Genomic DNA, 70,688 nt, shown 5'->3' with positions numbered 1-70,688 from the left:
TGCACCACCATGCCGCCCATCACCACCAAGTGGTCTAAATTAATGACAAATGCAAAATACAAAATAGTTGATCACACAAGGATCCATCCCCTTTCAAGTCAGCATTTAGTACATGGCAGCCATGATAGTCAGATAAACAGCCCTTGTCAAGTCCATCCACAAATTCTAAGGTGGATTGAGGTCAGTGCCCGTATTTATCAACCATCTTGTCTCATTACTCCTACGGATTGCACTAAAAGTCTGACCAGGATAAGAACTTGTCCTACCTAAGTGTAGGCCATGAGAAGTAATCATGAAGCGTCCTACACCGACTCCTGGTATGCAGTAAGAGTCCACAGTTGACAATGAATGACGTCATGGCTTTATGGGCACCCCATGCTGCAAATTAACGCTCATGATAACATTTTGTTTTTCTGATACTAATGCTGAGGCTTCCCTACAAAGATAATAATAATATTAGTAGACTTAGAAGAAGATGAAGACGAAGAAGACAAAGAAAAAGAAGGAGGAAAACATAAGGTAGGATATTGGTCTAAGGTGAGCATAATTGTTTGAAACATCATGAATCATTTTGTAACAAACCCTGAGATGGATGGACTGACAAACACACACACACACACACCAAAAGATAATAAAGCCTGAAAATGGACGTGTTTATTTAACAACGAATGATCGCCAACCAGAGCGTGCTGCCAGAAGAATCACAGTTATGGCACATGAGAAACACCTCATAAAATGACAGTTACACTGAAGCTAACCACAGCGACTCCCGCACCGTTAATGAAGTTGCGTTCATCCTCCAGTGTTCCCGATCATCTTTTAGAGTCCCAGGACTAGGTTTTCACTTATAAACAGTGTTTCTAAAGGAAAACGATCTCCGTCCACACTAGTGTTTTCTCATTGTTTACCAAAGTAACTCTTCCCATGCTACAGTGACAGAAAGCGTGTATGACGGAGTCGTTCGCATACACTGGGCAAGAACGTATCAGTGGAAAAACCTTGGAAGGGGCAGTAACACCACCGGATATATCATTTATTACAAAACTGTAGCAACCGGTAAATTATTTGCCTTTTCCAAATAAGGGGAAAATAAATAAGGAGAAATCGGAAATCTTAGTGATTGGCAAAAATGGATAGAATGAGGGTATTAGAAATAAACGTGATCCATTAGGCTTGAAAGTTAAGACAGAGGTAAAGAATTTAGGGTAACTAGTTGACTCTGACCTAAATTTTAACTCACATATTAATCAGATTATTAGGACACCATTTTTTCACTTAAGAAATATAGCAAAAGTTAGACGTCTTATAACTTTGCAAGATGCTGAAAAATGAGTTCACGCTTTTGTTTTTAGTCGACTAGATGACTGTAACGCACTCCACTCAGGACCACCCAAAAAAGACATCAATTGATTTCAACGAGTGCAGAATGAAGCTGACAGAATCTTAACTAGGAAAAGAAAATCCGAGCACATCACCCCAGTTCTGATGTCACTACACTGGTTACCTGTGCCATTTAGAATTGACTTTAAAATACTGTTAATGGTTTACTAAGCCTTCAATAATCTGCTCCATCTTACACTTTACACTCCATATCGTAACCTTAGATCTTCAAATGAGGGTGTGCTTAAAATCCCAAGAGCTCAACTTAAAAGATGGGGTGAGGCGGGCGGCCTTCTGCTGTTAGGCACCTAAAATCTGGAATAGTTTACTGATAGAAATTCACCAGGAAAATACGGTGGAGCACTTTAAAAAAACTGCTGGATACCCATTATTTGAACATGGCGTTCTCATAGCGACATTTTAGTGTAACACTGATATTCTGTATATACATTTAATTATCGTTTTTTTCATGGCTCTACAATCCGTATTAACCCCTACTTTCTCTGCTGTTCTTTTTCTGTTTTTTTCTGAGGTGCTGATCTGTGCCACCACCACCTGATCAGAGCACCGTGATGTCCCTCCGTTAATGGATGGAAGGCCAGAGGTCCACATGACCAGCATTGTCTATGGCAGCGTTTCTCTACCTTTAAGTATTTGCGATCCAAGTTTTCATAACAGTTTTAATCGCGCCCCCCTAACTTTTTTTGAAAGGAGCCCAGTAATACCAATTTGTTCTTTTTTTATTAGTGATATATCATAGATGCATATTTTATTATACCTACTTAACTTTTATCTACATTTATCTAACTCTATATTTATTTTTCTAGTAGTAGAATGAAACAGCCCTGAGCAAATGAGTGGTGAGCACACCGATGCAAGAATGGCTTCCTCCGCATCATCCAGGCTGTCACAGCCTTTGCTCAATACTTTGTCAATGCACCTTTGGCAGCAATTAGAACCTCAAGTCTTTTTGAATATGATGCCAGAAGCTTGGCACGCCTGTCCTTGGCCAGTTTCACCCATTCCTCTTTGCAGAACCTCTCAAGCTCCATCAGGTTGGATGGGAAGCGTCGGTGCACAGCCATTTTAAGATCTCTCCAGAGATGTTCAATCGGATTCAAGTCTGGGCTCTGGCTGGGCCACTCAAGGACATTCACAGAGTTGTCCTGAAGCCACTCCTTTGATATCTTGGCTGTGTGCTTAGGGTCGTTGTCCTGCTGAAAGATGAACCGTCGCCCCAGTCTGAGGTCAAGAGCGCTCTGGAGCAGGTTTTCATCCAGAATGTGTCTGTACATTGCTGCAGTCATCTTTCTCTTTATCCTGACTAGTCTCCCAGTTCCCCACAGCATGGTGCTGCCACCACCATACTTCACTGTAGAGATGGTATTGGCCTGGTGATGAGCGGTGCCTGGTTTCCTCCAAACGTGACACCTGGCATTCACACCAAAGAGTTCAATCTTTGTCTCATCAGACCAGAGAATTTTCTTTCTCATGGTCTGAGAGTCCTTCAGGTGCCTTTTGGCAAACTCCAGGCGGGCTGCCATGTGCCTTTTACTAAGGAGTGGCTTCCGTCTAGCCACTCTACCATACAGGCCTGATTGGGCTGATCAAGTAAACTTTTTTCACGTTGTCATTATGGGGTGTTGTGTGTAGAATTCTGAAAAATTAATGAATGTAATCCATTTTGGAATAAGGCTGTAACATAAGAAAATGTGGAAAAAGTGATGCGCTGTGAATACTTTCCGGATGCACTGTAAATATAATTAATTCATCTAATTAATTTTTGTCATCAGCAGAAGGTAGGGTTGGAATGGCAACTGGAGTAGCAGCAACATCCATGGTGTCTCTGCTGAGCTTCTAGTTGCTCACAGCAGATCAAATACGTGCTGCCCCCTGGCGTTTGAGGGTTTTCTTGGTTTACTCGCGTACTGCTCTCCAGTTTGTCCTCCACACCGTGTAATCGATTAAATGCAGTTCCTGAACATGTGGTACTCTGAAAATGTACATTTTTATGCATGGTTTAGCGAGTCCATAAAGTGCTCAGATGTCTCTAATGCGCTCTGTCTTCTGCTGGCTCTGTTTAGTCTACGGTGTGTTTTCCCAACTTGGTGAGCATCGCACTGCTGACGGTGTAACTTTGCCTTTCAGTTTGTCTCTCTCGAGCACTTCCTGTGTAATACACACTTCTGAGAAGGGCGTTCCTCTTAAATGAAGGCTTAGCCCAGGTCTGTTGAAGTAAACCTCGCTGTTTGGCTGACAGGACGACAGGATTTCTACAGAAAGCGAAACATTTCGGAATGCGTCGTCTCAGCCTGGGGATTTCCACGGGGCTGCCTTACTGTTAACATGAAAGACAGGTCGGCCCTCCTGGGGTTCACCTCTGCCCTGCTTGGCGGACCCCTGCTGGCAATACAAAACTGATCATGACTAATGAGGCTTAACTGAATCTGAATGGTCAAGCGAGAATGTTTAGAATTAATTTTCTAAAATAAATGAATAAATAATGGTAAATTAACTACATGCACTCATTTGTTAAAAAAATAAAAAGCTGAGCGAAATGAATTAAATTGCCTTCCAATAATAGACTGCCAATGTGCAGACGTGGAATTTGCATTGCATTTGATGGTTTTATATTGAGAAAGGCAAGAACAAATAATGGGAGTGTGAGCTGAAATTCATTTAACTGGTCATGGCCAATAGTTTTGAGAATGACTCAAGTGTTGGTTTTCACAAAGTTTTTAGATCTTTTTGTCAGTTGTTTCTAAGGCAGCGTTTCTCAACCTTTAAGTATTTGCAACCCAAGTTTTCATAACAGTTTTTAACGTTTTTTTGAAACCATACTAAAATTTATTCCTGTATTTTTTGCTGCCGATACACCGCTACAAGTTGCACCCAAAGAATAGCAGAATTACGCCACATATGGCAACATTTGCGCCCCACAGGTTGACAACTGCTGTTCTATGTCATACTGAAGTAGAATTACAAGCAGTTCACAAGTTTCAAAGGCTTTTATTGACAATTCCAGGAAGTTTATGCAAAAAGTCCATATTTGCAGTGTAGGCCCTTCCGTCTTTTTGAAGACCTCTGCAATTCACCCTGCAAGGCTGGCAATCAACTTCTGGGCCCAATCCCTGACTGATGGCAGCCCATTCCTACATAATCAGAATTGGTGGGTTTTTGGTGGTTGTCCACCCGCGCCTCTTGAGGATTGACCAATGCGAATAAAGGTCTGGGGTGTTTCATAGCCATGGACCCCAAATTGTGATATTTTGCTCCCTGAGCCATTTAATTCTCACATTTGCCTTTTTGCCCGGTGCTCCATCATGTTGGTCACCAAGCTGTTCTTGGATGGTTAGGAGACATTGCTCTCAGAGGATGTTTTGGTCCCATTCTTTATTCATGGCTGTGTTCTTAGGCCAACTTATGAGTGAGCCCACTGCCTTGGCTGACATAAATGGCCTGACACTGGACTGGTGGTAGCGCTCACTTTTTCTCCTCTGGACAATCGGAAAGGGGATTCATCAGAGAAGATGACTTGATCACCCCAGCAGTCCAATCCCTGTACCTTTTGCACAATATCAGTCTGTCCCTGATGTTTTTCTTGGATTCTTTGATGCTCTTCTTGCCACCCACTAGGCCATCCTCCAAAAGTCTTCGCCTCACTCACACCTACTATTATACTGTATTGAGGATTACTTGTGTTCTGTTCTATGTATTGTTTTGTATTGACTTCCTTCTTTTTGACACCCACTGCATGCCCAACTTACCTGGAAAGGGTTCTCTCTTTGAATTTATTTTACCTACAAGGGTTTTCTGTTCTTCTTAGAGAGTCAAGGCTAGAGACCTGTCAAGAGGCAGGGCCTGTTAAAGCCAATTGTGGTACTTGTGTGATTTTGGGATGTACAAAAAGAAATTATATTGTATTGCTGCCATTCCTGAGCAAGCGCTGCACTGGTGGTGCCCCGATCCCACAGCAGAATCAACTTCAGGAGACAGCCCTGGCGCTTGCTGGATTTTCTTGGGCGCCTTGAGGCCTTCTTCACAACAATTGAACCTATCTCCTTGAAGTTCTTGATGATCCAATAAATGGTTGATTTAGGTACAATCTTACTAGCAGCACTATCCTTGCCTGTGAAGCCCTTTTTGCTCAAAGCAATGATGACCGCACGTGTTTCCATACAGGTAACCATATGGTCAACAGAGGAAGAACAATGACTTCAAGCACCACCTTCCTTTGAAAGCACCCAGTTTGCTATTCTAACTCAATCAGCATGACAAAGGGATCTCCAGCCTTGTCCTCGTCGACACTCTCAACAGCACTCATCAGCAGGTCCTTTTGTAGCAGGGTTGACATGCGGTGGTTTATTTTCATGGCAAAGAGGGAATTTGCAATTAAACTCTTTGAGGGCTGAATATTTTTTCCAAAAAAGGAAGGTTTCACACAGAAACCAGCGTAAAATGTCTGTTGCTGCATGCTGTGGCTGGCAGTTTTCCAAGAATGAGTGGCAGGCTTGCTGCCAGGCTGTCTTCACATGGCAGCAGCGGCGGTCACGGTCACAGTGCATTACAATCTGGTTTCTACCTCTTATCATTGTTAAGTGGCAGTTCACCCTGGCGAACATTGTCAATACCACGGCTAGCTGGGGACCGATCAGCTGAAGCTGAAACCTCACATTCGTTTTCGATCACTTGTATCAAAATCGGAGTCCGACAAGTCATAGTCCAGTTCAGAGATCATAGACAAGACGTTGTCCACGGAGTATTTTTTCACATTCGCTTTGATTTCTCACCAGATGACAGTGCCATTTTTGCCATTGTGTGCGCCTTGCTACTCACGTGAGCGCAGGGAATCTCGGTCTAATCTAATTTTCCTTCTAGCAACAAGAGTCTAATGTAAAGGTTGGTTTCGTCACAGTTTACAGTTGATTACCATTGTCAACTCCTCTTTTTGACAAAAGTCAACATCAGCCTTATAAGAGTTAATTGCAATTCATCTGCTCACTATTCAGAACATTCTGGAGTTGATGCAAATTGCCATCGTAAAAACCGAGGCAGCAAACTTTGTGAAAATGAATATTTGTGCCATTCTCAAACGTTTTGGCCACAACTGTACTCCTTTTCCTTAGAAGAATTTTTTTTTATTGATAAGGCGAAATGGAAGGGCTCTAAGACACCAACCACAGAGCACCGCAGACGATAGCATCTTGAACTTCTACACTTCTTCTTCCCACTCAGATTCTGTACTCCAAGCCACCATGGACACTCACAGATTAGCAATTTGAGAATTATCCAGTAAGAAACGGAGGAGCGGTATGAGTTTGACAGAGCTCTGTTAGGGTGGGCTTTGTGTTGTCTTTCACTGGCCACCTTCTAAAGGGATAACGGTGGGAGAAGTGCAGGAACTTGATTTGAGAAGGTTCTTTTCGATAAATTGTTCACTATGTCAGCATTAAAAGTTTTATTCTTTGCACCTCAGGTTCTTACAATATTTTGCTCTGCACCCTATCTTCTATGAGGGAGAAGCGAAAGCTTTAGATTCGTTAGAAATTTCGATTTCCGGTTTTCGATGGATCTCCTGATAGCAAAAACATTGATATCTCGACGATGGGTCTGTGTGTGTCACAGTTTCTCGAGGACGGTCTGGAGCTAAAACAGCTGGAAATGTAAGCCTGTTATGAGATGACGATGTGCTGATTGGTTTTTGAGCCAAATTGTGCAAGAGAGAAGGGTGGGCAAAGTCAGTCCTGGAGGGCCACAGAGGCTGCAGGTTTTTGTTCCAACTCAGTTGCTTAATTAGAAAGCAACTCTTGCCAATAATTTAATTTCATGGCTTGTCACTGCTTTAACTCTGCCGTGTCAGCTCATTCTCATATCCTCGATTTTCTTCCCCTTTCTAAGGATATCATCCAAATGATTTGAAGGCCAAAATGGAGGAGGAATTCTCAGTCCTTCACTTTTTCTCTTCACTTTCCTTCCAAGTATTTAATTAAACCCAATAGTTCTTGATAAATACACATGGGTGTAAATGGTAACAAGCGAAATGAAGAATTGCTGGTCTCTATTGTATCTTATTGCTAATAAGGAGCAATTAAAAACCAAGAGTACAGCTGTTTAAGACTAAATTAAGGAATAAAGGTTCAAAATCTTAATGAGCGACTGTGACAATGCAAGTCTTGCTCCATGTTCACATCACATCACATCACTCTTTCAGGGTAGCCTCTTGAACCCGACACCGTCAGCAATGTAACCAGATGAGCTGGACAATGCGGACACCAATGAAACAAGGGGAAAGGTACAAAGTGCAGAAGTGCTTGTATTTTAAAACAGTCAAAAGCAAAAAGTGTTCAAAACAAGTGCAGTGCTTCTAAAAGTCAATACATAAATAATCCATTAAAAACAGTGAAAATGTGGAGGTTAAAATCCAATAAATAAATCCATTAAAATGAGGTGAAAACAATGGCTGGAAACAGTCCTTTAAAAACAAAACCCGGTGCCTTCTTCAACTGGCAGCTCCCCTGCTTCTCCCGTCCAGGCCCTACACCAAGGGAGTCGCTCTATCTGCAGCTGACTTCTCCTACTGGTCTGTAGCCTTTTGGACTCTGGCTCCATAAGACTCCACCAGACCGAGGCTGGGGTTCCTCAGCGACCAGGGTGCTCACACTGGGGCTTCCACCTCCCAAGCCTCCTACTCCTGCTGCCTTCCGCGACGAGCCAACCACCTTCTGATCACTCCTGCTCCTCTAAAGCACTCAGCAGGAGCAACCACTTCCTGCTGCCCCCGAGTGTCGGCCTAACACTCCTGAGGGGCTCTCCTCACAGCTGCCTGCTCTTTCTTATCAGCGAGCCCACCCTCACTTACTTACTCGCTGGCCTCCAACTCCAATTCCAATTCCAATTCCAATTCCAACTTCAACTTCAATTTCAACTCCAACTCTCTTTCTTCTCCAACTCCACACTCGCGCTTCTCCTTTTTATAATGGGGATGTGGCACAGGAACGGTGATTAGCAGCTCCCAGCATCAATTATGGATACGGTCGATTCCTCACCTGTGCAGTTAAGCGAGGAAACGCCTGCACCATGTCACGCCTGAGAACCGATCCAGCCACACTACCATGCCCCCTCTATAAGCCATGAGTGCGGTGATTATTTATTTAAAAACTGGCCTTCTCTTCTAAGCCGCGGACCCGCTATACCACAGCAAGACAACTAAGGTGAAGCAGAAGTGCTTCTTGTTAAACAGTTGGGTTGGAGCAAAAACCTGCAGCCACTGCGGCCCTCCAGGACCGACTTTGCCCACCCCTGTTCTAGAGCAGTGGTTCCCATACTTGGTCCTGGGGACTCCCTGTGTCTGCAGGTTTGTGTTCCAAGGTTTTTTCCAGTTTTTCATTGGACTCTTAGCCTAATTCAGTGAGTTGTTGTTATTTCCCACTTTTTGTGTTTTGGACTCAATGTAGAAGTGACAAGCGAAGTTTTGTAGATTTTTATTCAAATGTAATAAGCAGTTATATGGGGAAAATGTAGGGTTTTTTTAAGTCGTTAACAGTATTTCCAACCTAATTTTCATTCTGTTTTTCCGGGTGTTCTGGTTATTTAATTGATTATTTACTAACTAGACATTAAGCCCGTTACAATAACAGGCGCTAAAACAGTAGTCCATAAACATTAGTAGGAACAGTCTATATTAAATGGCAAGGGACCTTTTACCTCATTAAATTTTTTCCGTAAAATGCCTGTAATTTTCTCTGACAGTAATACTGGCTTTGCTGTCCGTAACATGCATTTAATTTTCTGTCACAACGGTGGGCAATCAGCAGATTCTCCCCAGCAACTGATGTAATGTACGCGAAAATAAATCTACTTTTAAAAGTCATCGTATTGTAATATCATGAAAATTCGTATATTTAGGAAAACCCCTTCAACAACTGACACTTTACACTTTACCAGGCCAAGCTTCTTAATTGCAAATCTGACATCCTCAGAGTGAACACTTGCACAACAACAGACAGTAATCCCACCTCTTTGGGGAAGTTGGTCTCCGCGTCTCAGTACCCGATTGGATTTTTCGTGTTTTATGTTTTAGGTCGTACCTCATTTACCAAAATCTGATTGGATCGGCCTCGTGATATTTTATAGGTCCCGCCCTCTCTGTCTTGTGTGACGCGTCAGGCGGCCTTTGAAGCATCGCACTTCACCAGAAGACCCACACACACAGACACATGGACACATGGACACACACAGGGGTTTTATTAAAGAGGATTAGTGAATCACACGCTGAAGACGTTGCTGCTTTCATCATCCTGGGGGTCTGCTGTGCTTGTTTGTCACTATTAGGGTTAAATGAAGGGAGCAAACTACACAGGACAAGAGGGAAAATAACAGGAAAGCAAGAAAAGAAAGTTCAGCATTTATAGCTTTAGAAAAGAAAAATAGAAATATTTCTAAATGTCTTATAAATGTAAAAAAAACATACTGTTGTGTTTTTCTGAATGCAGAATGAGAGAAGAGTTAAACTGACCAGCTAATTAAATGAGATCAGATGTTATCGATTATCATCACCGATTGTGCCTCTGGTTGGAACAAAAACCTGCAGCCACAGGGGCTCCCCAGGAACAAGTTTGGGTACCGCTGACCTAGAGCAGGGGTGGGCAATGCCAGTCCTGGAGGGCCGCAGTGGGTGCAGGTTTTCATTCTAACCCCTTTTTTAATGAGCGCACTGTTTGTGCTACTAATGAATCTTGTGAATTCGTTTTGATTGAATTGCTTTTTTTAAAATTTGCTCCCCTGAATTTCTTCACCGTTCCTCTGAATTGCTTCATGCATTTCCTTAAATGGCACCCAAACAGAAATGAAATGTGAAGTGTGGGAGCCAAGGGAAGACCAACGAAGTCAGGGCCTCAAACTCCAACCAATTTCACTCCAACCAGCTGCTTAATGAGGTGTCGACTCTTGTCGTTAATTAAACCCGTTCATTAATTTCGTGGCTTGTTGCCGCTCTCGTGGTGCATTAGCAGACATTTCCGAAATTGTTGATTTTCTCTTTCTAAGAGCAACACTGGTCAAATGTTTTGGGGACCTGAGCATATCTACATTCCTTGAGACCTTCATCGCTCTTTATTTTCAGATATTGTATGATGGTCACCAGTTGTTTTGGCTCATTTTATATCTCGTTATTGTTTGGCTGCTAATTAAGGAAAAACGAAACAATTAAGGGGTCTGAGTCTTCAAGAGAAGTCAATTAAAATTAGTTCAAAAGAAGTTAATTAGCAGCAAAAATGGGTCACTTATTAAGAAAAGGGTTAGAATGATAGGCTGCAGTCGCGGTGGTCCTCCAGGACCGGAGTTGGCGACTCCTGATCTAGAGCAGGGGTGTCGAACTCCAGGCCTGGTGGGCCGCAGTGGCTGCAGGTTTTCATTCTCACCCTTTTCCTAATCAGTTTTCACTGCTAATGAACTCCTTTTCCCTTCATTTTAATAGCCCTGTTTTTAAGGATTCAGCCCTCTTAATTGATTCCTTTCTTCATTAAATGACAGCCAAACAGAAATGAGACGTGAAACGAGCCGACAGATGACCAGCTAAGCTGGGATTTCAAACTCCAACCAATCTCTTCATGAAAAGCCGATTCTTGCTGTTAATTAAAGCCGTTATTTAATTCCATGGCTTGTTGCCGCTCTCATTCTGCCACAGCAGACATTTCCAAAACTGTTGATTTTTCGTTTTTTTCTAAGAATTCCATCACAATGTTTTGGTGACCTGAGAGATCAACCTTACTGAGACCCTCACCTTCAGGTGAGCTGGTCATGTGGCGGCTCGTTTTGTGTCTCATTATTGTTTGGCTGCTCATTAAGGAAAAAGAGACAACTAAGGGGCCTGAGTCACGTTAATTAAAACTAAGGCAAAAGGAGTTAATTAGCAGAAGAAACAGGTCACCAATGAAGAAGAAGGTTAGAATGAAAACCTGCAGCCACTGCGGCCCTCCAGGACTGGAGTTCGACACCCGTGATATCTAGAGGAACCCTCAAATACTGAAATTCTGCAATAAATTATGAATCCTTCTTGTCAATTGCTAGCATAATGAGCTATTTTATGATCAAAAAGATCAACTTCAGAGCAGTAAATAATTACTGAAATGTTAGAGAAGAGTTTGGGTAACTTGGTTCCCGGGGCACAAAACCCACTGACGCTCACGTCCAAATTATTGTTACGTACAGAGTTGATGGTAATGAGAGGCTGTTAGCTGAGGTGGACATCCACATCTATGAGTGGGAGGCCTTCAGTCCAAAACACTTTGAGAACCACAGCTGTACACTGCATGTAGACTTTATTGAGAGTGTTATGAAGTAAGATTATGAAATAACTACAGATGGATGGAATTTCCAAGAGATCAGGAAAGGCTTCCAAACGTTGTCAACAATGAAATTAGAAACCACATGAAGGAATTTCAAATCCGACGTGACGAGATGACTTCTTCTACCTGCCTGGGCTCATTTAAGAGAATTTCGGTGAAGCACACATCTTTCAGTGTCATCGCTCTGACTAAACAATTCTTGGAACTCGTCACAAACGGTATTTGTGGCTTTTTATGTCAATTTTGAAAGCCGTGAGTGACAGTCTTGTGGTTAACTTCTGTGCGGCCACCGTTGTTGTTTTTGATTTTTTTTTTATTCTTTTCCTGTCACCTGCTGTAAAAGTCAGGGGGCCGAGTGACGCGGGGCGCCGACGTCAAGGTCATCATAGACACACAGGTGTCGGCTTTTGCGTCACGTTCAGATTTTTTTTTTTTTACTCAACGGCAAAAGTGAGCTGCCAATTTTAGAAACGAAAGTCAGACGGACGAAGTTGAAACTGATATATCTGCCTTTACGTGAGGCTACCTGACTGAAAGGTGTGAGGAGCCCAAAATCCCTGAATGAAGGAGCTTTGTATCCAGGCAACCGTCAAAGCAAGCACCCAACTGGGCTCCTGCCGGTCGAGCCTCTTCCCATTGAGCCAGTTACTACATAAACCAAGAACCCTGACACCATAGGTGGGGTCCGACATGAGCCCACTACCGGCGCTCAAGGTTGCAATAAAGGTGGAGGACAGGATGAGCCTAAAACTCCCTCGAAAAGGCCATTGTGAACGTCTGGGGGTCAAGATTATTTTTATTTTAAGTTAAATGGACAAAAGATATTTTTTCATAAAGTTAAATGTCATTTCAAAACTCATATACCGATTTACATTTTATTTAGTTGGTGAATGCATTGGCTACCCAGCCAAAGCACGCAGACTACACGCCTGGTTTAATCAAATGCTTTCTGTCTTCGGAAAGATCGCAAACTGACTCTCCTATCTCAAAAACGTTCAAATAAAGGGTTAGGGTTGATCAATAAAGTATCTATCTATCTATCTATCTATCTATCTATCTATCTATCTATCTATCTATCTATCTATCTATCTATCTATCTAATCCTGCCTACTATACCAAATGCTATCTATCTATCTATCTATCTATCTATCTATCTATCTATCTATCTATCTATCTATCTATCTATCTATCTATCTATCTATCTGTCAATGTTATCCTGCCTACTATACTAAAATACAGCATCTATCTATCTATCTATCTATCTATCTATCTATCTATCTATCTATCTATCTATCTATCTATCTATCTATCTATCTAAAGAGGATGACAGATGATGCGCTCACGTCAACTCATTTGCCAACTCACTTAGTGCTAATTCAGGGTCATAGGGGGCCGGGTGAAGGCAAGAAATAGCCCATTTGCACACACCTATACTGGGACAATTTAGAATCTGCCATTAACTGAACGCATACTCCTTAATGGCAAATGGGCGGAAAAGGGAGAACGTGCCGACTCATCGTGCAGAGAGGATGTCTAAGTGCACGATTCGAGGACTTGATCTGTGAAGTGGCACGGCCACCCGCTGCTTGACCCCTTTCCATGAGTCGTGTTTAAAAATATTCTTTCTTAAGCTGGAAATGCTGGGCTGGTCATTCTGTCCAGGTGTTCTGGTTTAGTTAGGCTAAGGGGGGGTGGGCGCCTGTGAGAGTGGGCCCTGCAGCCTTGAATTGGGTAAAGAAGGTACAAGAAACAGAGAAGGTTATGTTGTGCATGCCATGTCTACGTTACATTTGGTGCTCATTGGCATATTTATGGTACCCTTTGATCTTTAAGGAATTTGCTGTTACTGTTTCCGTAACATAATTGTTTTTTTACAAGTCTGGCTTGTTGGCCCTAAGCTTAACCCCCTATAACCTGGAGGATCAGCGAATCGCACTTTGTCAGGCCTCTACCCTTAGACCTGTTTGGCTTGGGTGGGCCTTCCAGCAGCGCTAAACTCCCACCAGCGGTCACCATGGCATTCAAGCTCCCCAACCACGGCAAGGTGGTGATCCAGCCGGGAAGGCAAGAAACGCCCTCTGATCAATGCAGAATTCACACCAAACTGTGCTAAACTCCACCAGAGCTGTGACTGGTCCGTAGTACTGTATGGAGCCAAGTGCTGGAGAATAGTGAGAAGTGACATTGCCAACCTGTCAACCTTTCAAACAACATGCCTCGGAAGGATATGCCACATCTTTTGGCCACAGAAAAACGACCTCTTTGCCCGGTGGCACCAAGATGACATGAATACCATTGTAATGACAAGACAATGGAAGGGGATAGGCCACGTGTTGAGGCGGGACACAGATTCCATCTACAAAACTGCTCTACACTGGACTCCAGAAGGAAGAAGATGTAGAGGGTGCCCCAAAACAACATGGAGGCGTACAGTCAAAAAAGAGCTTCAGAGCATGAGCAAGACCTGGGCAACCGTGGAGAACTTGGCCACGGACAGACATGGGAGGAGGAGCTTTACAAGTGGGCACAATGGGCACACCTGACCTTGGTCTTTAAGGCATCTTTAACTGCTGATGGTACCATCTCCATATTATTAGTAGTATTAGTGTGTGAATGAGATGGAGGTCAGAGGAATGGTGAGGATGCAGGGAGTAGAGTTGGTGAAGGTGGAGGAGTTTAAATACTTGGGATCAACAGTACAGAGTAACGGGGATTGTGGAAGAGAAGTGAAGAAGAGAGTACAGGCAGGGTGGAATGGGTGGAGAAGAGTGTCAGGAGTGATTTGAGACAGACGGGTATCAGCGAGAGTGAAAGGGAAGGTCTACAGGACGCTAGTGAGACCAGCTATGTTATATGGGTCGGAGATGGTGGCACAGGAGACAGAGCTGGAGGTGGCAGAGTTAAAGATGTTAAGATTTGCATTGGGTGTGATGAGGATGGACAGGATTAGAAATGAGGACATTAGAGGGTCAGCTCAGGTTGGACAGGTTGGTGACAAAGTCAGAGAGGTGAGATTGAGTTGGTTTGGACATGTGCAGAGGAGAGATGCTGGGTATATTGGGAGAAGGGTACTAAGGATAGAGCTGACAGGGAAGAGGAGAAGAGGAAGGCATAAGAGAAGGTTTATGGATGTGGTGAGAGAGGACATGCAGGTGATGGGTGTGACAGAGCAAGATGAGGAGGACAGAAAGATATGGAAGAAGATGATCTGCTGTGGCAACCCCTAATCTTCAGCATGCCAAGCATTTTGGAGACAGAGTCTAACTGCACCAGGAGTCACAATTATTATTATTATTATTGTTGTTGTTGTTGTTGTTATTATTGTTATTATTATTGATATTATGTGAGAAGAAGCAAAAATGTAGTAATTTTTAAATATCTTGAATCACTAGATCCAAAGCGAACATCAAATGAGCAGCCATTGAATAGCCGACGTCCTTCCTGCGTCTGACCCTGACACTGATAACGAAGTCCGCTCTTTTCCTGTGCATTGTTCCTTGTCATCATGGGGGATTGTAACTTCAGCATTTATATTCCTTCATCTAAGTGAACACAAGTTGTGATATTCATTCATTATTGATGGTTTTCTTCTTTTCTCCTCTCTTTTCCTGTTTATTGTTTCCTGTTCTAATTCAGAATTTTTGCACTTCCATGTATTTATCTATGAAGGTTTGATATTACCTGGTATCTTGTGTTATTCATTTCTTCCTATTTTATTTCTTTGAATATTTATTAAAGGAATTGAGCATTGGAAAGTCGCTATATAAATAAAACATATTTCAAGTCAAGTCAATTCAAGTGGCTTTATTGTTAAACTTTCATTACAGCGTACTGCAGCATACAGTGCTGTCATCGGATGTTCCCCAGGACTGCAGTGCAACGTACACATAAACACAAGCCAAGTGAAGAACTATACGGTAAATAAATAAACAATAGGTGAGAGAATAGATAGTGATAATTTGATCTAGTAATAAATAAATGAACAATATCAACTAATAATAAGAAAACAACAAGAGTAAGAAATGTCCTGCATATAAATTAACTACCAGGCGCTGATCAGGGCGGTGTCGGCAGCACAGACGCCAAGAGGAGAAACTGCTGCAGAACCTTTCTACTGAAAGATGGAAGTGTGACAAAGAGACCATGACATTTGTGGGAGCAGCGGCCCTTCACAATGCTGTAGGGTCTGCGGACACAATGCTTTATAAAGACGTCTATAATGGAGGACAGAGGGGTCCCAGTGATCTTGTATGCTGTGTGCATTAGATAGATAGATAGACAGATAGATAGATAGATAGATAGATAGATAGATAGATAGATAGATAGATAGATAGATAGATAGATAGATAGATAGATAGATAGATAGATAGATAGATAGATAGATAGATAGATAGATAGATAGATAGATCCTTTATTAATCCCAAGGAGAAATTCACATTATATCCAGACATTACAGTTCCCAAACCAGACAGTGATGCAGCTTGGCAGAATACTCTCAATGATTATTATTATTATTATTATTATTATTATTATTATTACAGTGGAAGATTTCCATCTCAATCTACTTGGTCACTCACTCATTGCTGTTGCTCCATGAGCTACACGCCTAATTTGATTGTAGGACGATCGGCGCCATCTGCTGGATTGTAGTTGTCATAGCCATTTGAGTGTGCGGAGATTAGAGTTGCCTTACACAAGGAAAACCCAATTAAATTTAATTTAATATCCCAAGGGTCACTTTGTCAAAGTTATGGATGGCCACCTATGGCCCACAGCCACTTATTGACATAAATTCTGTGCATTTCAATCGTTTATTCTTTTTTTTTATTTATTAATTATTATTATTATAATTATTATTTCATCTAAAAATTACTGTAAAAACCTGAGGTTCAAAGATTAAGAGCTGACAGACAAACTCAAATGCTGAGTTACTAGTCCTGAACAGGGCTGTAAATTTGAACGCTGCTCCTGTTCTTATGTCTTTGGAAGGCGCACTATGAATAATAACATAAGGACAGCACAACCAGGACTCGGTCAAACTCATACTGCTCCTCAGTCTCTTTCTGCGTTTCAGGCTAAATCTTGCATTATTACTCTATGAGCTACCATGCAGGATCAGAGCGGGAAGAAGCAGTGAAGAAGTAAAAGACGTTATCATCTGCAAGAAGTTCAGACGGGGTGTCCTGTGCTCGGCGTCTTGAAGCCGCTTCACGTGGCCTCATCAATAAGAAAAGACTCGCTTGACACACAGCAGAGTGGATATGCAAGATTTGGTTTTTTGGCTCTCTTCAGCACTGAACTTATCACCTTTGAAGATGGTCTGCTGTACTTCAGTGCACCACACCTGATCCTGCTTGATGACAGAGTGCTGGACTTTACTCCACTGCAGCCACTGGTCCTCTTTAAAGATGGAGTGCTTTACTGCCAGGAGACACCTGATATACAGTATATATCACGTGTGCATGAGAGGCAGCCGGGGAGACTAACTGAGAGTGAAATGCCGCTAAAGAAGTTAAACAGGTGTACTAACGCCTCTTCTCTCTGCCCCCATGCAGAGCTAAAGACAGCAAGAGCTGAAGGTGTTCCCCTTCCAGCACCAGGCCACGCCCTCTTGACGATGTCACTTCCGCCTCATCCCATCGACCCTCCCCTTACTCTTCACCGACTATAAAATCCCACCAGCTCTGCTCCACAGTCAGGCTCAAGAAGACTCAGTTCTGAGGACACCATCCTGCGGAGTATTAGTTCGTAAAAAAATCCTGCAGGCGGAGTGGTGGTTCTGAGGGTAGGGATCTGCACTGGCAATCGGAAGGTTGCTGATTCGAATCCCGTAAATGCTCTGTTGGCTCCTTGAGCAAGGCCCTTAACCTGCAATTGCTGAGTGCTTTGAGTAGTGAGAAAAGCGCTATATAAATGCAAAGAATTATTATTACAATATACGAGGTGGATCCCCAAACCTTTATCTTGTCTTGTGTTCTCTCCTTACAATATGATATTATATAATGAAAGGCTCTTTATGGGCCTCCACTCGTATGGACCCCATCCAATACCTCCTCTTCATCCTCCCTATTTGTGCCCACTGCAAAGGTTTGGTTTCAGCCTTACCTGAACAGGCTCCAACTTGCCACCACCAAAGCAAGTAAGTTAAAGAATGTTATGATATGATCTGTAAATGCATTTCCTTAACCGACTTCTACATCAAATACCACCATTGTGCAGCCATCTGACCCCGCAGGTTGATCTCATCCGGGAACTTTACTGTGCGGCACACTCGGGCGAATAGTCGTAACGAGGAGACTTAACTCCGCCGTTTGGCCCAAACATCTTTTACATCATTGGGGGGGGGAATCTGTCAGTAAACTCACAGCGAGCACAGAAGGCGTCGTTGATTTTATTTCTGGGATACACGCTTCTTGATTCCAGAATTGTCCTTCAAATGTTTGATTTCAGATGGCATCACACTCTTAAAACAAAATCATCCAATCGCCTAGGGCTGCACCAATTATTAAAGACAGCAGCACGTATGCCGCTCGAATAAACGTTAAGAGGAAGACAATTTGTCATGCTAAAGCTCTTATATTATTTAGGTGATGTACTAGAATTTTTTTTTTTAATCTAACGTTTTCACATCCTGCACTAAGACGGTACAACTTCTAATGCACATTTTCATGCAGCCCATGTACTTCAAAGTGATTTAGAAGATGTCCAGGAAAAACTGCGAGTATAAAGAAAAATTAGAAATAAAAAATAACGCCAGAACTAAAAGAAACCTCAAGTTAACAGCGCGTTACTATCGGAAGCGCAAATATAGAAGATTTTTTTGTTAAACACTGCCATCTCGTGGACAAAATCTGAATAACGTTAAATTGTGACTGTAGTGTTTATACTGTAGCAGTAACGGCGCAGTTTTCATCCTAGTTTTCATCCTCTTTCTCTGTACGTTTACCATTCATTTGCTCAGAAGTTGATGTGCTTGCCGCTTCCTGAGCAGATCTTCTTTCTTCACCCTAGTGGCCTGCTTCTTCTCTTCTTCTGTCAGCATCTTTTCGCGTTAAAACTGGTGTTTGTTTTGCAATTACTTTGTACGATTTTTTTAAAATTTTTCACTCTTCAATCTGCCTCAAGAATGATTTAAGATATGAAGAGGTAGAGGAAGTGACGGCGAAGATGGTAGAGATGAGAACTGGCGGCTGTATGCATGTGCCGCACGGCCGCCCTGATGGCTGCTGCCGTGAGTTAATTCTACAATAAAATAAAAGAAAAAGAAAAAGAGGAATAACCTTGGAGGTCAGTCATCATTTAGAAAGTGGATAGTAGACGTCATGTAGTATATGTGTACCAAATTTCAGGTCAATAGCTCAAACGGTTTGTGAGCTACAGGTGATTTAAAATCCTGGACAGACAAACGGACAGCCATGGTAGCGTATTATATATAAAGATATATATAATAATAATATAATAATATTTTCACCTTCTCAAATAAGCGAACCAGCTGCCATGGCATAACGTCAAAGGCTGACGTCTGAGGTTCGATCTCCATAAGGGGATGCAAAGGTGCGTAGCGTACGCCTGACGAGCCCCAAACAGGGTGAATCACGAGTCGAGTACTCTTTATATTTAGCAGCTACTGTATCATATATAGAGCTGGGAATCGATTGAACAATAACTGACTGATCGCATGAATGTATATAATTAAATTAATAATATTTGCATCTAACATTAAAACATTTAAGTATAAACGTAATACATAAATCATGAAGCAAATACGCACTGAATCATAGAATTAATGTAGAATCAACACAAAGGAATTAAGAAAATAATAAAGACATAGTTTATAAACTTAAACAGTGACCTTATTTTAACAAAACACTACTTGAGCAAGTACAAGCCGAATTTGAATGCCTTCTTAAAAGACAAGTTGAAAAGAAAACAATACAAAAACGAGGCCAAAGTTTTGGTTAACAATTTGGCAGAGCATATGAGACACAGACGTGTCAAAGTGAAAATGAAACGATCGAGACGACTGTTGACTTTGAATGCGCCGATAAAGACTGATTTGATTAAAAGAATAAGCATCTCTTAAACGGGCATACATTAAAACTTGTGTTAAAATTCTGCAGTTGTTCATCGCCAACAACGACTTAATAGACTCTGCACAATTGTTTTTCAACTGGTGCGCCGTGGAAATAACAGTATAATGCCCTCGCGTCCTGACCTGAGACAGACACACACTCCTTAGGTGGTCGAGACCTGCCTGCAGAGGACGGAACTGCCTGGAGAAGCCGACATAAAAACTCTTTGTCCGCCGTTTTACCGACCCAGCACTTAGAGGGTACTTTATCACCCAGGAGGCGTGTCAGGGGTCCATTTCCCTGAATAATAATAATTCTTTATTTATTTGTCACATACATAGTTATACAGGACAACACGCAGTGAAATTAATCTTTTCACATACCCCTTGGGGTCAGAGCACAGTGTCAGCCATTGTATAGCGCCCCTGGAGCAATTGAAGGTTAAGGGTCTTGCTCAAGGGCCCAGCAGAGTAGCATCTCTTTTGGCAGTGACAGGGATTTGAACCGGCAACCTTTGGGATGCCAGCGCAGATCCTAAACCTCAGAGCCACCACTCCGCCCAGCAACTCCACACAGGGATGACCCGGGAAGCGAACCCGGGTCTCCTTACTGCAAGGCAGCAGCACTACCACTGGATGCTTGTTCACCAGCGATGGCGTGTTCTCTATGCCAGCCTTCATTACGTCATTTACGACCAATTCTAAGCCAACTCACGGAAAGCTTGGTTACATTATTTAGCGCATACAATATGTGACATGCATTGATTCGATCTTTTTACAAAAACATGAAATCAAAAAATAGAGCATAGTTTTTACCTTCGCTACTTTTCTGCATTGCACCAGGGCTGCAATAAACTCCCCTACACCTGTGTCAGTACAAATACATCAAGAAAATGAACACCGGTGCTAGTACTGACATGTGACGTACCGTTTTCAACCGCGTAATACAAAATGAAAACAGTATTTCATAAAGGTTCTAAAGGTAGTATAAATACAGTACTGGATGTGTCTGTACCTGTTTAGGTACACACTTAACTTAGTTGTGTTATTGTTTCATAATGTAAAAAAAATGACATGAAAATGCCATCCTGACCAAAGCGATCACCTTGTTGCCAGCCTGGGTGCGACAGTTTCTTTTTAACACCTTAAACAGGTCATATTAATCACAAAAATGAACATGTTAACTTTCACAAGCCTTATACTGTATATATATATATATATATATATATATATATATATATATATATATATATATATATATATATATATATATATATATATATATATATATATATATATATATACACATATATACAGTGCATCCAGAAAGTATTCACAGCGCATCACTTTTTCCACATTTTGTTATGTTACAACCTTATTCCAAAATGGATTAAATTCATTTTTTTCCTCAGAATTCTACACACAACACCCCATAATGACAACGTGAAAAAAGTTTACTTGAGGTTTTTGCAAATTTATTAAAAATAAAAAATTTGAGAAAGCACATGTACATAAGTATTCACCGCCTTTGCCATGAAGCTCAAAATTGAGCTCAGGTGCATCCTGTTTCCCCTGATCATCCTTGAGATGTTTCTGCAGCTTCATTGGAGTCCACCTGTGGTAAATTCAGTTGACTGGACCTGATTTGGAAAGGCACACACCTGTCTATAGAAGGTCCCACAGTCGACAGTTCATGTCAGAGCACAAACCAAGCATGAAGTCAAAGGAATTGTCTGTAGACCTCCGAGACAGAATTGTCTCGAGGCACAAATCTGGGGAAGGTTACAGAAAAAATTCTGCTGTTATGAAGGTCCCAATGAGCACAGTGGCCTCCATCATCCATAAGTGGAAGAAGTTCGAAACCACCAGGACTCTTCATAGAGCTGGCCGGCCATCTAAACTGAGCGATCGGGGGAGAAGGGCCTTAGTCAGGGAGGTGACCAAGAACCAGATAGTCACTCTGTCAGAGCTCCAGAGGTCCTCTGTGGAGAGAGGAGAACCTTCCAGAAGGACAACCATATACATATATACAGTTCATCTGGAAAGTATTCACAGCGCATCACTTTTTCCACATTTTGTTATGTTACAGCCTTATTCCAGAATGGATTAAGTTCATTTTTTTTCCTCAGAATTCTACACACAACACCCCATAATGACAATGTGAAAAACATTTACTTGAGATTATTGCAGATTTATTAAAAATAAAAAAATTGAGAAAGCACATGTACATAAGTGTTCACAGCCTTTGCCATGAAGCTCAAAATTGAGCTCAGGTGCATCCTGTTTCCCCTGATCATCCTTGAGATGTTTCTGCAGGTTCATAGGAGTCCACCTGTGGTAAATTCAGTTGACTGGACATGATTTGGAAAGCCGTCCCCCACGGCTCCGCCCGCATAGTAGTGAAACAGGACAAACTTTAAAAATCAATAAACAAAAAGGTATCGCTAGCTAAGCAGAGGCAAGGTGCGCTCCAGAACACAGAGACAGTAGAGCGACTCCCCACTCCTGACGTCACACGTCCCCCTCCCCTCGGCACACAGTCTCTGTCTCGAATTAGTGCGAATATATCGCTCCTGCAAGAAAACTTTCTTTGCGCGATGAGAGAAGTTGCAGAATTAACCGGAATGTTCAAGCAAGTTCTAGAAAAAAAAACCCGAACCCAAATCCGTTACGTAGTTCTCCCCTTCGCTATAGCTAAGCGGATGTAAGATACACTCCGAGGCTGGCGAGAGAGTGAGGAGGGCCCTGCGCCTGCTCCACTCCACTCAGCCGTTGCGTCTGTCTTGGATTCGCGTAAAGAAATCTGTAACACAAGCTAACTATGATTCTTAGCGCGATGAGAGAAGGTCGCCAAATCAACCGGAATGTTCCAGCAAATTATAGAAATTAGGGAAAATCCATTAAGTAGTTCTCTCGTGAAAAACGGACAGTCAGACTGACAGACATTGGATTTTATATAGAGAGATACAGTATATACTGAATCCTTAAGCTCTCCATTTTAATCCACCAGCCTATGGTAGCTTACAATGATGGTGACCATCTAATGATAATCAGTCAACACTATAACTATAAATATAGTTATTGAAATAAACTGATAAGCTTAATATAACCACAAAATCCAATGCAACTAAAGTAAAATGATTAGCTTGAACATTTGCCCACAATTCCTATTTACTGTATTATTAGAATATTAGAACAATCTACACAAGAACAGGCCATTCAGCCCAACAAAGCTCGCCCAGTCCTAGCCACTTACTGTAATTCTGTCAAAGTAACACCAAGAGTTTGTCCCTAAAGTCCTGCTGTGGTCCAAGTGTCTGTGGTTCTCTGTGTAAAGAAAAACTTACAAGTAAATTTCGCACAAACATTTGAAACAAGTCTCTTGATGAACTCATTTTAAAGTCGCAGTCTCGATGCCCTGGACTAATACCCTTCATAATTTTAAACACTTCAATCATGTCTCCTCTTCATCTTCTTTTGCTTGAACTGACCTTACTCTAACTAACTCATGCAATATAATTATCCAATCAATGCACAAGGGACGTTCAGAAAGTTTACACACTTTTTTTTTTAACTATTTATTAAGAATTTCAAAAATAAATGACGTCACTTTTCTACATCGTCACCTTCCTTTGCGGAGCAATTTTCCCAGTCACATGACACTCTCAGACACGACCGATTACTCCTCCTCCTCCTCCCCCCTTCACTGTATCCAACAAACATATAAAAGTGTGGAAACTTTTTGAATGTCCCCACCCCTATATATATTATGGGGTGCCAAACATTGCATTTTTTAATACATAAAGTCAAATTCTGATTATATAAAGTCAACTTCAACTATATAAATCCAGATGCTGACTTTAACATTGTGGTCATTTCAATGAACGTTTCCTTTTTAAATGACATTCCATTTTCAAACCGGCTTACTCCAGTTCAGGGTTGCTATTCCAGCAGGTGGGTTTCTTGAATGATAGAGTCAAAATTTCAAATGGAGATAAGCAGCTCGTCCCACCAGCCAGGAGCTCCACATAAAAATAATCTGGACTGAGATATGACGCCATGAAGGAGTCACATCACCAGACGCCATTCATCAGCAGATCTGAGTGGCCCTCACAAGTGTCTCCACATACGTAGGGGCAGACCCACTGACTACTCTGTAGGTAAGCATCAAGGCCTTGAACTTAATACATGCTGCAACAGGAAGCCAGTGTAGTGACTTGAAGGGAGGAGTGACACGTGACCTCTCAGCTGGATGAACTCATTCGGTTGCATTTTGAATCATCTGCAGTGTCTTGGTGACACAGGCCGGTGCTCCTGACAGCAGACAGTTGCAGTAGTCCAGACAGACTACCAGTCCGTATTCTGTCAGCTACGGTCTGACCTTGTGGATGTTTCGTACAGAGTGAATGAAAAAGACCAAGAGAGACCATAGCAGCATGATCCTCAAAGGAGAGATGGTCATGGATCACCACTGCAAGGCTGCAAACCAACTTGGCAGGTGTTAGTGATAATGAGCCAAGCACAACAGAGATGGGGTGCTGAAGAGATGGATGAGCTGGGATTAACAAGAAAGTCCGTCTTTGCCACTTTGACCTGGAGATGGTGTTCCTTCAGCCGGGTTACAGTATCAGTGAGACGTGCAAAGATTCAAGCTGAGGTCCTCAGGAGGAACAACAGGTACAGCGTTGTGTCATCAGCAGAGCATTGATATGAGAAGCTTTGGGCCTGGTTGATGGGGCCCAGTGAAGAGAAGAGGAGAGGGAGAGTTAGGGATTTTCATTTTTTTTAACCCGCCCCCTGCTTGCTTCACTCGCCCACCCCCGGGTTTGGTTAACCGATATACAATTTTAAGAGATTGATATTTTCATTAGAATTGCATTATTTTCACTTTTACTTTAAAACTTTAGTAAAAACAATATTTGGAATTAACTTTTCTTCAAGATCGCTTTGAATTTTGATTCCGTGTTTGGACTTTCATCTTGACAACGCAATGTATAACTGCCCGTGAATGAATATAGTTTCTTTCTCTCTATTAAATAAAACAACTTTTTCAAATGTTTGTCCATGCTCTTTCCTCGTCGCTTAGTAGTTGACGTGTCATCTAGAACAGGGGTCGCCAAGTCCGGTCCTGGAAGACCACCGTGGCTGCAGGTTTTCATTCTAACCCTTTTTTTAATGAGTGCCCTGTTTGTGCTACTAATTAATGTCTTGTGAATTAATTTTAATTGAATTGCTTTTTTAAGATTTGTTCCCCTGAATTTCTTCCTCGTTCCTCTGAATTGCTTCATTTCTTTCCTTAAATGGCACCCAAACAGAAATGAAATGCGAAGTGAGGGTGCCAAGGGAAGACCAACGAAGTCAGGGCCTCAAACTCCAACCAGTTGCTTAATGAGATGATGATTCTTGTCGTTAATTAAACCCGTTCTTTAATTCTGTGGCTTGTTGTTGCTCTCCTTGTGTATTGGTAGACATTTCTGAAATTATTGATTTTCTCTTTTCTAAGAGCAGCACTGGTCAAATGTTTTGTGGACCTGAGAAGACCAACATTCCTAAGACCTTCATTTTTCTTTATTTTCAGGTATTGTATGATGGACACCAGTTGTTTTGGCTCATTTTGTATCTCGTTATTGTTTGGCTGCTAATTAAGGAAAAAGAAACAATTAAGGGGTCTGAGTCTTCAAGAGCAAGTCAGATAAAATGAATTCAAAAGAAGTTAATTAGCAGAAAAAGCAGGTCACTCATTAAGAAAAGGGTTAGAATGAAAACCTGCAGCCACGGTGGTCCTCCAGGACCGGACTTGGCGACCCCTGTTCTAGAACGTATAAAATTATTGTCCTGATAAAATTTATAAGAGCTTGACAAAAGCATTCACACGACTGAGGTTAGATGACTGCGGTCTTGTTTGAACATAGTTGTAGGTATGGCATGAATTGAAAGAATCTCATGGCAAAAATCTCACATGACTTCATGCCGTACCAACATTTTTGAAATCTTTCAATTGTCGCTGGCAACACGAATTAGACGATCTACAAGTCTCCGACTTAAAAGTTTAAATCCGAACAATATATTCGATCTCTTTTCACTGTTCCGTTATTTCACCGAGTAATAATTTCTGTTTGTTTGCACTGATGTGATCTTTATTATATTTTTTTTTTTTTGTGAGACTTTCGAATTTTCCTACTTGCATTATCTCTAACCTGCTCTGCATGTGTATCTCGCCAACGTTTTTGAATTCTTTATGACTTTCTTCTTTGTCATCTTCTCTTTGTCTTTTATTTCCGGCCCCGGGCATGGACTCGTCTCGCAGGATGTGCAAGTGTCTCTCCGAGAAAATCCCGTCTCGTCTCTTTCCAAGATTTTTTTTTTTTATAATAGAGAGATACATTTTTTAAACAGCCTTCTATTTTGGGGAAAACCAGCCAGTACTCGATTTGTCCATCAGATGGCAGAGATTTTCAAGGAAAAAAAAATCTAGCTTTCTACAGTTCTTTTCTATGTTCTGGCCTGCTTTTCAAATTTGCTTGTTTCCTTTCTTGGAAAAAGCCTCCACGATCCTGAAATTGATCACATGGGATCAGAAAATGGATTAACAGAATTCCATATATTCGTTTACTGAATTCACCTACGCAGTCACTGAAAATAAATAGCAGAAAATCTGTCCGATATTATCAAGTACCAGTAACGGCATACTGCATGATAACATGCAGTGAACCCACTTGACATGAGCATTCAGAGTTTTCATCCTCTTTCTCTGTATGTTTATCATTCATTTGCTCAGAGGTTGATGCGCTTGTTGCTTCCTGAGAAGCTCTTCTTTTCTCCACCATAGCGTCCGGCTGCTTCTCTTATTTTGTCGGCATCTTTTCGCATTAAAACTGATTAAGATAGATTTTGTGTTGCAATTACTTAGTACGTTTTTCTTAATTTTTCACTTAAGCTGGCACTTAAGTGTTCAATCTGCTAAAGAATGATTAAAGATATGAAGAGTTGGGGGAAGTGACCACGAAGGTGGTAGGGAATGAGAACGATGCATGTACGCATGCACCGCACGGCCGCCCTGCTACGTGCTGCCGAGAGTTGATTCTACAATAAAATAAAAATAAAAAGAGGAATAAAAATCATCACCCTGAAAGTGGATAGTAGACATCACGTAGTATATGTGTACCAAATTTCAGGTCAATAGGTGAAACGGTTTGCGAGCTACAGATGATTTAAAATCCTGGACAGACAAACGAACAGCCACTGTAGGGTATCTTTATATATAATCTTCATTTGGATCTTGATCTTTGTTTGTCCGCGAATTCACTGCCTTGTGTGGTGTTCCTGCTGTGTTCAGTAGAGGGCAGTAGTGATGGGAGAGGAAGTGAGGGGGAGGATCGTTGGATGAGGTTGGAGTGTGGTGATCCATTTTACTAACCGAGAATGCTAAACCGGATGATGGACGCAGGCACATCCGGCAATGGGCCGTAGCTGCAAAAAGACGTACTGCGCAGGCGCAAAAAGAGTCCGCGAGAGTCGGCTGAGGAGCCGAGAAAGGCGGACAAAAGAGGGCGAGAGAGGCGGATGAGGAGAAAGGCGGACAAAAGAGGGCGAGAGAGGCGGATGAGGGTCCGCGAGAGGCGCAGGCGCAAAAAGAGTCCGCGAGAGTGGGAGAAAGGCGGACAAAAGAGGGCGACAAAAGCGGATGAGGGGCCACGAGAGGCGGACAAGACCACAGAAAAAAGGAGTGAGCACATACAAAAAGGAGTCACAGAAATGAGGCGCAACAAGCACCGAAAAAAGGAAAAGGCACATAAAAAAGTAGTCAAACGCGGGCAAAGCACGAAACACATTACACACGAAACTAAACACACCAAAAAAAAAGAACAGACGAGCGCACAACAGCAAGGCACAACCACACACCCCCACACCCTACAGGCACGGGACGGGACACACACCAAGAGGGGGATTCAACAAGCCCATGGAAGACAAAAAAAAAGAACACAAAACCGCCCCACAGACCCTACAAGCAAGGGACGGGACACACACAAAGAGGGGGATTCAAACAAGACACAGGAACACAAAAAGAAAGAAGACGCTCGCGCAACAACAATCCCCCCCACACATCCATAAGAAGTGACACCCAAAGCCACATATTCTAAAGTGAACGTCGACACCTTCACACTAGGCAGCATAGGTGTCGGCATAGGTGTCAGCATAGGTGGATGTCCTTTCAATAAAGCACTATTAACCGTTCAATTGCAGAAAAGGATACATATTAACAGTGAGTGCGATCCTCCTTATTACTTATCCATATTTTGCATGCTAAGAAAGAAACAAGTCATGAATACACGGTCACGGGTACAAAATGATTCGGAAAGGATAACGGGAACAAACACACGAACACGAAAGGAACAAGAAAATAGATGGCGGCGCATAAAACGCGCTTCTGAAACACCGGGAGAAAAAATGTCTCGGATCAAAAAACGCAAAGCACAAGTGACACCGTTACAGAGACGTGCCCAAATGGACAGACACAATGAACGTTGACGCATTCAGCGCGCGTGTCAAAGTGCTGCATCGAAAGAAGCACGATTTCAAACCGAAAGAGCTCGCGTATCAGACATACAAAAAAGGGAGCGAAGAGACAGAATAAATGAACGGAGACGTGAACAACGCGCAAATGAACTGACAGAAAAAAAAAAGCAAGACGCGTAAAGCACCAAGCTCAAGAAAACGCCTTCAATAAGGAATCCACTATTGAGGAAAATTCATTGGGATTAATGAATGTCATTTGCAATCATTGTCATTCACTTAACTTCACAGAAGAAACAACTGGCAATACAAGTAATGAATTTACACGTTGTTGTCAAAAAGGTCAGATTAGACTGCCTCCTTTACATTCATATCCTGAATATCTAAAGAAGCTTCTAACTAACGATGTGCCTGAAAGTAAAAACTTTATGAACTGCATTAGATCCTACAATAGTTCATTTGCTTTTGCATCTACTGGAGTACATATCAGGCCACCAAAAGGCAATGGCCCGTACTGCTTTCGCATATATGGACAAATATTGCATCGCATTGGAACAGTGCACCCTGAAACAAATCAAGAACGCAAATATGCACAAATCTACATCCTAGATCCAGATGAGGCAATCTATCAATGAATGAACCTTCCTGAAAACAAACAATGCACAGAGCTTATAATGAGAAACGTCACTCATGTCATAAACAATCACCCATTAGCTAAGTCTATAAAAATGCTACATGAAGTTGAAAAGGAGGCAAATACAAAAGCAAATGCAGAAGGTATAGCGGCAACTACATTTGCTTTGGTCTTGATAAAGGACAAAGAACAAGATCCAAGACGATACAATCTGCCCGTCGTTAATGAAGTGGCAATTGTCTTTCAAAGTAAAGATGGTAAGCCTCCATTTCACAGAGATATTGTTCTACATTTACGTCCTGATAAAAACAACACACCTACATTCCAACGCATAGACATTTGCTTTACGCTTCTTGATACTTTATTTGTTATTTCTGTGCGCATCATCCAAAGCTGCACACTATTCTATATCTAATTCATACATCTCACTCTTTGTCATGTCCCAACGCCAGGGGTTGGCGAGCGAAGCGAGCAGGGGGCGGAGCCCCCTAGTTAAAGAGAAGTGAACTAAAGGAGACTACGTGCTGTTTGTACTGGCTGAATACACAACACCTTGGTTGTTACTTTTGTTTACAAACACTGTCGACACCACTCTTTGTGTTTAGATCTGGCATCGACACCACTCTTTGTGTTTAAATCTGGTGTTGACACCACTCTTTGTGTTTAGATCTGGCGTCGACACCACTCTTTGTGTTTAGATCTGGCGTCGACACCACTCTTTGTGTTTACATCTGGCGTCGACACCACTCTTTGTGTTTAGATCTGGCGTCGACACCACTCTTTGTGTTTAGATCTGGCGTCGACACCACTCTTTGTGTTTACATCTGGCGTCGACACCACTCTTTGTGTTTAGATCTGGCGTCGACACCACTCTTTGTGTTTAGATCTGGCGTCGACACCACTCTTTGTGTTTAAATCTGGCGTCGACACCACTCTTTGTGTTTACATCTGGCGTCGACACCACTCTTTGTGTTTAGATCTGGCGTCGACACCACTCTTTGTGTTTAGATCTGGCGTCGACACCACTCTTTGTGTTTAAATCTGGCGTCGACACCACTCTTTGTGTTTAGATCTGGCGTCGACACCACTCTTTGTGTTTAAATCTGGTGTTGACACCACTCTTTGTGTTTAGATCTGGCGTCGACACCACTCTTTGTGTTTAGATCTGGCGTCGACACCACTCTTTGTGTTTAAATCTGGCGTCGACACCACTCTTTGTGTTTAGATCTGGCGTCGACACCACTCTTTGTGTTTACATCTGGCGTCGACACCACTCTTTGTGTTTAGATCTGGTGTTGACACCTGCTTCGTTGTCGAGACTGTGGTTTTTTGTGTTTCTATCCACCGTCGTTGGCAGCACTTCGTCCAAATCGAATGTTCACCCACTTCTTGGAGTCGGCAGTCAGAGTATATAAGTCGGACACACTTCTGTGATTTTCCATCAGTGGGTGTTTGGAGTTCAAGAAAGAAGCATTGGTTCTTCCTTACTCTTTGGATTGCCACAAAGCAACCTGCGAGATTGGAGAAAGGTTGAGAAGAGATTGTGAGAGGAAACGACAGAGTCGTGAAAACGAGACGGACTGTGAACAGAGAGAAGCAGAAATGCTCCACCACCACATAATTACTATTCGGACAGTGATTCCGAGTAGGCCGTTCCTATCGAATCAATGTCCAAGGGTTTCGTTTTGTAATTTTGTTTCCCTTATAAAAAATCATAATGCTGTGCGACGAAGGGCCCAGTTCACGACTGGCAGCCACATTTCAACAGGGAGCCTTTCACAGACAACTTTAACATGCGCAACGTAGTTGGGCGCACATGGCAAGTTATATAAAAAGACCAGTAACGGCGTATTGCACGATAACGTGCAGTGAACACACTTGACCTGCGCATTCTTAGTTTTCCTCCTCTTTCTCTGTACGTTTAGCATTCATTTGCTCAGAGATTGATGTGCTTGCTCCTTCCTGAGCAGCTCTTCTTTTCTAAACCCTAGCGGCCCGCTGCTTGTCTTATATCGTCGGCATCTTTTCGCATTAAAACTGATTAAGTTAATTTTTGTGTTGCGATTACAATTTTTCACTTAAGATGCCACTCAAGTCTTCAATCTGCCTCAAGAATGATTAGCGAAGGTGGTAAGGAATGAGAACGGCGCCCATACGCATGCGCTGCACGGCTGCCCTGCTGTGCGCTGCCGAGAGTTGATTTTTACAATAAAATAAAATAAAAATAAAAAGAGTAATAAAACTCATCACCCCGAAATCGGATAGTAGACGTCCCATAGTATATGTGTACCAAATTTCAAGTTAATAGGTGAAACGGTTTGCGAGCTGCAGATGATTTAAAATCCTGGACAGACAAACGACCAGCTCAAGGTAGCATATTACTGTATACAGTATATAAAGATAACAATGTTCTGCAGTACCTGATCTGTCCACTAGATGACAGCGTTGTCTAGCTATGGCCAGTTTTCTTTTGTCGTCCAGTGCTGGGGACTCCTAGAGTGTGGTGAAGCTGGAGCCCCTAACTCAAGGCCCTCTGTTGCCCTAGATGATGCTGTACATGGTGCCCCATCACCCCCTTTGTTTTAAGGGGAATCCTCACTGCCAGACCTCTACGTCGAAATGTGGAGACACAAGAGGGGAGCTAGGAGTGAGCAAGAGTGAAGTATGGATTGTCAGAATACCAAACGGTGGATTTTGAGAAGGTCGAGGGTTGTCATTTCGTGACTTACAGAAATGTCTCAAATAAATGTGTGCTTGAGTGGTTGAGACTTCAGAAAACAACTCGGAACTGGGCCGTCTTTGCAGGCTTTTTAATTAATTGATTGTTTATTTATTGCTCTTAACATTTCTCTAAATTAAAAAAATTCTAATTAGTTTCAGATGTTTCAAACTGAGTTCTCTATTTTAAACCACCAGCCTAACTGGTAGCTTGCAGTGATGGTGACCATCTAATTACAATCAGTCAGCTCTATAAACATAGACATTTTATTTAAGTTATTGAAATAAACTGATGAGCTTAATATAACCACAAAACTCAGTGCAACTGAAGTAAAATAATTAGATTTAAACATTTACCCACAATTCCTATTTATTATGTCATTAGAAAATGAGAACAATCTACACGAGAACAGGCCATTCAGCCCAAAAAAGCTCGCCAGTCCTCTCCATTTCTTCTTCTTCTTCTTTCGGCTGCTCCTGTTAGGGGTCGCCACAGCGGATCATCTATCCGCATATTGATTTGGCAAAATTTTACACTGGATGCCCTTCCTGACGTAACCCTCCCCATTTATGCGGGCTCGGGACCGACTTGAAAAAACACACTGGTTTGTGCATCTGTGGCTGGGTTGCCAGTCCTCTCCACTTAATTCTTCTCAAATAACATCAAGTCGAGTTTTGAAGGTCTCTAAAGTTCTACTGTCTACTTGGTCATTTATTCCAAGTGTCTTAGGTTCTCTGTGTGAAGAAAAACTCCCAAATGTTTGTGTGAAATTTACTCGTAACAACTCTCCAATGGTGTCTGCCCCTGTGTTCTTGATGAAGTCACCGTCTCGATCCACTGGACTAATTCCCTTCATAATTTTAACCGTTTCAGTCAGGTCTTCTCTTAATGTTCTTTTGCTCACACTGAAATCTTCTTTATCTCGAGCTGTACTAATCCTCACTGACATATGCAAATAATGCAATATAATTATCCAATCGATGCACCACCTCAGAGAATTGTTCCGGTGAAAGGCGGACTATAGAGAACTTTTATACAGGGAGATTCACTCGAAAGAGACCCCCATTATTCTGTAATAACTCTCACTAGGATGAAGCAATCTGAATGAAACAACATGCAATATCCTCCTCAGTATATGGAGGTTCGAAGAAGCCGGGATGTGCCTGCGTCGGAACGATGAGGTAGGCGCCGGACAGCTGTCGTGACCTTTAACCTCCATTTGCAACTTCTGGGTGCCTACCGCTCGTACCCCTTCACTCAGTCACTCGACTGCTCATCAGGATGGTGGTGTACAGTATTGAGCAGCACATCTTCCCTACTGGGTCACCAATTCATTTAAGCAATGTCAGAATCAACTGGATGATCGTGAGTTAATGGAAGGTTACTTCCAGCAAGATGGAGCAAACCTGTCACACATCAGTAAGGAACACACCAGAAATTGAGTCCTTCTTCGGTAGCACGGTCATTTCAAAGGGGCTTTGGCCAACATGGTTGCCGGATCCGACACCACCAGACTTCTTCCTTTGGGGTACGCTCAAAGGAAAAGTCTAATCGGAACAAACCTCACACTGTGGAAGATTTGAAAGGAAAACATCCAACTTGAAATTGCTGCTATTCCCCCACCTGAGATGCTGATACGTTCAGGAACATGGAGCACCGCGTCGAAATGTGTCTGGCAGAAAACGGAAACCACTTCCAGCATCGCATGTAATGCAATCGATTACACACTCGTCGAGGTAGAGAGCGGATTGTTTGGGTTCAGATTGCTTCTTCCTATCGGGAGTTACAACAGAATATTCAGGGCCTCTTCTGAGTGAATCTCCCATATCACATAGATGGTGGTGACCAACAGAGAACGGTAATTGCCGAGTTATACCGTTTTTTTGTAACTTCAGTCTGTTTCGGAGACAATTACAGTTTGATATTCACTCTTTAGCGATGCATTCATGAGCGGTAGTCCTAACCAACGTGCAGACCAAATGAAATGTTAGGCCATATTGTAAAAGCTGTCGACTGTAAATCGAGGGGCTATATAATGCACTAGTGAGACCACATCTGGAGTGTTGTGTACAGTTCTGGTCACCACGCTACAAGAAAGACATAACAGCACTTGAAGCTGTGAAGAGAAGATCAAACAAATACATCCCAGGACTTGAGGACGTGTCCTACTGTGACAGACTCTGAGAATAAAACTGAGGAAGACTGTGTGAGGACCTAACCCAGGTCTTCAAAATCCTCAAAAGCATTAAGTAGATCCAGAAGAATTTGTTCAAGTTAACGGTGAATCGCATACTCCAGTGAATGGAAAGGAGAACTTCACTTAGGACAGCAGTGGGAATCTGGAACAAACTACCAAGACATGGAGTTGAAGCAGACACCTTGAAACTGAGATATGTGGACAGCCGAGCTCTTAGCTAAACAAATCAGTGACTAGTGGTGTGAATGGCCGCCTCTCCAAATAAAAGAGAATATAAAAACGAGACAGAAAGATGTGACCTCTGAAGAGTCATTTTATTGGTAAGGACATACTTACAGTACTATTTGCAAGTTTTCACAAATCTTAACATTTACTGAAAATTATTCTCACTGTATTATGTTCAGAAACATATTGATTTCATTTTAAAAGTACTTAATAGTCCCCTAATTTGGAAACAGAAAACAAAGACATCCCTTCACTCCAAATTACTGGGGGCTTCAGGTTCTTTATACAAATAAAAACCCCCCTGCACTACAGCTCCTTGGCTATCGGCTAACAAGGACAATTACAAACTCGTTACAAAATTTTATACTTTTTACATCAAGTGCTTGAGAAAGGCACACACCTTTTCCTCCATTATGATTTTATTCAATTTATTGTGGGATTCACTAAATCTTTTTTATTGTGCAATTTAAAAAACAAAAGGAGGAAATAATTCAGAGTTACTAAACAGTAAAAACATATTGCTTGGGGGTCTATGCTGTATTTTTATTCTTTTCTTAGGTTTTTATGTCAAACATTTCTTTTAAAGGTTGTTTTTAAATGTTTTTGTGCATTTGCACCTCCACAATCAGAACTTTCAAACAACTATAATGACTCACTTTGAAAAACAATATATTCATCTTAACTGAACTACTACCACAATTTATTTTAAAGAAAAAATCAAGAAATTCTCTCCTTTCACCTACGAGCAAAGTTTATACCCAGTGGATAAATACGAGCCTCGGCCAGCAGGGACCCCGGTGCCACCTCAAGCTGTCTAGCTAGGAATTACTCAAGCCCCGCCCACTTGAACAGTCAGGTATCTGATTGGACAAATCAGTTCTTCATTCCCTGACTGGCAGACTGGCAGGGTGCAGACCGGCTGGATGGAGCTGGCTGCTTTTCCACCTCTCACCTCTAGAGGCGCTCCAGGCTCCCACCATCTCGGCTCTCTTGGGTGGTAGTTCTGCAGTGCAGATGTCAGACGCAAAACATTTCAAGCAAAAACAAAGAAAGTACTAAAAAAAAGAAGCCATTCCAATCTTATGGAGAAGAGAAAGAAGTTATAATAAATGACCAGATTATTGATAGCTATTGATAATTTGAAAAAGTGAAGTTCAAGCAGTTCATCAAAATCAGATTGAAGATCTTCTTCTTAACTGTGGAAATAAAAAAACAAGACAGTAATTAGGGCTTATCCTCAGTATGTGGCAACTATGCTTAGAAATGATTCACAGAAACTTGACAAAGAAAGGAAAAACACAGGCAACATGCAGAAGGGCTCCTTTACTGAAGGATGATGGGAGTATCTAAGCTGACCAATGACGGCACAGATTGAAGTGAATGTCACATGACTAGCGAGTTAGGATGTAAAACAAAAAAGAGAGGTTGTGAAATGAATGGCAAAACTGTAAAGGAGCTGCACATTTGTTACAAAGGCCATGTGGTATTAGAGAATTTCTGTCATAGCCTTCATTTACATTACCGTATATACGCGTGGATAAGTCGGGTTTGATTTTACAGTATAATTTCAGGTATTTTATAAATGTTGGTCGTATGTCGAATGTGGAACACTCATACTATCGGTCCAAGAGATTACGATATGCTAACGCCCACCTGAGAGAGTAACCACGGAGCACACGGCCTTTTGTTTCTGTGTATTGTCCCTACGTGACCGCACGGTAATACCCGCACTATTCCGAAATAACGTTTGCACTGATTTGTGTTTTTTTGTATCTCACACCCTCATACACCTCTATCGTAAGAGCATCCCTTATTTACGATGGAGCGCTCGATCAGAAGAAAATATGAAGCTGGTTTTAAATTAAACGTCATTGAAGTAGCGAAAAAAATTGGTAACAAAAAAAATGCAAAAAAATTCGATGTGTCTGAGAAACTGATGCAAGATTGGAGGAGGCAAGAAGATGTAACAAATAAAATTAAGTGTTGCAATTTCGAACGGGCGTATAAGTCAGGGTCGGATTTTATGATTGATTTTTCGGGTTTCAAGACCCGACTTATACGAGAGTATATACGGTATTTTAGTGAGTTGGCCGCAGTTGGCGGTGTGCTCCCATAATTGTGATATACATGGCCACGTAAAAAGGGAGGGGGGGGGGGGGCAGAAATTTCTGCTGAACTGCTGCCAGCTGCTGACCCTTCGTACAGAGCCAGTGCACTGGCTATCAGAAAAAGGGGCGAGCACACCTGCATCGGTAGACTACCACTTGGTCGGTAGAGTAGACATGCCCAGTGATTATCAGTCATTTAAACTGACTTTGTTAGCAACGCAATCAGCAAATCTGAAACTAGAAGTTGCATAAGGTGACGTCAACTTTAGCAGATCTGAAAATTTCCACTGTGGGTTAGTTAGTCACCTCTGAGGGCTTTTAAATCATCTGGGGGGTGCTTTATGTTATAACAGACTAAAATCTCCACAATATATAGAAATCAATACATACCTAATAGGGGTCTCCTTACATATCAGGCTCTGCAAATGAAAAAGCAGAAAATCCAAGTTAGAGAAAGACATGGAGGAAGGACACAACTGTATGACAGCAACCACACACCTGCTCCTAGTGGACTGCATAAAACTCTGCACAAACAACAATTCTGCACTCCTCAGGCTTCATTTATTTCAGACATGCAACACCAACAGAATAACTACCATATGTCATTGTAAATAGTCTAAAATTATATCATACAGTGAGAAAGCAGGAGAATCAAACCCTGGATGCTGGATTAATCAGGTAGCAGTGCCACACACTGTGCCACAGCACTGCCCACATTAGTAAACACATTCCATTCAATTCATTTACAGAAGGGTGAAGCCTGTCCCAGCAACATCAGGTGTAAGGCAGGAAAAAGTCTGGAACTTTGCAAAGTGCAAAGCAGAGCCCACTCATGCTCACAACTACATACTGTGCAACCTGCACAGTGAACCTAACACACCCATCTTTGAAGATGTGCTTAGAAGATCCATGCTGACACAGGGAGAAGGTTGAATCTCCACACAGGCAGTGATTGGATGTTTAGGATTTGACCCCATAATCTATAAAGTTCAGTTTAGAAGGCTGTGGGATCAAACTTTCCACCCGTCTTTGGGCCTTGGGGGATACAGTTAAGAGAAGGCCGTTCACTACACTTCTTCAAAGAATAAGGAATTTTACATAAGAGGCTTTTCTAGACATCCTAGAAGAAAACTAACCAGCTGGAGACACACAAGGTCAGCCAAATAGCAATGAACAAAGAATGACAGCACAGCCAGGCTTAAAAGCTGAGCAGGGACAAATGGTGGGCAGGCCAAGCAGTGACACAAAGAACTGCATGACAGGTGGCCGGTCAACTCCAAAAGGACCAAGTGTGTGGAAATGGAGAGGCAGACACATCCAAAACAACATTCAAACACCACACACACACATACACACACACAGTGGTTGCACCCATCATCTAGGAGCTCCATTAGGTATCGTGCTGCACAATACTTTACATTCCAGTAAGATTCTGTTTTTCGAAGATGGTTTATTCATGAAAACAAACTTCATACAAAATGAGAATAAGCTGAGCTGCTGAAGAGGTGGATAGTCTCTATGTACAAACCCCAAAACCTAAAGCATTGAGGCCTGTGAAATAAATCAGAGTTTGACTTATGGTGGTGTGAGGTTAACCACAACAGAAGAGAGGAGGATGAGCATAAAATATAACCATACCATATAATACCAGGGGAACAGAACAATCCAACCAGAAATGTCCTGCTGTGCCAGTGGGTCTTGGCATACACCCCTTATTAGTCCTCCAGATTATATGGTATGCAATAAAGTACCTCGTTCGACTTCTCTGCTTCTCAATTATATATATATACTGTATATTACATATATTATATATCTGTATACTTATATATACACACACATATATATACACTAGTATATACACAGTACTGTATATGTATAAATCTTATCATCTTCATCTCAAACTACTTTTCCTGGCTAGCGTTGCCTTGGCAGGAGGACAAGCAACAAGTCCAGACCTCTCTGTCCACATCTACAGGTTCCAGCTCTTCTTGGAGAATTCCCAGGTCTTCCCAAGCCAGCTGAGAGATATAATTCCTCTAGCGCTTCCTGGTGGGGAGTGCCCAGAGTAGTTCCAGGGAGAGCTCCCCAGGGGTGGCGCCCTTACAACATACCCAAACCCCCTGAACTGTCTCTCCATCGCTCTCTCTGTGTACGCAGACATTATGAAGTGCCTCCCTCAATCTCGCTGCTCAGCTCAAGTGTTAGTCCCACTTCATTGTCCCCATTTTCTCATCATTTTCAGGTTTGGCTAAACTCCTTGGTCCAATCCTTAACAAAACAGTTTGAACTTTTAGCATTTTCACCACCTTTCAAAACAAGAATCGTGACCAGGTTAAGTACCCCCCTACGACCAGGCAAATGCAAAGCAAACAACTTTAAATGGCTACCCCAGGCGATCATAATTTGGCTGCCACAAAGAAGTGCTCAGCTTTAAAAGGAGATATTCACCCCATGTGTACATTGAAGGACCCGTAAGGGTGCTGTGATCCACCGCACAGGAGTAAATGTCGCCCTTCTGGGGTGTGAAAGGGACGGTCTGCATCAGGAAGAAGTCCCAGGTCCTCTTGAAGGCCAAGTCAGAGGTCTTGGTTCCGGGAATTTTCACGTCATTTTTGTACAGCTGAACTTTAACATTGGGAGGGTGGAAATCACTGACATAGCAGATGAGAACATTCTCCTGCCCGTACACACCTGGATTTCTGGTGTAGATCTGCACTTTTGGTTTAGCTGAAATACACACAAAAAATAAAAAGTCATGGATAATTAGATGCAACCTGAGACCAAGACCTGGCAAACCCTCCCATGTATCAGTCCACCACGGCAGCAAAATCAACTTCTCCACTTGTTTATTTTCAGAATAAAATTTATTTAGCTAGCGTTCAAAACTTCCACATTTTTCAGACATCCAATGAGGCAAATTTCTAATGATGTGACACGTAATGAGTCGACAGAATCCCATAATCTCGGAGACATTAGTGGGGCTGCTAAAACGGAACACGTAATTGCTGAAATCGAATCATCAAACAGTACATTTGTTCCTTTTGTTGCATTATAAACTAATGTTTATTACAATAATAACTAAAATAGACCAAACGTGATGAAAGCACAAACAAAACAGATTTGGATGTTGTGGGAGCAAATGGGCTGTTGATATGGCTGTCCAATTCCAGATTAGTCCACAGGTATCAGTAATACAAAGTCTGCCCAGTTACGTGAGACATCATCAGAACAACGGGAATTTTGAAATCATATAATCGTTAATTAACAGGTTTGATTTAATCATATTTTATTCACGAAAACAGACTTAAAAGTTGCAACAAACCAAAAAATGTTTGGAAAATTAAAGCGTCAGGAGCTTGTGACACCTGAAATTCGAGTTCTTTTGACTTGTCCATTAAATACGGAAAATAAACGTTAACTTTTCACTGTTCACCTGCTATTGTCCACTCCATGGACTCTCACAACGGTGAATGACGTTTTCTGACAAGCCTGACTTAAAATTTTCGTCTCGAATTATTCTGGAATTTACAAACGTACATGGTAATAACTTCATAATGTGTCAATTTTTTGCTTTGCACCCTGGCCCACCATAACTTATCGTTTATGGGGGAGGAGCAAAAGCTGTTGATCTCTGGTTTTTGCCGGATCTCGACATTTTAGGGCCCCCTGGTACAGAAGACATCGATATCTCGATGATGGGTGTTTGTCTGTGTGTCACAGATTCTTGAAGTCGGTCTTGAGCTGAAATGGCCGGACGGAAAAAGAGCAAACTGGAAAATTTAGGCCTGTTATGAGATGACGATGTGCTGATTAGTTTTTGAGGCAAATCATGCAAGAGAAAGAGGAACCCTCAAATACCGTAATTCTGCAATTAATCATGAATTCTTCTCACCAATTGCTAGCATATTTTATGATCAGAGAGATCAGCATCAGAGCGATAAATAACTACTGAAATGTTAGAGAAGAGTTTGGGTCACTTGGTTCCCAGGGTGCAAAGCCTACTGACGCTCAAGTCCGAATTTTTAAGGCTGGGTTTCAGTTTGTATACAGAAACAGCAATTTAACAAATTGAATAAATGTAAACAGTGAGATAAATCAGACGGTCCGTGATGAGGATCGCACAAACTATTTTTAAACCCTATGATAAAATCCCCCAAAGCCATCAAAATCCCCCCATTGGTTGTTAACCTGTCGGGAAATTCCTCTAGTGTCAGACACACTTGAATATCAAGCTCTGCGCTGTATATTTTTTATAAATTAAAAGCATGGAAATTTTAGGCTTTCATGTTTTTTTATTTGACATCAAACCACACTGCTGTCCATTGTGAACCACTAGGGGGCGTTGCAGCACCCCAAAGCCCAGGCACCGTTCCAGTTGCCAATAATGAGATTTTTTGCCACAGATACATTTGTACAGATCCACTAATATGACTCTCCCCTTCTCCACTCCACCCCAGTGAGCTTCATTCACCTCCTTTGCCAACTTCACAGGTGAAGCAGACCACCTTCCTTTATGCTAAAACTGGGAGCACGTCCGGTGCTATTACACTGCATCCAGGAAACACTTCCGGGTCAGGCAGAACCTCCCCATGACAGCAGAGTCTGTCTCCCCGTACTGGCACCTAAGGACCCCAACAGGGCTGTCCACCAAAACTACAACCCCCATGAGTCTATACTGGTGATGGTCTCCCAACCAGGACAGGTCCCACTAACCAACTTGGGCGGAATGCCACATACTTCCATTAAAAAGGCCTCCCAGCCCAGTAAACAACCGTCCATTCCTGCTGGGATTCCTGGGGACCCCTGTTGTCTTTTACAGTATTATCCATCCATCCATTATCCAACCCGCTATATCCCAACCACAGGGCCACGGGGGTCCGCTGGAGCCAATACAGGATCATGTGGATCTTAACATTTTAGGATTGTCTCTTACCGTATGTCATTTTGACTATCTTTTAAAAAACAATTGTATTTTGCTGCTTTTTGTCTTTTGATTTCAGTGTCTGCTAGGGTGCGTCCCCTACAGTTCCCAATGGTTACTTTGCTATGCAGTAATTCATTTCACAGACGCCATTTTCTCTCACCAATCGGTAGTATGACTGTTGTTCTTTAATGATGCCCGCCTTCTGCCAAATTGAAAGTACACAAGCCTGGCGAAGATCACGTGAATTCATGGAAAGCACCCGCTGAACTAGCCAGGGCACGTCTTCACCAGGGCAACAATACAAATGAAGAACCAACCGCCACACGGTGACAAAACTGAAACTAAACACCGGTGGGGAGGCAACGCCACTGTGCCATGTCCAACCAGCCTTGACAGCCTCGCAGGAATTAACTTGAAGTGAAGTCAAGCAGTCACATAAAGGGTGTGCCCAGCTGGCAAAGCTGGTAAGCAGAGATGCCTGCCAATTTCTGAGTCAGGGCGAAAGTGAAACTGAGGATTTGAAGAGGGGGAACAAAACACTGAAAAACAAAGTGTATAAAAAAACGTAGTGCAAACTGAAAAATTTCACAGGGCACAAAAGTAAACCACAAGAGTCTCTGAAACGCTCCGGCGCATTCATTTAGAATCTGCAAACAACACTTAAGAAAGAAACAAACAGCCATTTCAAAAAGTGGACATTTTGTTTTAAAATGTCAGCGACTTGGATGAAACAGCCTTGCTGTATTTCCCCTTCTACTTTAAATCTATGAGGCACCCACCTTTGAAGCCCACACCAAAATACAACTGTAGACTCGTGGGGGGGGCACCTCTGTCTTATCTCCATTTTCATCATCATTGTGCCAGATTTCACCCTGGGGATAAATAAAGTTCTATCTATCTACCTGTCTATCGCTCATAATATATTGCCTTTATCTATCTATCTAATCCTACCAACTACGCTAAAATATCCATCTATCTACTGATGATGCTTCCAAAGAAAGGCACAACATTAAAAAGATTATAAAACACTTTGTATTATCTATAAGAATAAATTGGAGTAAGGGCGGCACAGTGGCACAGTGGGTAGCGCTGTTGCCTTGCAGTAAGGGTTCGCTTCCCGGGTCCTCCCTGCGTGGAGTTTGCGTGTTCTCCCCGTGTCTGCGTGGGTTTCCTCCCACACTCCAAAGACATGCAGGTTAGATGCACTGGCGATTCTAAATTGTTGCTTGGTGTGTGCGCCCTGCGGTGGGCTGGTGCCCTGCCCGAGGTTTGCTTCCTGCCTTGCACCCTGTGATGGCTGGGATTGGCTCCAGCAGACCCCCCGTGACCCTGTGGTTATCATGTAGCAGGTTGGATAATGGATGGATAAACTGGAATATTAACGAGAGGCACATATCATGAACACTGACTAACATTTCCTTCTTATCCATAGCAATAAAGTGTAATTTATAAGAAACGTAAACTGTGAAAGGTGCCAAATAAATTAAATGAGATTAACTTTTATTATCCCCAAATACATTAATATAGTGGTCAAATGATTATGTAAGGCACTATATAAGATTAACATACCACATTTCTCTCTAAAAAACCACGATAGGTCTTCCTATGAAAGATGCCATATAATAGTAATAGTCATTAGATAGATAGATAGATAGATAGATAGATAGATAGATAGATAGATAGATAGATAGATAGATAGATAGATAGATAGATAGATAGATAGATAGATAGATAGATAGATAGATAGATAGATAGACATTTTAGCGTAGTTGGCAGGATTAGATAGATAGATAGATAGATAGATAGATAGATAGATAGATAGATAGATAGATAGATAGATAGATAGATAGATAGATAGATAGATAGATAGAACAGGCTATCTATCTATCTATCTAATCCTGCCAACTACGCTAAAATGTCTATCTATCTATCTATCTAATTTGAGCATAGTTGGTAGGATTAGACAGATTTATATAATGGTAGAAAAACTATTGTGTTGTAGAAACACAGAAATTCAATTTTACTGCAGCTGGAAGGATTAGACAGACAGACAGACAGACACTAATCAGGCCCAATAGATATCCAGATTTCTTGCGTTATGCTCTCAGTTGTGTGTCACATCCTCTGAAGGCGTTCGTAGATGTTCCGATGCACACTCGAAAACAATGATGTGGTTTTGGTAGTTTGATTACATGGCCCTGTAGAAGTGTCTTGCTGTTTCTCCAGGCCACCTCTCAGCTCTTAGATGGCAGATAGATGTGAAAGGCACTATATACCACCGCCATGGTGTAACATTCATCTCTTCACACTTTCCTCCTTCCTGCTTTTTAACGCTGCTTCTTATGCCAGGGCACTGTGTGGAGTCTGCATGTTCTTCCTGCGTCCTCCTTCATGTATTCCAGTTTTCCTCCCATATACCCAAAGACGTGCAGGTCAGGGTAACTGGTGGCTTTAAATTGTGCCCGTGTGTGTAGGTGCGAGGGTGTGTCGGGGTGCCCCTGTGATGATCTGGCACCCTGTCCAAGGATTGTTCCTGCCTTTCACTCTTTGCATGTTGGGTGAGGGTGCAGCTTCCCGGTGACCCTGCTCACGATGAAGCAGGTTTAGAAAATGGACGGGTGGGATTTTTGTAATATTTTTACTAGTGCCTCGTAATAGTTCCATTGTGTTTTGCTAACATGTTATGTGTTTTATTTGTTAAACATGCCGAGTGGCCTTTTTGGCCTTGCATGTCAGAACAGAATAAAATATATTATCATTATTATGAACATCTCACTATCTTTTTAATTAGTTATAATTTAATATTACAAGTTTTGTGACTGAGCTCACTTAAAGAAACGCAATATAATTGTGTATAAAGATTTTAATAAACTTGAAGTAAACACGCAACACGTGACCCCCCCCCTTCACACCCATAATGATGTCGGGTTCACAAAATCTGACAGTCGCTCGATGACGTTGGGGAGACCTTCTAGTTCCTTTACTCCAGCGTGACACCTCAGGGGTTCCTCAGACGCTCAGGTGGCACTTGTGCCCCAAGCCTCAGGCCTGAAAGCCAAAACACCCAACCCCCACCAACCGACACGTTGTCACGAAATCCAAGCCACAAGTGTCACCCGCCCCAGGGCGACCGGTATCTTTTATATAAAGATATTTTCTTGTCCTTCTGGATTCCTCTTTTCTGTCAACATTTACAAAGACTCGCTCAGGGCTGTCTCCGAGTGCGCTGCCCAACGCCTCTTAACATCGCATCTCAAAATCGAAAGTAAAGAAAAGCACCGTCACTGGCAATGAAATCCTGACCCAGAGAGAAGTGGCGCGTCTCGGGGCTTAAAGTGTCCTTTCAGGGCTGACAGCCCCTCATTATGTCGTTGTCAGCGAGTGTTTATCATACCTGGACAGGTAGGATGTGCCCCCACTTGAAAATGAGCCCCATGTCTCAATAACAGTCACACGTACCCTAATGTAAAAATCACCCTAATTAAAGCAACAACAACAATAACAGTATTATTGGTAATTAAAGAACAAACTGCTATGAAGACCCGCACCGGCAGCGTGCGAACAGATTGACACACCGCAACCGAAAATACTTGACAATAAAACAGAATTCAGAATAGAGAACAGAAAAAAGAATTAAAGACTTACATTCTTTAGCGCTTACACTGCAGCACACCACGCCAAGCACGACAAAAGCCACCAGGAAATTCATGGCTGAAATAGTTTTGGGGTTTTCAGCAGCACCCACTTGAGAAACGCTCTTCAAGATCAGTTGAAAAGTAATGATGAGGCTGTGCGCTCTTTGGGAATATAATCTGCAGCGAGCCCCGCCCTCATATGATTTTTTCAGCCAATCAGAATGACGTTTCAATCCGTGTCTGGGCAGAATATGCTCGACAGGGTTTGGCTAAGTGACCCTTTCGCTCCTGGCTTTGTATTCCATTTTTGGATGTTGACCCTTTTATTCGCAGGTATTAATCGTTTTCTAAATCGGATAGGATCTTAACCACACCCCAGTCTCTACACACATAACCCCAACTCTGCAACGTAAAACGTTGTTATTTGTAGCGAATTAATCTCTGTGAATATTACAATAACATAAAAGATAGGTGTCTACAAGAGTTATGCACTTAATATTCAAACATGGCTGTTGAAAGTAAATTACGTAATCCCGACATCTGACGCTTATTTTGCTGTGAATGCCCCTGAAACTCTCCAAAGTTCTCACTTCTCTGATTTGCAGTATAAAACGCTGGAAGTTTGCAAATGGTTTCCTTGCTGAAAACTACAACAATTCATCAATCAATCAATCAATAGATAGATCTAATTATGCAGATCCAGATCGTCTGGATGACTTTTTATTTATGCGGGGACGATTCCAGTTCGGCGCGAAGACGATTCTTCATGTCGTCAGTTCGCACACTTCTCGATGGTCCGGGATTTTTCGGGTGATTTTTCTATGTAATAAACTTAATAAGTTATAGAGTAATGAAACATTGAATAAGCAGATCTGGACCACCTGATTGGGTTGGCACCCTGCCCGGGATTGGTTCCTGCCTTGTGCCCTGTGTTGGCTGGGATTGGCTCCAGCAGACCCCCGTGACCCTGTGTTCGGATTCAGCGGGTTGGAAAATGGATGGATGGATGGATGGACCACCCGATAGATAGATAGATAGATAGATAGATAGATAGATAGATAGATAGATAGATAGATAGATAGATAGATAGATAGATAGATAGATAGACTGTTGCCTTTATAAAGCCTTGTAGAAACAAATACTATTTTTCAGCCTCTCGCTTTATTTTTCTCAGCATACTTGTTAGCTCCACCCCTCACAAATTCCTTTTCATAGAATGTTTTTATGCATTTTATGTATTAACTTATCAAAAATATTTTGAAATCTCTTTGTTTTACAACTATTTGAGTGTATTTTTGCCATTTAGGACCTCAGCAAACAGCTCAACCAATGTGGAATTTTGAAAGGGTATGCTGTCATCCTTCAGAGGTGTCTTTTGGAGATTATTCTTACTATTATTACTAGCTGCGCATACCTGTTTTAAATTTAAAACTGTTTGATACTGATATCTTTTGCACCTGCATATTTCTCCCTGTGTCTTTCCTCATATCCTCATGTGTTTCAATGTCTCTTGCCCGGCGCTTGCTCTCTCGAACCTGTTCCCATTTTGCCTGCTACTCGGACTCTTGTCATTTTTGTGACTCCTCGCTCGCCTCCTGTCTGTTTTTTGATTATCACCAATGGTAGGCAAACCCTCAAGACCCGCTCTACAAACCCCATTCATATTCTCATGGATGCTTCCCATCTTTGAAGGTGATTCAAAGTGCGCCTGTAATTTAGTAACTTTGTTGTTCCTGAAATGCCCTAATTTAACTCCTTTTTACTCATTCGTATACGTTGTATAGGGAAAGTATTGTAATTGTCCAAAAATTTGATGTCAAGGTTTTGATGAATCTCGATGTTTTAGACCTCCCTAATTTTCTCGTTTACGAAGTATGGGGAAAGTATTGGACTCCTCCAAAAATTCCATTTCGAGATTTTGCTGAATCTCGATGTTTTACACCTCCCCGAGTCCGAATATACCATTTTTGGAATGATGTCTGTGTGTCTGTCTGTGTGTGTAAACACGATAACTTACTGTAAGTATGCTTTCACTTAGCTCAACCAAATTTTGCATACATGTATTCGGTACAAAACCTAGACTTCTGTCAACTTGTGGGCTATTTCCGCTAACCTGAAGTGGTTCTTTACCTTTTATTTATGCAGCTGCAGCGTTAGATTTATTCAACTTTACTTTTATATTAATTGTTCAATATTATTAATGTGATTTGATTTGTTGTTGATGGTTCTTTAATGTACATAATATAAAAATATAATCGTTATCTTGCGGTTTACTTCTCAAATATCCATCCCCATATCTGAGTATAAGAGAAAGTTGAAGGGAGACAACTCCCGATTTTGCTATAAAAATGAAAACAATTGTCTCAGTCACGAACTGAACTTCGCACCCCTAAAGAATCGTGTCATCATCACAGCCACTGAGGCACCAAAAGATAACCTGACCAATCAGATTGCTCAGAGGGCCTGGTCACAGACACACACATACATGGACAGTTATGTTTATTATTGTAGTAGACAATTATTATTGTCCTACAAATACATTTGTGAGGATGATGCTAAACTGCTACTACTGATAATAATAATTAAAATCTCTCTATTATAATAAAAAAATAATCCTGGGATGAGACCCGACTTTTTAGCGTGAAACAAGACATGACTTTCTCAGAGAGATACTTTCACGTCCCGCGAGACCACGCCCTGAGCCGGAAATAAAAGACAAAGAGTAGATGACAAAGTAGAACATTGTAAAGAATTCAAAAACATTGGCGTGATACACATGCAGAGCAGGTTAGAGATAATGGAAGTAAGAAAATTCAAAAGTCTCAAAAAAAAAAAATGATAGCAAAGATCACATTAGCGCAAACAAATGGAAATTATTACTCAGTGAAATAACGGAACAGTGAAATGAGATCGAATATATTGTTCAGATTTAAACTTTAAGTCGAAGACTAGTAGATCATCTACTTCGTGTTGCCATCTGGAAAAAGTGAAGAGGCGTATCTGCGAGAATTAAAAGATTGGTTGTTTGGTGAAAATGAAATCCACATACGCGAGCAGCAGAAACGAGAAGTGACTGGCGTGTAGTGCAGGCTGGGGTGGTTGGCGAGCAAAGCGAGCAGGGGGCAAAGCCCCCAAGTAATAATAATAATAATAATAATAATACAAGGAATGTTCACAAAGTTTCCATACTTTTTGTTAAGTCTATTTATTAAGGATTTCAAACACAAATGGCATCACTTTTCTATATTGTCACCTTCGTTTGCGATGCAATTTTCCCATCGTCATGCCAACTTTTTAATGCCCAATTACTCCTCCACCTGCCTTCACCGTTTACAATGAAAATATAAAAGTGGGGAAACTTTTTGATCGTCCCTTGTAATAATAATAATAATAACACTTTACATTTATATGGTGCCCTTTGCCATGCTGTGGACGAAGGTTCAAGGCAAACAGCAGGCAGACAGCAGATATAGAGTAAAAAAGCAATTTCTTTATTCTTGGTGAGCAGACCACTGCAGCCCCTGTCAGCTTGTGTCACTGACTGTTACCAGCAATAGCCCCATCTTGGGGGGGTGAGCTTTATTTTATAACAGAGATTTACATCTTACAATGACAGTCTGTCATAAGACAAGGTTACACACTTCTTTTGGGGGTATTTAGTAATATTACAACACAGTTGTTCAAAACAACTTAAGAAGAAGTGAAAGAACCTATTACTGTTGATTAAACAAAAATCACAGACATTTGGAAAATAAAAATGATTACCAGTTTTCCTGAGTACAGACTATAAGTCAGCAGTTTGATAAAAATGTTGAAAGTTTGTTCTTTCAGCTTTGCATACACACTTAATTTTTTTATATGTAATTGTTATTAATAAACAATTAATCTTTAGTTCATTAGTTTAAGTAAGTCATATTAATAATCAATTAATCCATAGCCTAGTAATACAAACTAGTAGTATACTTATATTGTTAAAATGATTATACAGGCAATGGTTTCCCTCTTTTAACAATCTTAATGCATTCATATGGTTAACACAAAGAACTCTTATACTTGCAAATATATATACATATACATTTTCTTAGCATCAGCTGGTTTGCATAATAATATATTTTCCATCCACCCAAATGCACACAGATAGTAATCATCAAGGCATTTTAGATTTGTTTATCTAAGTACAAAAATAGGTCAAAAGGTCCTCAGTCCAAGATTCTTTGTTCAACTATTATTTAATATATTGATTCACATTTTTTTTATTATTCCACATTCACCCCTTTTTGAACAAAGAATAGTTCAAACAAAACAATCCTGATCGAGGGTGGACTGAGAAAAGGATTGGGGCTGGGAGAGAAGATGCATGCATTCTGTGTGGAGGAAATAAGCTTTAGTTACTGAGGCAGTGAAAAACTTCTGGATAAAATAACGGATTAACAGGATAAGACAACAGCCAATCAAGAGAATAACAGTTAAAGTAACTAAAAGGGAAACAAAAATGGATTTAAACCATCGGCCCCAAGAGCCGAAGGTGGATATAAACCATTCATCAAGAGGGGTATCAATGCCGGAGACGTAAGCCCCTAAAACGTATATACCCGAGTCATGCAAAGAAGGATTTTTCAGCGTTATTACAAGTGGATTACAATTATTTTCCATGCATTTGTCATTATTATGACCCTTAATTATAGAAAAATGAGTCTTAAGTCCATATTGTAGAGCCTTCCAGGGCTGATAACCCCAGTCATATTGTCCTGTATTTGCAAAAACCTCATTCCAATTTCCACGCTCAGATTCACTAGTCAAAAAACTGAAGTCAGATTCATAATAGGTGTAGGTCACACAGACATATTTTTCAGACCACCTCCACAGGGAGCAATGGCGCAAAAGTCAACTTGAAATGAAGCAGTCTCTTCTACTTGGAAAGTCAGTGTGGTAAGGTCCTTATGTTGTTGTTGTCCCAAAGTCAGATGAATAGAAAAGATTAGGACTAAAAGAACTATGAGTTTCATTTTATGCAATGCGATATGTGAATCCAGGCAGAGAGTCCTTCTACTTTAACAGCATGAGGGGTTGATAACAGCACTTGAAACGGTCCTCTCCAGCGAGGTGGTGCCAGTGCTTCCTTCGGGTGTCTCTGACCAGTATCCAGGTTCCCAGGGGAATCTGTGACTCCTTTGGTGGAGGACTGTTTCGCCAAGCCTGGTTAACCTGCTCGTGAACTTCCTTCAGGGATGCTCGGAGACCTGTAAGACTGGAGAGAAGATCATTGTCCACAGTATCCAGATTGACATTTCCAATAACCATGCCTATAGGCATGGGCCGTCCGGTCAGAATTTCGAATGGCGACAGTCCCAACTGCCGGTGTGTCCTCCCTCTCAGTCCCATTAAGGCCAGGGGTAAAGCGTCAGGCCAGGTTAAATTTGTCTGCTCACAGATTTTTGCCAATTTAGATTTTAGTGTGCCATTGCACCTCTCTACAATACCTCCACTTTGGGGATGGTACTTGTAGTAATGATGTACATTTATCTGAGGCCAAGTGGTCAATTCATTTATTACAGAGTTCACAAAATGGGTACCATTATCAGTCTGCAATTTCTGTGGTATTCCCCATCATGGAATGGTTTCTTTTATCAAGGCTTTTGCCACAGTTTTGGCGTCTGCATGTTTGGAAGGGAAAGCTTCCACCCATCGGGAGAACACATCGACAATTACCAAACAGTAACGGTAACCCTTAGACGGTGTTAATTCAATGAAGTCCATTTGGAGATGTTCGAATGGACCCATTGGGTTAGGTGTGACGGCAGGACTTACCTGGGTACCTTTACCTACATTAAATTTTTGACATAATGCACAGCGTCTGCAGAATTGCTCTGCATACGTGGAGAAACCTACGGCTTCCCAATGTGTTTCAACATCTTGAGTCATTGCATCCTTTCCAGCGTGGTCCAGGCCATGTGCGATTTTTGCCATACCTGGGAAAGAAGCCTTTGGGAGAAAAGGTTTGTTATTTTGCTTATGGGTCCAGACCCCATCAGAGAGGGATCCTTCTTTGGACCATTTTCTCTTTTCTCTGTCCGTGGCTGCACTCTGTAAAGAGATAATTTGATTATCAGGGTCTTTGTCATCTTTCTGTTGGAATAAAGAGACTGGTGTGTTATTATATGCTGCCTGTTTAGCAAAGTGATCAGCTAATTCGTTTCCTTTGCTGACAGGATCTTGTTTCCCAGTGTGGGCCTGGCATTTAACTATTGCCAGTTTTGATGGTTTGATTATGGCTTCTAAGAGGGATTCTATTAACTTTTGATGTTGGATGGGCTTGCCAGTACTGGTCTTGTAATTGTTATTAATAAACAATTAATCTTTAGTTCATTAGTTTAAGTAAGTCATATTAATAATCAATTAATCCATAGCCTATTAATACAAACTAGTAATATACTTATATTATTAAAATGATTATACAGTTAATGGTTTCCCTCTTCTGCGGTGGGTTGGCACCCTGCCCGGGATTGATTCCTGCCTTGTACCCGGTGTTGGCTGGGATTGGCTCCAGCAGACCCCCGTGACCCAGTGTTCGGATTCAGTGGGCTGGAAAATGGATGGATGGATGGGTTTCCCTCTTTTAACAATCTTAATGCATTGATATGGTTAACACAAAGAACTCTTATACTTGCAAATATATATACATATACATTTTCTTAGCATCAGCTAGTTTGCATAATAATATATTTTCCATCCACCCAAATGCACACAGATAGTAATCATCAAGGCATTTTATCTAAGTACAAAAATAGGTCAAAACGTCCTCAGTCCAAGATTCTTTGTTCAACTATTATTTAATATATTGATTCAAATTCTAGAAATTTGATTCTGTTCATCTGGACAAAGTTTTTAAGTGGGAGAAATATTTCGAGACTTATCCAAGTCTCTTCCTCAGTCTCAATTGACTGCAGGTTTCCCCAACCTTATAAACAGTACCTTTGCTTATTCACAAAGACTAGCACCATTGACAAAGGGCCAGTTGATCAGTGATATGCAAATTGTCCACTGATTAGTAGACGTGTGAGCCATTCATAGAGGGTTGAGGAATGGCTGCAATCACAGCATTGTAAGATGGCGACAGATGTACCCTTTGGCCCTCTCCTCTGTTCAGAGATGGTCGTTCCTTTTTCACGTAAATGGCCTCCTTGATTCCTCTCTCAAACCAGCGCTCCTCCCTGTCCAGGATGTGCACCTCTTCATCTTTAAAGGAGTGACCACTATCCTGTACATGTAAATAGACTGTGGAGTCCTGGCTTGACGAGGAAGCTCTTCTGTGTTGTGACATGCGCTTAGCCAGTGGCTGCTTGGTTTCCCCGATGTACAATTCACGGCACTCCTCCTGGCACTTAACTGCGTAAACTATGTTACTCTGTTTGTGCCGTGGGACCCGATCCTTGGGATGGACCAATCTTTGGCGTAGCGTGTTTTGGGGTTTGAAAGCCACTGAGACCTGGTGTTTCAAGAAAATGCGCCTCAGCTGTTCCGATACTCCTGACACATACGGGATCACTAAGGGTTTTCGCTTAGGCAGTGGATGTTCTTCCTCTCTCATGAATCGCTTGGAGCGTTCTTTAGGTGTCCTCCCTGCTTTGACAAAGGACCAGCTGGGATATCCACATTTACTCAGGGCCTTTTTGACGTGGTGTTCTTCTGCTTCCCTGGCCTCTGAGTCTGTGGGAATGGTGTTAGCTCTGTGTTGTAGAGTCCTAATGACACCTAGTTTGTGCTCTAGTGGATGGTGAGAGTCAAACCTTAGATACTGGTCCGTATGTGTGGGTTTACGGTACACATCCACTTTCAAATGTCCCCCGTTGACGATGGAAATTTCACAGTCTAAGAAGGCTAGCTTGTTATTTTTCATATCCTCTCTGGTGAACTTGATGTGTTTGTCCACCCTGTTGATGTGGTCTGTGAACTGTGGTACCTCCTGAGATCTGATTTTCACCCAGGTGTCATCCACATATCTGAACCAATGGCTCGGTGGTGTTCCAGGATAGGATGATAGAGCCCTCTTTTCCACTTCTTCCATATATAGATTGGCTACTATAGGTGAAACAGGGGAACCCATGGCACACCCGTGCTTCTGCCTGTAGTACTGGCTTTTGTATATGAAATATGTTGATTGAAGACACAGTTCCAAAAGCAGGCACACTTGGTCTGTGTTGAGAGAGGTTCTTTTAGTGAGCGTGGGGTCATTCTGTATTCAATTGAGACTGATGAAGAGACTTGGATAAGTCTCGAAATATTTCTCCCACTTAAAAACTTTGTCCAGATGAACAGAATCAAATTTCTAGGATTTCCTTACCTGGATTATTGAGCATGCATCGAGACATTGATTCAAATTATTTTTATTATTCCACAATGCTCATATTCTTGAACGGGCACTGTTACTGGGTAAAGCTGCACATTTCACTTTTTTGGTGATTTTTGACCTTTTTATTATCTCACACCTCTTGATAGGGTTAGTCAGCTCACCATCACCACTAATTAACAAATATCCAGATTGTCTACACAGTCCAACATTTTCAAGCCCATGTTAATATTTCATGCTGTCCATGGGTTTGACCCCCTGAGCCGTTTTTGGGGTCTTTCTGTGCGTTTCCCAGTTTTTGCCCCATTGAAGCAGTAACCATTGAGATGTTCTGGTGACGTTTTCTGGGTTTTTCCCGTTTTCGTTGTTTTCTGTCCTCACGGATGTCGCTCCCTATTGTTCTGTAAAGGGTGCTTCAGGGTTGCACTCATCATGTGCACACAGGACAATAAATTCACAAATTTCCCATTTTTTACCATCTGACATCTCAGACAGAAACTTTGTTTTCATGTGACTTTCATGTGGTTTGGTTAATTTCTTTCAAAAGTTGAGGGAAGGCCTCGGTGCATTTTCACTTCTTAATATAATAACACATTTTCTGTCTTTTTCAGGAATTAGAGCTTACAGTATGTAACTGAGCAAAGATGAGACTCGGCATCCTCTGTGGATTGAGTAGACGTGACGTAATGCGATGTGCGGATCAGCAAAGCCATGAGCCTGAAACTGGGTGGGCATCAGCAGGAGGAAATCTCATTACTGAATCCGAGAGATGGCGTACTTAGATATGAAGACAAAGAGATTTCACAGTATTTAGTGTTTTTATTATCATTCCATTACCATGTTGTTGAACACTGATGGATGTGGAGAAATATTTCAAATATTTTAAATTAAAAATTTCACAAAATCATATACAGTTGAATGCAGGAAGCAGAGGGTGATGGTGCGAGGAACCTCATCAGAACTGGCCGATGTTAAGAGTGGTGACCAGCAGGGGGCAGAGCAGGGGCTGCTGCTATTTTTAATATAAATGAATGATTTAGATAGGAATATACTGTAAGTAACAAGCTGGTTAAGTTTGCAGATGATACCAAGATAGGTGGATTAGCAGATAATTTGGAATTCTAAATATCATCACAGAAGGTCTTGAACAGCATACAGGCTCTGGGAGATTTGTGGCAGATGAAATTTAATGTCAGTAAATGTAAAGAATTACACATGGGAAGTAAAAATGTAAGGTTTGAATACACAATGGGTGGTCTGAAAATCGAGAGTCCACCTTGTGAGAAAGACTTAGGAGTTGTAGTGGACTCTAAGCTATCGACTACTAGACGGTATTCAGAAGTCATTAATAAGGCTCACATATAGTGCCTTGATGTGTGGAGTACAAGTCACAGGAGGTCCTGTTAAGTTTTATAACACACTGGTGAGGCTTCATCTGGAGTCCTGGGTGCTGTTTGGGTCTCCAGGCTATAAAAAGGACATAACAGCACAAGAAAAGGGGCACTTCCTTTTCATCTCCACAGTTTGTTGTTGCCTCCACACTGATGAGGTCCATCTTTGTCTCGTCTGTCCACAAGACCTTTTCCCAGAATTTCTGCAGGCTCTTTGAAGTCCTTTTTCACAAACTGTAATCTGGCCATCCTGTTTTTATGGTGTTCATCTAGCATTGTGGCCTCTGTGTTTCTGTTCCTGGAGTCTTCGGCTGATATTCGTCTCTGACACACACACACACACACACACACACATCGGCCCCCTGAAGGCTGAGTCTGAACTTCAAGGCTTTCCATATCCCTGGTGAGAAATGATTACCTAGCCAGAGTGCCACGTCTCACCAGGTATGCACTATGCAATATATCCCTTGGCCTTAGAGGGTAACACCACCACCCTGCTGTGATAGTTCAGATTCCCCCAGAGGCCTTTGAGAAATGTAGTCGCTCTTGGAGTCAGGGTGACCAGGGAGTGCTTGCTGGGACTAATACTCCTGAGGCTAGTTTAAGTAGAACTTCCATCACCTCAGTCAGAAGAACTTGGAGAGGACCAGAGACAACTGGACTTGGAGGTAGTGATGGCAGCAGAAAAGGAAGAAGAAGAAGTAGAAGAAGAAGAAGAAAGGAGGTCAGTAAATTATGGAAAAGTCAGAATGAGACATGGATAAGGAGATTGTAGTTATATACTTCAGCAGATGGCCTCAAAAAGTTAAGCTAAGTCCAGAGGAGCACAGACTCTTTAGTTTTGTTTTTCCTTCTTTTTTGAATTGTGTTCACTCCTTCTGTTAATACTTCCATTGTGGGCTTAATTTCAAGTACTACCTTGTCTTCTAATAACTGTGTCTGGACTGTCAGGGTATAGTTCTTCTTATATGGTCCACATCAAGAAGGTTTTTCAGATATGAATGAACTTATCATCAAAGGCAGATGCCTCCCTTAAGGAAAATACCGTATATTAATAAATTCAGTTTGAAGGACTGGGTTTGTGAGTGGCATGGTGAGAGAATAAGAAGCATTGCTGCTGCTCTGTTGCTGAACCCTGATTGATTTTCCAGCTGCGGAAACCTCTATTGGAAAACTCTATGCAAAAAAAAAGAAATAGCTACCCCTTATAAAAATGGGAATAACTATGGAAGAAGAAGAAGAACTGCCTTCATTTTGAAATTTGCATGTTCTTCCTGAGTGGACACCATTTTCTGGTCTTCCTCTTCAACTCTTAAAACAAGCAGAACGTACCTGACGTGGTGTGAGTGTCACTGAGTGGGGCGCTCTCTGTAGTGTTGGGTCCTGCCTTGCCACAGTGGGTGATGGAACAGACCTTAAACTATGAAACTTGCAACCTTAAACTATTACAAAAAAGTGGGTTATAAAAATTAATGAATGAAATAATTTATTTCTTTACATCTTTTTTGTAACATCAATGATACAGATTTCCCTGCTTCCCATTTTGTTACTGCACTGGAGCAAATCTGACCACCTCAAGTAAACCAGTCTCTAGGCTCTGAGGCCAGCCAACCTGCTAACAAAGTTAGTGACCTCAGATCCATGAGGACAGATGGCATCGACACTAAACAAAGGTGTAGAAAGGGAATGAAAACTGCACACTCCACTTGTCTCTTTCTTCTCTGCTCCAGGCTCCGTATATCCAGTTTGCGCCGACTTGCAGGTTCACCAAACTGAAAGAAAAAATAAATAAATAAAACAGATGAGGATTTGAGCGAGAACAGCAAAGGCGCCGAGCAAGGCCTGAAGGGCACAACTCCCAGCTCCTGCTCACGTGTACCAACAGAGACACTTTTGTAAATGGCTGCCAGAGAGTTCATCATGACTAGCATATCTGAACAATTTTGGAGAATGAGAATCTCTGGGTTAGACATGTGAAGTTGTGCTCTCCTTCATTTTTAAAATGTTTTGGTTTGTGTCACTACTTGTCAGGATATTAAATATCACTGATAGGAACAAATCCAGAAGGTGGAGAGAATGTGGTTGACCACCCAATCTCACCTGCAATAAGAAGACTGACAGATTCTGACTTCTGGGCTGTTGTTGAGGTGAGTGGGAAGACAACATCTGGTTATAGTATAGCAAAGTAGGAAAATCAAAGATAACAAAAGGCACTTTATACAATGAGCAAGATTACAAACATAGATAGATAGATAGATAGATAGATAGATAGATAGATAGATAGATAGATAGATAGATAGATAGATAGATAGATAGATAGATAGATAGATAGATAGATAGATAGATAGATAGAATCCAGAAAGTATTCCCAGCGCTTCGTCACTTTTTCCACATTTTGTTATGTTATAGCCTTATTCCAAAATTGATTAAATTCATTTTTTTCCTCAGAATTCTACACACAACACCCCATAATAACAACGTGAAAAAAGTTTACTTGAGGTTTTTGCAAATTTATTAAAAATAAAAAAAACTGAGAAAGCACATGTACATAAGTATTCACAGCCTTTGCCATGAAGCTCAGAATTGAGCTCAGGTGCATCCTATTTCCCCTGATCATCCTTGAGATGTTTCTGCAGCTTCATTGGAGTCCACCTGTGGTAAATTCAGTTGACTGGACATGATTTGGAAAGGCACACACCTGTCTATAGAAGGTCCCACAGTTGACAGTTCATGTCAGAGCACAAACCAAGCATGAAGTCAAAGGAATTGTCTGTAGACCTCCGAGACAGGATTGTCAAGAGGCACAAATCTGGGGAAGGTTACAAAAAAATTTCTGCTGCTTTGAAGGTCCCAATGAGCACAGTGGCCTCCATCATCCGTAAGTGGAAGAAGTTCGAAACCACCAGGACTCTTCCTAGAGCTGGCCGGCCATCTAAACTGAGTGATTGGGGGAGAAGGGCCTTAGTCAGGGAGGTGACCAAGAACCTGATGGTCACTCTGTCAGAGCTCCAGAGGTCCTCTGTGGAGAGAGGAGAACCTTCCAGAAGGACAACCATCTCTGCAGCAATCCACCAATCAGGCCTGTATGGTAGAGTGGCCAGACGGAAGCCACTCCTTAGTAAAAGGCACATGGCAGCCCGCCTGGAGTTTGCCAAAAGACACCTGAAGGACTCTCAGACCATGAGAAAGAAAATTTTCTGGTCTGATGAGACAAAGATTGAACTCTTTGGTGTGAATGCCAGGCATCACGTTTGGAGGAAACCAGGCACCGTTCATCACCAGGCCAATACCATCCCTACAGTAAAGCATGGTGGTGGCAGCATCATGCTGTGGGGATGTTTTTCAGCAGCAGGAACTGGGAGACTAGTCAGGATAAAGGGAAAGATGACTGCAGCAATGTACAGAGACATCCTGGATGAAAACCTGCTCCAGAGCGCTCTTGACCTCAGACTGGGGTGACGGTTCATCTTTCAGCAGGACAACGACCCTAAGCACACAGCCAAGATATCAAAGGAGTGGCTTCAGGACAACTCTGTGAATGTCCTTGAGTGGCCCAGCCAGAGCCCAGACTTGAATCTGATTGAACATCTCTGGAGAGATCTTAAAATGGCTGTGCACCGACGCTTCCCATCCAACCTGATGGAGCTTGAGAGGTGCTGCAAAGAGGAATGGGCCAAACTGGCCAAGGATAGGTGTGCCAAGCTTGTGGCATCATATTCAACAAGACTTGAGGCTGGAATTGCTGCCAAAGGGGCATCGACAAAGTATGGAGCAAAGGCTGTGAATACTTATGGACATGGGATTTCTCAGTTTTTTTATTTTTAATAAATTTGCAAAAACCTCAAGTAAACTTTTTTCATGTTGTCATTATGGGGTGTTGTGTGTAGAATTCTGAGGAAAAAAATGAATTTAATCCATTTTGGAATAAGGCTGTAACGTAACAAAATGTGGAAAAAGTGATGCGCTGTGAATACTTTCCGGATGCACTATAGATAGAGATCAGGATTATTTTTAGGATTAATTTAACTAGATTCGTATTTTCTAGTCTCCATCCCTGACTCAGTGCCCATTTGGATTCCTATGTGGGGGCTGATGGATGTCACCCCTTGTCACCCATAGCAGGTATCCAGACTTCAACAACTGGTTGGGGGGATTCTCCATGGTGTCCTGAACCGGTGTCCTGACACCCCTTCATGTACATAACACCAACATCATTATCACACCTTCTGCACCCCAGTTGTGGGTACCCCTCAGTGTCCAGAGCACACATCCCTTAACTTTCATAAATGGCTCCCCTTGGTGGCTGCCGATGTCGCCTAATGGATTGACCGGCTCTGTCCTGACTTGCGTTTTTGATAGACTTGCTCTTTGGTCAGACCACCATCCTGACTCTGCCTAAGATGGTCCTTCCACACACAGTCAGGTACTTTTAGAAGACAAGCAACTGAAGCCCCAGACAGGTGACCTCCATTAAACTAATTCTAGGACTTCTAAAGCTATTTACTTGCCCCAGTGATGATTTAGGTGCCTCGTATTAAATTGGGTGAATCGTAATCATCTATTTCGTGTTTTGTATTTTTAATTACCTTACACCGCTTTGTAGAAATTTGTTTTCACTTTGACCTTAAAGGGTGTTTTCCGTTAATAATCAGTGCCAACAAGTTAAAGTCCACTGTGATTCAATTTTGTATAATAAGAAAAATATGAAACTTCTAAGGGGGTGAACACTTTTTATTGGCACTGTAATATTGTCCTCCATTCATATGTAAATATATTAAACAACAATTTTGAAGGTGTTATCTGAAATAGACTGATTGATTGATTTGACACGTGTGTTCATTTCCTGCCCGCCACTCTTACCCATTTTGCCAGTCACCACTTGGTCCATTTTACACTTCAGGATCTGAAATATAGAAAAAAAAAAACAATCTTTATTTCCATGCAGAATCAGAATCGATTTATATCTTTGCTTTAAATCAACCCTAATCCTTCCCCTGCCTGCAGTTTCTCTGAATCTTGTTAATGCCCAATGCCCACAGGATGGCACATATTTAGTCATTCGCTGCATCAGTCTGTACCCTGGGTGGTCAGTCCCTTTGTTATTCTACACCACATCATCCTCTGTCGACCCCAACAATTGCATCTCCTTTCCTCAGGCACTTACCCCAGGTGACCACTTTGGAGTGGTCCAGGCTGCTGTGCTCCACCATGCAGGAGTAGCTGTGCCCTTTCTGCGGCGTGAAGCGGACACTCTGCGTCAGCTGGAATCGCCAGTCCCGGTTGAACTGCAGGTCAGTGGTGGTCGTGTTAGGAATCGGAAATTCGTCCTTCATCAGGTGGATTTTAATATTGGGAGGATGGAACCCGCTGACGTAGCAAATGAGGACATTTTCTTGCCCGTACACTCCCGGGTAGTGGCTGTAAATCTGGACTTTTGGGGCAGCTGAAAAGGGAGAAAGATGCCGTCCTTTAAACGGGATCCTCGAGATCTGCTAAGGCTAGATTAGGTATTTATAAGCATCAGGTGAATGTATTCTTATTCTCACACTCTTAATTAACATTTGCTTCAAGGACACATAAAAATATTTGCATCCAAAATGATGTAATATAAACCAAAGCCAACTCAGAGCAGCGTCTTATTTGACGAGTTTCGTTGGTTTTGATTTGCAACCCCCGCCCCGCCCCTGTGTCGACTCCTCCCTTCACTCCGCCCTCTCTTTTTTTTTTTGCGAGCAGACGCTGAATTGAAATCACGTGATTTCTCGTTATTTCTTTTAGATTCCTGTTATCCCTAGAACGCGCGTGCGCGTGTCCGTCTGGTGAAAATGAAAGTTAAATGGAAATCCCCTTGATTTCTACATAAACAACATGAACCGGTTATGTTGACTGAACAACAGACTCGCCATATGACACCATTGACCATCCTAATCTAAAACAGGCTGTCAGGGGCGGGGCGTAGCACCTGGGGTGCGGGCAGAATCCGCTCTGGACGGGACGCCAAGTTTATCACCCCGGCCAATCTGAGACTCGTCGGTCAACATCACGTACGATGGTCTTGAGTAATAAACCGATGGCCTGGAGACGACTCCACACTCAAACTTGGAGAGTGTACGTCTGGTCATCAGTTAGGCGGCGAGTCAGACCCCGGTGCTGTGACCGTTAGACGCCATAACGACCGAGCAATCCGAAAATGTCTCACTGTCTTTATATGGGAGTCGAATGTTTTTCAGTGAGCGCTAGAATGGGCTTTATCACTTTAAAATAACGAGCCTATAGCGTTAGTCAGTTTGTCAACAGCATGTTCGTGTGTGATAAGGACCCTCACGGGCTCCCGTTGGCCCGCCCATGTATAGTGTGATTCACCGAAACTATTTAAAAAATACGCAGCACAGTATAATGCCATTAAGAAATCAGAAATTCTAAGAGTTAGATGGAAAAAAGTTAAAATGCTGGGACAATCTCAGAATAAGAAAAGTCTGAAGAAATGAAAGAAAAGCGAAAAACGCCCGGTTATCTTCCCGATTCTTACTTCACAACTTTGTCTCATGTTCACCGGGAAAAGGGAACGTTTAGCCCGCTGTACTTCACTCAGGTTCTCACAATCATCTGTCAACAACTTTCATTACTATTACAATTAATACAATATTATTAATTTACACACATTTAAAACACTGTGTCTAATGCGAAGTGAACCGTTTTAAATACGAAAGAAGTCAAATTATAGACGTTCTTTCGAGACGTGTGATGATATATAGTGCATGGAGTAAAGCACCTTGAGCCAGATAGATAGATAGATAGATAGATAGATAGATAGATAGATAGATAGATAGATAGATAGATAGATAGATAGATAGATAGATAGATAATATAAAAATGAAAATGCAAAAACACTATGTAATAGAGAGAGAGAGATGCTTTACCTGTAGAAGCCCCTCCTGCGAGCAGGTGACATAAGAACAAGGTGACAACAAGAAGACGTTTCATGGCCATTTCGGCGTCGCACTATGAAGTTGACGGACGGCTGATCACGCCAGACAAGCACTTCGGAGGTCTCCGGTGTCTTTAGTTTCGAGGCCGCCCGCCTATTCTCTGTTCCCGTTTTCTCGCCCTTCAGGAAATCCCTGTCCGCGTCGGAATGCAGCCGGCACCTACCAACTGCTGCTGGAAGTCCCCGTAAACAACGATAGACTTTGCCAAGGGTTTTTGAATGTCGAAACCGGTTACTTTTATTCTTAATGTTCGCTTTGGGAACAAAATTCAGTTTAATATTCCAAGGGCAATTGGTTTTAATAAAACGTTTTCATCATCCGGATGCTTGGCGGCGCAGAGGTCAGCAGTCGGTTTGAATCACAGTCTGGATATGGTCAGCTATTTGTGGAATTTGCACGTTCTCCCCCCCGATGTTCATAAATTTTCCTCAGTACTCCATTTTTCCTCCCACACACTAAAAACGACCAAGTAAGGTTAATTGATTAAAATCAACAAAGTGATTGCGTCAGTGTACCCCGTGATGGAGTGGCATCCCATGCTAGAAAGATTCCCTCCCGCTTTGAGCCCCAGGCTTGGCACCCCTTCAGCTCAAACTGCATTGCAGGTCTTCTAGGGGTCTGCAGTGAGACTGTGATTACACCTCCTTGTGGCTCGAGCCACATCTTCTATAGACGACGCTGTGTATATAGTTAGACGACCGGTTATCTTTTAAACTTTTAAGATTCTTTTAATTCCACAGAGAAACCACTGAAAAAAAAATAAAGTGGTCGTTCTCTTTATTTATCTAATTTAAGGCAATATTATTTAAAATTATTATGTTCGCTGAGATTAAATATCTTTTCTAGTTACCTTGAATTAAGTCCATTAGTTATCACATTAACAAGATTAAATCGTGTTGATTTAACTTAAAATAAGCAAGTTTTGCATGTGATTAGAGCAGGGGTCTCCAACTCCAGTCCTGGAGAGCTACTGTGGCTGCAGGTTTTCATTCTAACCCTTTTCGTAATTACTGAACAGATTTTTTGCTGCTAATTAACTCTTCGCCAGAATTTTAATTGATGTACAACTTAAGACTAGGCCCCCTTAATTATTTATTTTTTCCTTAATTAGCAACCAAGCAATATTAAGACACAAAATGAACCAACACATGAAAAACAACCTGCGTCCATCACACAATAACTGAAAATAAAGAAGGGTGAAGGTCTCAGTGATGTTGATCTGCTCAGGTCCACAAAACATTTTTTAAAAACAGTTCTGGAGATGTCTGCCATGGCAGAATGAGCGTCATAGAATTAATTAACGGGTTTAATTAGCAACGAGAATTGGCTTCGAATTAAGAAACTGAATGAAGTTTGGAGTTTTAGGCCCCCAACTTAGTTGGTCATCTGTTGGCTCACATCAAATTTAAATGTAGGTGCCGTTTAATGAAAAAGGAATCCATTCAGCGGTCAGTCTCAGGAAAAGTCAATCAAAATAAAGGGAAATAGTTAATTAGCAGCAAAAACTGGTCACTAATTAAGAAAAGAATTAGAATGAAAACTTGCAGTCATAGTAGTTCTCCAGGACTGGAGTTGGAGACCCCTGGATTATAATATATATGCATATGGAACCGTCCCTTGTATTGCTTTGCTGTACTAATGAAGACAGACCTGGACCGCCACATGCAGTCGTGGGCACCACGTCACAATACTATCTATCTATCTATCTATCTATCTATCTATCTATCTATCTATCTATCTATCTATCTATCTATCTATCTATCTGCGCACGAGTTCTGCAGCTTTAAGAAACCCCCAAACACCGCTTCTGAACTGCAGACTTTATGATTGGCTCCCGAGGATCATCTTAAACCAATCGCTACTCGCCAGTAATTTCTTGGCGGTGTTCTTAAGCGAAGTCGCTCTTTATCTGCGTTTGTTGTAATGTGCTCCCAAACTGACTTCTTTGCTTTTTATTTCATTATATAGGATATGTAGTTATTATTACAATTTCTATATTTGCTGCTATACAATTTAACTAAGTTTCGTTGACTAAGTAGAAAAGATTTACGAAAAAAACGCGATTACTTGACTGCACATTTCAAAAAGGCATGCAGCATTATTATTATTGTATATTTGGCTGATGCCTTTTAAAAAGGCGTCTTACATTTATGTTACAGCTTTTAACAGATATTTTTCTTGTACAGTCGACAGATTAAGTTATTAGCTCGGGGTCACAGAAGAGTAATAATATCTCTAAAGTAAAAAATATGTATAAAGACTTCAAATAACAAGAAACACTATTAAATGAGTTGTGTTGCGGTAAATCCAGCAGAAATATGTGCAATGTGAATTTAGATTGATTCGACTTCTGTGTAGTTAATGTTTACTAATCGTTATATTTAATGTTTGCATATTTAAGTAGGCGATATTCTCGCTGCAGGTCCTTTTTACTTTATTGCATTTCTTAGATTATGTGCGATGAGTGTCATCTAGTGGACATTGTCTAGAATTGCATTGCATTGTAACAACTGTTAGTTTTTATTGTATGGAGGAAGTTAATACTTGCTTGTATTTGTTGCATCAAGTTATGGTTTAGAAAACTCCCTCATATTTAGATTACCGTAAGAATATCACTCATCTTTGATCTTATTTCTGACTGCAGACGGACTAATCTGGAAGAAACTATGAACCTCTATTAATACACAACACTTCCATACATGGGAGGAAAACCTGAACAGCCATAGAAAAAATGTAATGGAGACTTCACTAGAAAATGTAGACGAGTGAAGAATTCGGTCCAGGATGCTGAATCCGTGAGGCATGAGCACTAACCTCTGCACCACTGTGCATCCTTCCAATATTTGTATTACACTGTTGCTGTGTTCATTGTCATCCCCAAAATGTGTGTGTCAAGTTAAATGGAGACATTAAGCTAGCCCTGTTTGTGTGGCTATGGATGTGGACACGCATGTCCTTCTATCCACGATTTGTTCCTACTTTGGTCTCAGAGCTGCTGACTTCGGCTCCACACCACCAATTTAAACCATGAAATTAAGAAGTGAACCGTTTTGTTAAAGTGCTTGTCAGATGTGGTAGCCAGCTGATAATACATTTTAAGTGTGAGGCTTTGTCGGCTCCAGTTTTAACATTTAATTCTCTTAATCCTACTCGCCTTGCGAATGAGCATCAAATAAAAGCAAGGCGAGCTGAAATTGTTCCCTTACTTTTTATATGATAAGAATATTATTGTCATAATAACATTTACGACTGATCTCATATATCCATCCATCCATTATCCAACCTGCTGAATCCAAACACAGGGTCATGGGGGTCTGCTGGAGCCAATCCCAGCCAACACAGGGCACAAGGCAGGAACCAATCCCAGCAGGGTGCCAACCCACCGCAGGACACCCACACACCAAGCACACACTCGGGCCAATTTAGAATCACCAATCCACCTACCCAGCATGTCTTTGGACTGTGGGAGGAAACCCACGCAGACACGGGGAGAACATGCAAACTCCACGCAGGGAGGACCCGGGAACGAACCTCAGGTCCCCAGATCTCCCAACTGCGAGGCAGCAGCGCTACCCACCGCGCCACCATGCCGCCTGATCTTATATAAATGTTTCAAAAGGTAAACTGAGTTCTTTATTTTTCCTTCATTGGCTCTAGCAGTAATCTGTTTAAAGTTTCATATTTCCGTTAGTCATACAGATGCCTGTCTTCGGATATGTCCGGTAAACTCGAGCCATTTCACCCTCTGCCCACACATGAATCACATCTCCGGACAGCTTCAGCTCTTTCCGACCGTGTCCCACGTGATCACGTTTGGCCCTGCACTGCCCACAGCCTTCCTGGTTACAGTCATGATTGTCTAATTCTGTCTCTTTAGTTTCCTGGTTGTCGCCACCGCACGCACACTTCTAAGATTACAAGTGTTTGATGTTTTGGTGCTGGGCGATGTCGCATTTCCCCCCCACGTCTTCAAATCAAACCTTTGTACTACTAAGTATTAGTAAGTTTGACATTATAAGTTAATAACAGGGTGGCACAGTGGCGCAGTGGGTAGCGCTGCTCCCTCGCAGTTAGGAGACCTGGGTTTGCTTCTCGGGTCCTCCCTGTGTGGAGTTTGCATGTTCTCCCCGTGTCTGCATGGATTTCCTCCTGGTACTCCGGTTTCCTCCCTCAGTCCAAAGGTTATGTGCATTGGCGATCCTGAATTGTCCCTAGTGGGTGCTGTGTGTGTGTGTGTGTGTCCTGTGGTGGGCTGGCACCCTGCCCAGGGTTTGTTTCCTGCCATGCGCCCTGTGCTGGCTGGGATTGGCCATGAGACCACCCAGCCCCCTCTAGGCATTCTACCTAACATCAATGACCTCTATCTGTCCTCATGGTATTCAGGGTTCTCATGGAAGAACTTGATGATGATGGTCATGTGGACTTCTGGCCTTCAATCCATCAATGGAGGGACATCACGGTGCTTTGATCAGGTGGTAGCGATGCAGAAAACTGGAAAAAGAACAGAAGAGAAAGTATGGGTTAGTACGGATTTTGAATATGAATACCATGAATAATTATCTATCTATCTATCTATCTATCTATCTATCTATCTATCTATCTATCTATCTATCTATCTATCTATCTATCTATCTATCTATCTATCTATCTAATACGCTAAAATGCCTTTCTATCTATCTAATCCTGCCAACTACGCTTCTATCTATCTTATCTAATCCTGCTAACTATGCTAAAATATCTATCTATCTATCTATCTATCTATCTATCTATCTATCTATCTATCTATCTATCTATCTATCTATCTATCTAATACGCTAAAATGCCTTTCTATCTATCTAATCCTGCCAACTACGCTTCTATCTATCTTATCTAATCCTGCCAACTATGCTAAAATATCTATCTATCTATCTATCTATCTATCTATCTATCTATCTATCTATCTATCTATCTATCTATCTATCTATCTATCTATCTGCGTACGAGTTCTGTAGCTTTAAGAAACACCTAAACGCCGCCTCTGAACTACAGACTTTTTGATTGGTTCTCTAGGTTCATCATAAACCAATCATTGAACGCCAGTAATTTCGTAGAGACGTTCAAGTAAGCGAAGTCGCTCTTTTTCTCATTTTGTTGTAATGCGCACACATAATGCACGATGAGTACTTTGTCCTCAAATTTCATTATGTAATGTATGTTGTTATTTTTTGCAATTTCTATACTTGCATTTATAAAATTTAACTAAGTTTCGGTGACTTAATAGAAAAGTTTTACGGAAAAACATTTTTAAAAGCTGACATAACGCATTATTATTATTATTATTATTATTATTATTATTATTATTATTATTGTTGTTGTTGTTTTGTTGACGCCTTTTTGAAACGTGACTTTCATTTATGTCACAACTATTAATATATGTATTTGTTGTGTAGTGCACAGATTAAGTGATTAGTTCAGGGTCACAAAAGAACAATATCTCTAGCACTCAGTTAGTAAAGCCACTAATGTTAAATTATGTATAAGGACTTCAAATAACGACGGCACGGTGGCGCAGTGGGTAGCGCTGCTGCCTCGCAGTTGGGAGATCTGGGGACCTGGGTTCGCTTCCCGGGTCCTCCCTGCGTGGAGTTTGCATGTTCTCCCCGTGTCTGCGTGGGTTTCCTCCGGGTGCTCCGGTTTCCTCCCACAGTCCAAAGACATGCAGGTTAGGTGGATTGGCGATTCTAAATTGGCCCTAGTGTGTGCTTGGTGTGTGGGTGTGTTTGTGTGTGTCCTGCGGTGGGTTGGCACCCTGCCCGGGATTGGTTCCTGCCTTGTGCTCTGTGTTGGCTGGGATTGACTCCAGCAGACCCCCGTGACCCTGTGTTCGGATTCAGCGGGTTGGAAAATGGATGGATGGATGGACTTCAAATAACAGGGAATACTAATAAATGAGTTGTGTAGCGGTAAAACCGGCAGATATTTATGTTGTGTAAGTTTGGATTGACTCGACTTTTGTGTAGTTAATGTTTAATAATTAGTGTATTTAAAGTTTGATCTCTGGATATGTAAGTAGACCACAGGTGTCGAACTCCAGGCCTGGTGGGCCACAGTGGCTGCAGGTTTTCATTCTCACCCTTCTCCTAATCGGTGACCAGTTTTCACTGCTAATTAACTCCTTTTCCCTTCATTTGAATAGCCGTGTTTTTAAGGATTCAGCCCTCTTAATTGATTCTTTTCTTCATTAAATGGCAGCCAAACAGAAATGACATGTGAAACAAGCCAACAGGTGACCAGCTAAACTGGGTTTTCAAACTCCAACCAGTTTCTTAATGAGAAACCAATGTTTGCTGTTAATTAAACATGTTACTTAATTCCACAGCTTGCTGCTGCTCTCATTTTGCTACCGCAGACATTTCCCAAACTGTTGATTTTCTGTTTCTGATTATCGACCTGAAAGATCAACCTTACCGAGACCCTCACCTTTCTTTATGTTCAGATAATGTCATTAGCTGGTCACCTGTTTGCTCGTTTTGTGTCTCATTATTGTTTGGCTGCTAATTAAGGAAACAAAGAACTAAGGGGTCTGAATCGAGTTAATTAAAACTAAGGCAAAAGAAGTTAATTAGCAGCAAAAACAGGTCACTAATTAAGAAAGTGATTAGAATGAAAACCTGCAGCCATTGTGGCCTTCCAGGACTGGAGTTCGACACCCCTGAAGTAGACGATATACTCGCTGCTTGTCATTTTTATTCAATTTCTTAGTTAGGAAAGACGAGCTCAGTTTGGTGGAGAGAGTCTGCCATCTGGTGGGCTTTTAGACGAAAGGCATGGTATTGTAACAACTGTTACTTTTTATTGTACGTAAGAAGTTAATTCTTGTTTGTATTTGTTACAGTGGGCTATTTAGTTATTCTATGCCTTAAACCAGTCCCTCATATTTAGAATACCATAACAATATTACTCAACTTTAATCTCATTTCTGACTGCAAACGCGCTAATCGGGAATAAACTACGAACCTAATAATACACAACACTTTCATACGCGGAAGGAAAATCTGAAGAGCCATAGAAGAAAGTCACGGAGACTTGGCTAGAAAATGCAGACGACTGCAGAATTCGGTCCAGGATGCTGAATCAGCGCTAGTCTCAGCATAATGGTGCCTCCCTCCAATATTTGTATTAGACTGTTGCTGTTTTGTCATCCCAAAAATGTGTGTGTAAAGTTACTCGGAGACACTAAACTGGCCCTGTCTGTGGGGTCGTGGATGTAGACACCACTGTCTAAGGTTTGTTCCTGCTTTTGGCTCAGTGCTGCTGACTTCAGCTTCACACCACAAATATAAAGCATTGAATGAATTAATAAGTCAACCGGTCTATTTGTCAGATTTGATAGCCATTCGGCTTTGTCGACTCTTGTTTTAACATTTAATTCTCTTAATTCTACTCGCACAAGTCAAGAGTGGAAGCGAGACGAGTTGAAATTGTTCTGTTCCGTTTCAAAAAGTAAGTCAAGTTCTTTATTTTTCCTTCATTGATTCTAGCAGCAATCTGTTTAAAGCTTCATATTTCCGTTAGTCATACAGATGCCTGTCTTCGGATATGCTCGGTAAACTCGAGCCGTTTCACCCTCTGCCTCGTCACATCTCCGGACAGCTTCGGCTTTTTCCGACTGTGTCCCACGTGATCACGTTTGGCACTGCGCAACCTTCACGCTTACAGTCACGCGTTTCTAATTCGGTCTCTTTAGTTTCCTGGTTGTCGTCACCGCACGCACACTTCTAAGATTACAGTCTTTGGACGTTTAGATGCTGGACTGTTTCTTTCGCGTTTTCCCCAAATCGTCAAATCAAGCCTTAATATCTCGAAGTATTAGTACATTTGGCATTATAAGTTAATAACTAACGCCTGTGTTTATAGAAACTCATGTGCCAGCGATAAACATCGCGCTTCGCTCGCAGGCAGGCTAAAGTCGTCACTTACTGCAAAGTTTCAATTCCAAAAGATGGAAGCGACTTTTCTTATTCTTTTTTGCGTTTAATGTCACACATTTTTGTTGGAATAATCAGAGTGTATTCATTAGTTTTTTAGCTGGCTGAAAAATTTCGAAACTTACAGGAGAATCGTTAACGATGCCAGCAACAACCTTTGGCAGTGTCACGAAATGCCAAAATAATGCCAATTCCGCGGCCTTCTTCTATTCTAATTATCACTAGAATTATGTCACAGTCGCCGGCAAACAAATAACCCATTAAAATTTTTGAATATGTCAAGCCTCTTAAATTAATAGACTTCATTCCTTATATTCGTATTTAGATATACTGTCATAAACCTGTAAAAAATATACACATGGTAAATTCATTTCTAACAAAATAAAAATAATTTTACATTTTTCGGTTTAGTTTGTTTGCATATATCTAAATTCTTTTGTATCTTTCCACTGAAGCTATTTTTCTTAGTAAATCTGGGTTCTTGGATGAATATGAATAGAAATCTTTACATAGCGTGCTATGGAAATTGAATCTTGTGAGCATTAGCCCCTTAATTGAATTCATTCATAGTGAGAGCATTTCTGTCTTTGGACCACTGCATCTCCACCATTGAACATACAAAAGCATTATGTGGTGGCATGGAAAAGAAACCTTGAGCAAAAATGTATTCTTACAATGGCTAAAATAAATAGCCCACCTTACATTACAAGGAACAGAAATGTCAGTATCCTTTCTTCTACAGATTTTTTTCCTCTTCTTCTTTAGGCTGCTCCCGTTAGGCATTGCCACAGCGGATCATCTTCTTCCATATCTTTGTCCTCGTCATCTTGTTCTGTTACACCCATCACCTGCATGTCGTCTCTCACCACATCCATAAACCTTCTCTTAGTCCTTCCTCTTCTCCTCTTCCCTGACAGCTCTATCCTTAGCACCCTTCTCTCGTTATACCCCTCATTTCTCCTCTGCACATGTCCAAACCAACGCAATCTCGCCTCTCTGACTGTCTCCCAACCATCCCACCTGAGATGACCCTCTAATGTTCTCATTTCTAATCCTGTCCATCCTTGTCACACCCAATGCAAATCTTAGCATCTTTAACTTTGCCACCTCCAGCTCTGTCTCCTGTGCCACCGTCTCCAAACCCATATAACATAGCTGGTCTCACTAGCGTCCTGTAGACCTTCCCTTTCACTTTTGCTGATACCTGTCTGTCACAAATCACTCCCGACACTCTTCTCCAC

The 70,688-nt window shown here is 41.7% G+C and overlaps 2 protein-coding genes across 2 annotated transcripts; both read right to left on the bottom strand.

Moving 5' to 3' along the window:
* Window positions 1-34,562: 34,562 nt before the first annotated feature.
* LOC114661788 (beta-2-microglobulin-like) lies at window positions 34,563-44,931 on the bottom strand. Its single transcript, XM_028814988.2, has 4 exons — window positions 44,764-44,931; window positions 38,643-38,921; window positions 36,585-36,613; window positions 34,563-35,282 (listed from the first exon to the last, which is right to left on the bottom strand). The coding sequence occupies exons 1-3, from the start codon at window positions 44,825-44,827 to the stop codon at window positions 36,600-36,602; spliced, it is 357 nt and encodes a 118-aa protein (XP_028670821.1). The 5' UTR covers window positions 44,828-44,931; the 3' UTR covers window positions 34,563-35,282; window positions 36,585-36,599.
* An 11,029-nt stretch (window positions 44,932-55,960) lies between these two features.
* On the bottom strand, window positions 55,961-61,658 carry LOC114661787 (beta-2-microglobulin-like). Its single transcript, XM_028814987.2, has 4 exons — window positions 61,412-61,658; window positions 59,656-59,934; window positions 59,352-59,394; window positions 55,961-56,263 (listed from the first exon to the last, which is right to left on the bottom strand). The coding sequence occupies exons 1-3, from the start codon at window positions 61,479-61,481 to the stop codon at window positions 59,381-59,383; spliced, it is 363 nt and encodes a 120-aa protein (XP_028670820.1). The 5' UTR covers window positions 61,482-61,658; the 3' UTR covers window positions 55,961-56,263; window positions 59,352-59,380.
* Between the last annotated feature and the right edge of the window lie 9,030 nt (window positions 61,659-70,688).

Source organism: Erpetoichthys calabaricus, chromosome 12 (genome assembly GCF_900747795.2).
Source record: "Erpetoichthys calabaricus chromosome 12, fErpCal1.3, whole genome shotgun sequence".
Taxonomy (NCBI): Eukaryota; Metazoa; Chordata; class Cladistia; order Polypteriformes; family Polypteridae; genus Erpetoichthys; species Erpetoichthys calabaricus.
Note: the sequence above shows the minus strand (reverse complement) of the source record. Positions and strands in the feature narration are given on the sequence as shown.

Bases quoted from the DNA above. Each gene is read 5' to 3' on its own strand.
- LOC114661788 (XM_028814988.2), bottom strand. From the start codon at position 44,827: ATGAATTTCCTGGTGGCTTTTGTCGTGCTTGGCGTGGTGTGCTGCAGT. The intron at 38,922-44,763 runs GTAAGTCTTTAA...TGTGTATTTCAG, and splicing joins CAGTGTAAGCGCTAAAGAAT to CTAAACCAAAAGTGCAGATC.
- LOC114661787 (XM_028814987.2), bottom strand. From the start codon at position 61,481: ATGGCCATGAAACGTCTTCTTGTTGTCACCTTGTTCTTATGTCACCTG. The intron at 59,935-61,411 runs GTAAAGCATCTC...CTCCCTTTTCAG, and splicing joins CGCAGGAGGGGCTTCTACAG to CTGCCCCAAAAGTCCAGATT.